This window comes from Hylobates moloch, unplaced genomic scaffold, assembly GCF_009828535.3.
Source record: "Hylobates moloch isolate HMO894 unplaced genomic scaffold, HMol_V3 SCAFFOLD_13, whole genome shotgun sequence".
NCBI lineage: Eukaryota > Metazoa > Chordata > Mammalia > Primates > Hylobatidae > Hylobates > Hylobates moloch.
The window spans coordinates 77481883-77553971 of NW_026652288.1; the positions used below are offsets into that span (position 1 = coordinate 77481883).

At 35.1% G+C, this 72089-nt stretch overlaps 1 long non-coding RNA gene across 1 annotated transcript; it reads left to right on the top strand.

Moving 5' to 3' along the window:
* Positions 1-35869: 35869 nt before the first annotated feature.
* LOC116479972 (uncharacterized) lies at positions 35870-58172 on the top strand. Its single transcript, XR_004251175.1, has 3 exons — positions 35870-35972; positions 39164-39269; positions 58129-58172. It is a non-coding gene; the product is annotated as an uncharacterized LOC116479972 (long non-coding RNA).
* Positions 58173-72089: the final 13917 nt, after the last annotated feature.

A 72089-nucleotide genomic window follows, 5' to 3' on the forward strand; every position in this document is an offset into this window, starting at 1 on the left:
TGTAACATTTGTACATTGTTGTAGTTAGACGTCTTGTTTTCAGAGAGCAGTTTGTAAACAGTATGTATTTATTATTTCTGAGTTTGCTCAAATTGAATATATTGTTTTTATATTTCAAGTATATTTTTAAGTGCTTTAAAAGTATTTCTCATCATTTGGGAGAATATATAATATGCCTAAGTAAAGAGGGCTGATGGCTACTTATTCTGAGAATTTGTTAATAATTTTTAAAATGTTTCTTTTGGAGTATATGAAAATTAAAATTGAGAAAAGCACAGAGATAACTCCAAAGCACAACTTGGTTCTTGAAGGCAGCCCAATAGGAGACTTCTTACTGAATAGGAAGTAATGCTAGTTTTCCATCCAGATGTGCATTAATTGGGGAGATATGCTAAGTATGGCTTGGTGGAGAAATAAGTAAGTTTCAGTGCAATGACTTCTAAACATTTGGTTATTTTGTGATTATCACTCAGGGAAAATGCTCTCTGTAGTTTTTTATGAGAATGTATGTTCAAGCTTTTACTTATCTAACCAGTTTTTGGGGGTTTCTTAAACATTTTTCAATCAGGTAGAATAAAGTTGATTCCCACAAGCAATTTCACTCTTTGCCCAGAGAAAGACTAATATTTTTAGTCTCTATCACTTACTCCATGACTTAGATACAATTATAGCTATCCACTTCAAGAAAAATTGTAATCAGATTGGTTTCAACACTGTTCTGGAACTGATTGTGTACTGTGGAGATAGTCTTGGTACCAACGTTGTGAAGTAGTTCAAGCCAAAAGTGTAAATGGGATACTTTTTTGAGTGATGTTTCTACTACTCATAAAGCTAGTAAAACTATTGAAAGAAACTACTAGTGGCCCCCAAACACTGCAAACTCAGAAATAGAGCATAGTATTAAGATAGTAAGATACTGGAAGATGCATCTTTCTCACTCTTACTGGCTATCACTGGCTTGGACAATCATAACTACAAGGAGTTTTCTACTACAGTTTTTACCAGCCTATCATTAACCACAGCCCTTCACAAACACGGCTCCTGATTCACTCTTAAAACCCATTATCCACATTTATTTAAATATTTCCCTAGCTATTTTTGAAAAGCTACTGGTCCAGAAGCATAGATGATAGGAGAAGATATTCCACCCCGGCACTGCAATAATCAAAATCAAGTTTATGTAAGTTGCAGTAGACACAGAAAGAATGCTAGTAAGAGTGCACACTCCAATAATAATTTTTATATACTACATAAGTTCAGAAATTTTTAAAACGCAGCTGAGATAATGGAAGAGACTACATAAATATATTTTTAATAAAAAATTATATGAGGATCTGTACACATTGGTCTTCCTTACAGAACAATTATAAAAAAGAGATCTGCCAAAATCTCACTTAGTTGACAGTTATCAAGGACCAAAGCAATCTCTTTGGATAAAAAGATATTTCTGAATCTTTAATTCATTCAAGGTATATTAAGTAGAGAAAAATAAACTCAAATGTACATTAGGAAAAGTTAATATCAAAAATAAAAGGAATAGTGTCTAGAATATCTGGAAATGATAAATTTAAAACTAAAGATATAGATAATTATTTTATCAATATATTTAGTATATTCTTTCTCTTTCAAATATACCCTTAAGAATTTCCATTGCCCTGCTTTTAGATGTTTTTACAGGTCTTTAAGAATTTTGTTCTGGTATTGAAAGTCATTTTCTCTTCGTATAGGATTTCAGGTCACTAGTATGCTCTCCATTGATTGAAAAGAAAATGCAACACTAGTGTGACTCTCTAGTTATTGAAAAGTAAGCAAACTTTTTTGAATTTAATGGGATAGGTTTTGTAGATATTGTATTTTTTCTCTCAGAATAATTATATGATGTTTTCAAAGTGTGTCCTTTGCAAATTTACTATAATGGATGTATAAATAAATATTTTATTACCAAATTTGTTAATTCAATAAATATGAATTGGGTATTTTAATGTGCTATTCTTGGCACTAGGCAAACATTAATAAATAAAAATTACAAAAAGTAATTCATCTTATGTAATTTATGTTTAAGGTGGAGGGGTGGGTGCAGACAATTAACAGAATATGAAATGAAGGTCTATTTATGTGAATTTGGAAGTAATAATTACTTTGATATATGGGAAAAAATGAAGCAACAAAGAAAATGGAATGAGAATTGTCTATTCATGTCCTTGGCCTACTTTTTGATGGGATTGTTTATTTTTCTCTTTTACTAATTTGTTTGAGTTCCTTGTAGATTCTGGATATTAGTCCTTTATTGATTGCATAGATTGTGAAGATTTTCTCCCACTCTGTGGGTTCTCTGTTTACTTTGCTGACTGTTCCTTTTGTTGTGCAGAAGCTCTTTAGTTTAATTAAGTCCCACCCATTCATCTTTGTTTTCATTGCACTTGCTTCTTGGTTTTTATTCATGAAGTCTTTGCCTAAGCCAATGTCTAGAAGGGTTTTTTCAATTTTATCTTCTAGAATCTTTATGGTTTCAGGTCTTCGATTTAAGTCTTTCATCCATTTTGAGTTGATTTTTTGTATAAGGTGAGAGATGAGGATCCAGTTTCATTGTTCTACATGTGGCTTACCAATTATCACAGGACCATTTGTCAAATAGGGTGCTCTTTCCCCACTTTATGTTTTTGTTTCTTTATCAAAGATCAGTTGGGTGTAAGTATTTGGCTTTATTTCTGGCTTATCTATTCTCTTCCATTGGTCTATGTGCCTATTTTTTATACCAGTACCATGCTGTTTTGGTGACTATGGCCTTATAGTATACTTTGAAGTTGAACAATGTGATGCTGTCAGATTTGTTCTTTTTGCTTAGTCTTGCTTTGACTATGCAGGGTCTTTTCTGATTCCATATGAATTTTAGAATTGCTTTTTCTAGTTCTGTGGAGAATGATGGTGGTATTTTTTTTTTCTTTGAGGCGGAGTCTTGCTCTGTCACCCAGGCTGGAGTGCAGTGGCCCAATCTCGACTCACTGCAAGCTCCGCCTCCCAAGTGCACACCATTCTCCTGCCTCAGCATCCTGAGTAGCTGGGACTACAGGTACCTGCCACCACACCCGGCTAATTTTTTGTATTTTTAGTAGAGATGGGGTTTCACTGTGTTAGCCAGGATGGTCTCAATCTCCTAACCTCGTGATCTGCCCGCCTCAGCCTCCCAAAGTGCTGGGATTACAGGCATGAGCCACCGCGCTTGGCCTGATGGTGGTATTTTTATGGGAACTGCATTGAATTTGTAGATTGTTTTTGGCAGTGTGGTCATTTTCACAGTATTGATTCTACCCATCCATAAGAGTGGAATGTGTTTCCATTTGTTTCTGTCATCTATGATTTGTTTCATCGGTGTTTTGTGGTTTTCCTTGTAGAGGTCTTATCTCCTTGGTTAGGTATATTCCAAAGAACTTCATTTTATTTTTTGCATGTATTACAAAGGGGTTGACTTCTTGATTTGATTCTCAGCTTGGTTGCTGTTGGTGTATAGCAGAGCTACTGATCTGTGTATATTAATTTTGTATCCTGAAATTTTGCTGAATTCATTTATTAGTTCTAGGAGCTTTTTGGAGGGGTCTTTAGCGTTTTCTAGGTATATCATAATATCATCACCAAAGAGCAATAGTTTGATTTCCTTTTTACCGATTTGGATGCCCTTTATTTCTTTCTCTTACCTGATTGCTCTGGCTAGGACTTCTAGTACTATGTTGAATACAAGTGGTGAGACTGAGCATCCTTGAGTTGTTCCAGTTCTCATAAAGAATGCTTTCAACTTTTCTCTTTCAGTATTATGTTGGCTGTGGTTTTGTCATAGATGGCCTTTATTACATTGAGGTATGTCCCATGTATGCCGATTTTGCTAAGGGTTTTAATCATGAAATTATGCTCGATTTTGTCAAGTGTTTTTTCTGCATCTATTGAAATGATTTTATGATGTTTGCTTTTAATTCTATTTATGTGGTGTATCATGTTTATTGACTTGCATCTTTTAAACTATCCCTGTATCCCTGGTATGAAACCCATTTGATCATGGTGAATTATCTTTTTGATATGCTGTTGGATTCAGTTAGCTAGTATTTTGTTAAGAATTTTGCATTTATGTTCATGAGGAATATAATGCTCTACATCACTAATGATCAGGCAAGTGGAAATCAAAACCACAGTGTGATACCATCTTACTCCTGCAACAATGGCCATAATAAAAAAAAAATAATAATAGATGTTGGTGTGGATGTGGTGAAAAGGGAACACTTCTACATTGCTGGTGGAAATGTAAACAAGTACAAGCACTATGGAAAACAGTGTGGAAGTTCCTTAAAGAACTAAAACTAGAAATACCATTTGATCCAACAATCCTACTACTGGGTATAGACCTAGAGGAAAAGAAGTAATTATATGAAAAAAATATTGGCACACGCATGTTTATAGCAGCACAATTTGCAATTGCAAATATATGGAACCAGCCCAAAAGCCCATCAATCAACAAGAAGATAAATTTATATATATAAATAAATTTTAAAAATTTTATATATATAAATAAATTTTATAAATTTTATATATATAAATAAGATAAAGAAATATATATGTAACATATATATGTATTTCAAATGGAAATCATGAGTATACAATTGCATATATATATTTGAAGTTTGATAGAATTATCTAGCCTGGAGGCATTTATATATATTTATATATCTATATATGTATATACGGAATACTACTCAGCCATATAAAGAAATGAATTAATGGCATTCGCAGCAACTTGGATAAAACTGGAGAAAGGTAGAAATAGTGAAAAGTCATAGGATTCTGCATTTTTGAAGGCACAAGTAACAGAATTTCTTGAAGTATTTGATTGTGGGGTGTAAAGGGAAAAGAAAAAATTATGAAGATTTTAAGTTTTTTAGTGTAAACAACTGGGAACACAGAATTTCCAACAGCTAAAACAGATGAATTTCAGATACTTGTAGATATTCAAATGGAAATCATGAGTAGTCAGTTGCATATACATATTTGAAGTCTGATAGAAAAAACTATCTAGCCTGGAGACACTTTTAAATCACATATAGACTAAAATTGATACTGGAAAGATGTCAGGATTTATATATACTAACACATATTTAGAAGTAATATATGCACCATATTTCTGCCCATTTTTACTCTTCCATATGTTGCTGATTCTCTGTGGTTCTTCTATTATTTCTCTACCGAAAAGGTTTGTCATTGTCTACTTTTATTCTATATTTTTTTTTAATTTGAGAGTATATATTATGGAATAGCAAAGGCTTTACCTCTTATTATCTATTTACTTTCAGATTCACTTTAACTAGAAATTTTTTTTAAGTCTTTGGTCAGATTCTTGAGACAGAATACAAATAAGCTTAAAAGAAATTGTTTTCCAGTCAAGCCTTCAGATGAGAATGCAATCCAGCTGACACTTTAATTTCAGCCTTATCAGAGCCTGAGCAAAGAACTCTATTCAGCCACATTCTGAACGCTGACCCACAGAAACTTGGATATAATAAATATGTATATTATAAGCTGTAAAGTCTGTGGTAATTTGTTTTGCAACAATAAATAATCCAAGAGCCATTTTTAATAAAATAATATAAAATAGAAAACAAAGTTAGATCAAAATAATTCATTACCATTTAATACAAAAAATTGATATTTAGGAGTGGGGTATTTCTATAAAGATACCTGAAAATGAGTTAACAACTTTGTAACCGGGTAACAAGCAGAGAGTGTGGAGGGCTCAGAAGAAGATGAGAAGATGCGGGAGAGTTTGGAACTTCCTAGAGACTCGTTGAATAGTTGTGACCCAAATGATGATAGTGATATGGACAGTGAAGACCAGGCTGAGAAGATCTCAGATGGAGATGAGGAAGTAATTGAGAACTGGAGCAAAGGTCACTTTTGTTTCACCTTGCACATAGAGCTTGTTGGATAGTGCCCCAGCCCTAGGGATCTATGGAACTTTGAACTTGAGATTGATGATTTAAGGTATCTGGCGGAAGAAATTTCTAAGCAGTAAAGTCTTCAAAATATTGTCTAGCTGCATCTAACAACATATGCTCATAAGCATGAGCAAAGAAATGATCTAAAACTGGAATTTATATTTAAAAGAGAAGCAGATGTAAATGTTTGGAAAATTTGCAACCTGGCCATGTGGTAGAAAAGAAAAGCCCATTTTATGGGGAGGAATTAGAGCAGGCTATAGAGATTTGCACAAGTGAAAAAGAGCAAAATGCTAATAGTCAAGACAATGGGAAAAAGGCCTCAAAGTATTTAAGAGACGTTTGCAGCAGCATTCTTCATGGCAGACTCTTATCACAGACACAGATGCCTAGGAGGATAGAATGCTTTCATGAGTTGGGCCCAGGAACCCGCTGCCCTGCACAGCCTCATGACAGTGTTCTCTGCATCTCAATTGCTCTGTCCCCAGTCTTGGCTCAAGGACCCCAAACACAGCTTGGGTCTCTGCTTCAGAAGGTGCAAGCTATGAGTCTTGGCAGCCTCCATGTGGTGTTAAGCCTGCTGGTACACGATGTGCAAGAATTGAGGTTTAGGAACCTCCACCTAGATTTCAGAGGATGTATGAAAAAGCCTGAATGTCCAGGCAGAAGCCTGCTACAGAGACAGAGCCCTTTTGGAGAACCACTACGAGGGCAGTGCAGAGAAGAAATGTGAAGTTGGAGCCCCCACACTGAGTCCCCACTGGGATACTGCCTAGTAAAGCTGTGAGAAGAGGGTCACTGTCCTCCAGATCCCAGGATGTGGATCCACCAACAGCTTGCACCATGTCCCTGGAAAAGCCACAGGCACTCAGCACCAGCCCTTGAAAGCAGCCTCAGGAGCTGAACCCTGCAAAACCACAGTGGTGGAGCTGCCAAGGCCTTGGGAGCCCAGCCCTCACACCAGTTTTCCCTGGATATGAGACACGGAATCAAAAGAGATTATTTCAGAGCTTTAATGTTTAATAACCGCCCATCTGGGTTTTGAATTTTCACGTGGCCTATTGCCTCATTCTTTTAGCTGATTTCTCCCTTTTGGAGTGGGAGTATTTACCAATGCTTTTCTACCAATTGTATCTTGGTAGTAACTAACTTATATTTGATTTTAAAGACTCATAGGTAGAAGAGACTTGCCTTTGAATCAAATGAGACTTTGGACTTGAGTTAATGCTAGATTGAGTTAAGATGCTGGGGGACTGTTGGGAAGGTTGTATTTTGCAATGTGAGAAAAACATAAATTTTGGGAGTGGCCAGGGGTGAAATGATATAGTTTGGATCTATTTCCCCCCTAAATCTTATGTTCAATTATATCCCTAATGTTGGAGGTGGGACCTGGTGCAAGGTAATTGGATCATGGGGGCAGTTTCTCACGGTTTCACATCATCCTCCTTGGTGCTGTCATACAGTGAGTTCTCATGAAATTTGGTTGTTTAAAGGTGTGTGGCACTTCCTCTCTCTTCCTCCTGCTTTGGCCCTGTGAAGTGCTCACTCTCCCTTTGCCTTTTGCCATGATTGTAAGTTTCCTAAGGCCTCCTGAGGGGCCAAGGAGATGCTAGCATCATGCTTCCTGTATACCCTGTGGAACTATGAGCCAATTAAATCTCTTTTCTTTACAAATTACCCAGTATCAGGTATTTCATTATAGCAATGCAAGAATAGACTAATACATTGATAAAGTCAATGAACATTTAATTAAACTAAGTAAAACATGGAGCAAACTCAAATACAATCAGAAATTAAAAAGAAGATATTAACACTGATACAACAGAAATAATATGATCATAAAAGACTTACAAAAATTTTACAACAACAAATTGAATAACCTAGAAGACAGAGATATAAATTCCTTGATATATATAACTTACCAAGGCTGAATTATAAAGAAATAGAACATCTTAACCAACTAATAGCGAGTAAAGGGATTAAAACAATAATAAAAATTACGCCATCAAGGAAAAGCACAAATCTTGATGACTTCACTGATGAATTTAAACATTAAAAAATAATACCAATTCTTCTTAAACTCTTTCAAAAAATTAAAAAGAATATAATTATTTCACACTCATTTTACAAGCCCAGAATCACTCTGATTCCAAAGCCAGACAAGGACACTACAAGAAAAGAAAATTGCAAGCCTATGTCCCAGATAAGCATACATGCAAAAATCCTTGAAAAAGTACTAACAAATCAAATCCAACAGTACATTAAAAAGATGATTTAATATGATCAAGTGGGTTTTCTTTAAGGGATGCAAGAACAGTTCAACATATGTAAATCAATAAGCAAGATATATCACATAAACAGAATGAAAGACAAAAATCATATTTCAATAAATAAAGATTTGACACAACTCAATATCTTTTTGTAAAATCTCTCAACAGTAGAGATAGAAAGTATGTACTTCAGCACATTAAAGATCATGTATAACAAGTGCACAGCTCACATACTCAATGAGAAACAGTTGACAGCTTTTCCTCTAAGATTAGGAACAAGACACGGGGCCTACAATGATCACTTCTATTCGATATAGTCCTGAATATTCAAGCCAAATAAATTAGACAAGAAAAAATACATTCAAATTAAAAAGGAAAAAGTTAAATTGTCCCTATGTGCAGATGACATCATCTTATATATAAAATATTTTAGCAACTCCACCTAAAAAAACTATTAGAAAAAAATAAGCACATTTAGTAAAGCTGCATGATACAAAAATCCACATTCAAAATTAGTAGCATTTCTATACACTAATAGTGAGCCATCTGAAAAAGAAATTAAGAAAATACCCCCATTTAAAATAGCTGTAAAATATAAAATACTAGGAATAAATTTAACCAACAAGTAAAAGATCTCTACATTGAAAACTATAAGACACTGGTGAAAGAAATTAAAGAAGACACAGATGAATAAAAAGACATGTTTATAAGTAGGAATAATTAGATTTGTTAAAATGTTCATACCACTCAAACTGATCTATAGAAGAAACATAATCCCTATTAAAATAACAATGCCATTTTTCACAAAAAAATAGAAAAAATTCTAAAGTCTGTATGAAACTACTGAAAACTCTGGATAATCAAAGCAATTTTGAGAGGAAATTAGAAACCTGGAGGCATCACATTACTTGACTTCAAAATATATGACAAAGTCATAGTAACCAAAACAGCATAGCACTGCCATAAAACCAGACACATAGACCAAAGGAACAGAAAAGAGTTCTCAGAAATAAATCCACACATTTACAGTCAGTTAATCTTTGACAAAGTCTGCAAGAAACTACAATGAGAAAAGGACAGTCTCTTTAATAAATGATGTTGGGAAAATGGATGGATATCTATGTGCAGATGAATAACATTAAACATCTTACATCATAGACAAAAATCATCTCAAAACAGTTATAAGAGTTAAATGTAAGACTCAACACTATGAAACTCCTAGAAGAAGAAACTAGAAGACAAAATAAGCAAATTCTTCAGGTCATTGGTTTATAAAATGATTTACTGGATATGACCCCAAAAGCATAGTTAACAAAAGCAAAAGTAGACAAATGATATTATATTAGCAAAATTTTCCACACAGTAAAGCAGACAATCAACTGGACGAAAACACAACTTATAAAACATAAGGAAATATTTTCAAACCTTACATCTGATAAGGAGTTCATATCCAAAATATATAAGAAATACAAATAATGAAATAGCAGGAAAACAAATAACCCAATTTAAAAACGAGCAAAGGATGTAAATATCATTTTTTTCAAAGAAGACATACATATGGCCAGTAGGCATATAAAAAATGTTCAACATCACTTATCATCAGAAAAATGCTAATTAAAACCACAATGAGATATCACCTTACACCTATTGGAATTTCTATTATCAAAAAGATGAAAGATAGTGTTAGCAAGGACGTGGAGAAAACCAAACCCTCACAGACTGTTGGTGGGAATGTAAATTAATGCAGCCTTTATGGAAAACAGTATGGAAGTTTCACAAGAAAATTAAAATAGAACTACCATATGATCCAGCAATCCCACTACAGGATATGTACAGTAGTTTTAAACATGAAATCTATATTTCCAAAAAAATCTGCACTCCTATGCTTATAGCAGCATTATTCACAGTAGTCAAGATATGGAATCAACTTAAGTGTCCATGAAGGGATGAATGGATTTAAAAAATGTGATATATATACACAATGGAATACTGTCCAGCTTTAAAAAAGGAGTCCAGTCACATATGACTATATAGATGAATCTGTAAGACATTATGTTAAATGAAATAAGCCAGGCACAGAAAGACAAATGCTGCCTTATCTCACTTATATGTGTAATCCAAAAAAATAGAGTTCATAGATGGACAGATTAGAATGGTGGTCACCAGGAGCTGGGGTGGCTGCTGGGAGGGGGGATTGAGTTGGGGAGATGTTACTCAAAGGGTACAAAATTTAAGTTTGATAGGAAGAATAAGTTCAAGAGATTTGATGTCCAACATGGTTATACTACATGGTTAACAATATATTGTATTATTGAAAAATGCTAAGAGAGTGGACTTAAAGTATTATTACTACAAAAATGATGACCATGTGAAACAGTTCATGTATAAATTATTTAAAATAATGTGTGGTACATAGTAAATATGCAATTTTATCTCTCAATTTCAGAAACCCTCTTCCCTTTATATTTTTGGCAATATTCTCTTTGATGACATCTTCGTATGAGGGTAGTTTGATAATATTAATTCTCTATTCAGTTGATTAAAAATAATTTAATCTTTACTATCATTAATCATATTTTTAATATCCTTACTAATATATAATATTCATTTCAAATTTGCAACTTGTTAAGAGTGATGTTATGTGAAGTTTTAGAATCAAATTTGGAATGCAATTATTAGTTTGTTTTATATAACTTCGCTAGACTTTAGGGTGTTTCAAATTTACTGGTGCCATGACTAATTTGAAACTGAATTCACAACCATCATCAACAAGTTTGTCAGTATTCTGTGTCAAATTATCAAGAAATAAATATTTCCAGTGGGTTCATAGAGTTTATTTATTTTCATTAAAATGATTTTAAATCATCGTCTATTCAAATGTACCTCTTTAACTTAATCATTTCTATACTTTCAAAAACTGTCTTTAAAAAATTATTTGTCTAATAATAACTCTTCTCGTGTATGGCTAGCACCAGGAGAAAGAGATAAAGAGGAATGTGCACACCCCTCTAATTTCAGCTACTAAGTTCCAAATGAAAGGGACAGTTACATACTTTGGTCAGAATTTATGATGGAGACATTCTTAACTCTAAGGGAAATTGAGAAACATCGTATTTTATTCTAGAAAGACTGAATAACTACTATTTAGTTGAAAACCACAACTTCTATTGCTTAAGGAAACAGGGATATTAGAAAATATTATTAAGAAAATGGTATCTGCTACAACATACATATTTGCCAATTTTCTGAGAAGAGAATCCACATTTTATGAGATTTTTGGTATTAACTGGGATTTATTTGCAGATGAATTTAGACAATTAAAGCAGAAATAGGTTTATTTCAAAGTATTATTTAGCTAATGTAATTTTTAATGCATGTGGAGTCATGTAATCAATCAAAAGTTTTGTAGCTAGGAGAAACATTCAATCATTCCACAACACTGTTCCAGGAGAAATCCCTCTTGACACCCCGGTAGCCACGATTCCAGAATCTTTGCCAAGCTACTGCAGAGAAAATCAAATGACTACATGAATATCTCTGCCAGAAGAGCCATTAAGCCTCACTCATCCTTTACATCATCCTTCTCAATTCTGAGAAGGTAGATTGGCTTAAAGTTCACTATCGAACCAGTTGCAAGGGACGCTGGAAAATGTAGTTTTTGGTTACAGCCTAAGAAAATGAGAATTCACAGTGAAGAAAGGAAACAAAAATGGCAAAGACATGTTTAAAATATTTTGTGTGTACAAGCAACATGTCTCATTTTCCAAGGTATCCATGACTCACTAAAATTTTTTAATGTACTGTACTGTTTATTTGAAGACAGACATAAAATGATAATTTGACAAAAACATATATATTTTAAGAGAAATAAAAATTCATGTGTCCCAATAATATAAACTAAGAACAAGAATTATTTGCGACAAATTAGATACTCAAATTGTTTATATTCTCAAATTCCATATCTCTTCAAATAAATAAAAATATTAAATTATCATAATAGGTAAAAAATAATTGATGTATTAATTACACATTTACAGGCATAGATACTCAAATGCAAAAAAAAATATTTTATTTTAAATCTTAAATCCTAAAATCTATACTCCCTATCACATTAAAAAATATGATGAGTGGTTTGATCATTTATTATAAAATAAAAATTGATACATTAAAGTGAGGAAAAACTGACCAGATTTAGACTTAAAATATCTGTATTCAAATTTTCTTTTCCCTAATTTCTTTCTTTTAACATTTCGGAGGCTTAGTTACATGACTAAGAAAATATGGATAACAAAAACTATCTCATAAGTTTAAAAATGTAATCGAAATAACACATGAATCAGTTTATGAACAAAGGCAAATTTTGACAAAACAGAAAGAAAACAATCACCTGTATCACTGACACATGAGACCTGGATTTCTAGTAAGCAAAACAAAAAGCTATCAGGCATAGGAAATAATGTCCTTGAATCAAAACAAATTATAATTACTGATTTTTTAAATTGATTATCTTCAATATTCTGACTTAAAGAAGAGTAAGGCGTTGGTCTGAGTGGCATTAGATGTAATGAGAGTACTAAGCACACACACACAAAATATACTCTTTTCATATTTGAGGAGTTTCCATTGTATTATTATTTGTTTTTTTGTTTGCATTCATGGGTATATTTAGGCAAATTTCCCTGATTCTTCATAGCATAGCTAGCAAATGAACCCTTTCCCTCCCTGGTCCCGCGGTAGCAACTACAATGATCTTATGTGGGATAATAGACTCAGAGAAAACATCTCTAAGTGAAAATAAATAATAAATAAAAGATCATCATTCACTTGGCTCTAACAATAAAAATGCTAGTCCTAAAGTATACAGTAATAAGGAAATACACAGATTCACTGATATTCTTATTAGTCCTGCTCTGGTATATTACTTTCTTATGGCTGAGGTAACAAAGTACCACAATCTGGGTGGCTTATAAAAACCTAGTGTTTTTTTCTGTCACAGTTCTGGAGGCTACAAGTCTGGAAATCAAGATATTAGTAGGGTCATGCTCTCTGAGACTCTGGGAAGAATTCTTTCTCGCCTTTTCCCAGTTATTGTGGGTTGTCATCCTTGGCATTCTTTGGTTTGTAACTGTATCATCTCTGCCTCCATCACCAGTTACAGAGTTCTCCCTATGTGTCTGTCCTTTTTTTAAAAGGACACTAGTCATATCCTAATGATGTCATCTTAACTTGATTACATCTGCAAAGACTCTGTTTCCAAAGAAGATCACATTCTGAGATACTATGGGTTAGAAATCAACATACCGTTTGCAGGGACAAAATACAACTCATAATATTTGCATCCTTGAAAAATTTATATGTATTTATCTTATACGTTTTGTTTATATTAAATATATGTAATATGTATTATATATTAATATATATTTACATGTAAATATATATATTATATATTTATATATATATGTAAATAGATATTATAATATATTTTATATTATATATTACATGTAAAATTTATTTTATTATAACATTACGAAAATATATTTTATTACATGTAAAATATATTTTATTACATATAATATATTTATATATTTTATATTAATATTACATTTATATATATTCACTAAAATATATTTTTAATATATTATATTTATATAAATATTTTAAATATTTTATATATTATATGTAAAATATATTATATATTTTATAGATTTTACATGTAAAACATATATTTTTATATATTACATGTAAAATATATTATTTATTTTATGTTATTACATGTAAAATATATATATTTTATATTTTACATGTAAAATATATTATATTTTATATAGATTTTTATATATTTATATATATTTACATGTAAATATATATTATATATTTATATATAAACTATATATACATACATATATAATAAACTGTCTTTAAAAAATATTTGCTTAATAATAACTCTTCTCATCATGTTCAGCTAGCACGAGGAGAAAGAGATAAAGAGGAATGTGCACACCCCTCTAATTACAGCTACTAAGTTTCAAATGAAACTGACATTTATATACATACATATATACATATATAATGTATATATAAATATATTTTATATATATAAATTTTTCAAGGATTCAAATGAGTTATACTGTGTCCCTGCAAAAGATATGTATATATAAAAAACAAACCAACATGTGTATTACACACACACATACACACCCATTAGTTTGTTTTTTATGTCTCTTATTCTTTTGTGTGATTTAATTTTTAGTTAATCCTGGGGTATACAATGGATTCCTTTTAAGGTTTCTAGGTTACTGGTGAACAGTGAGAAAGTGAACATTTCAAGACTCAGAAGGCCCATGTCCTAGTCCCAGTTTTATCACAAATAAACTCTATAATGCCGGGCCAATGTAAGGATGTCTAATGTCTACTGTGAGGATAGCATAAGATAATACACTTGACTGCAATTTCAAATGTATGACTTTTTCTTTGGAAGCTAAGACCTCCTTACAGGATAATAGGAAGGTAGATGGCAAGGGTTACTTGTTTGTTTCATACACCAAAAAACAAAACTGAGTTGATGGGAAACATAAGAGATAAATCACTTTAACAAGATAAAGGCTTTTTTAAAAAATAAAGGTGTTTTAAAAAACAAAGAATAGTAATAGGAAGGGTCAATTTGTATGTCACAAATTAGGATAAAGGGAATAGAGGGTGCTCACATGTTCAGACAAGGTTTTGGGCACCAAAGTCACGTCATATATTGATAAGATTTATAACTAATGAGTTGGAACTAGAAATCAGATAAACATTTTAGATGATAGTTGCATGAAAATTAATATAATATTATTTTAAGTAAATATATTTTTAATGTAACAGAGGCAAAATTTAACTTGGGTCACTACAAGCCTATTAAAATGGCTAAATCCAAAAAACTGATACTACCAAATACTGGAGAGAATGTGAAGCTACAGAAACCCTTACTCATTACTTGTGAGAATGTAAAATGTTACAGCCACTTTGCAACACACTTTGGCAATTGCTCAAAAAAATATATAGTCTTACCATATGATCCAGGAATCATGCTCCTGAATATTTGTCAAAATGAGGTGGAAACTGAAATCCACAGAAAAACCTCCACATGGATGTTTATAGCAGTTGTATTCATAATCACAAAAACTTGGAAACAACCAAGATGCCTCTCAATAGGTGAATGGATAAACAAATTTTGGTACATTCATGTTGTATTAGTCCTGCTGCTAATAAAGACATACCCAAGACTGGGTAATTTAAAAGGAAAAGAAGTTTCATTGATTCATGGTTCCACATGGCTGGGTTGCCTCAGAATCAAGGTGGAAGGCAAAGGAGGAGCAAAGTCATGTTTTACATGTATGTTGATTTTGTATCTGATAATTTTGCTAAATTATTGGTTCTTTAAGTAACTTTAAACATAAAGAAACCAGGTAGCATTCTTACAGTGTGAAGATCTAGCTCTCCATTACCCTTAAGAACATATTTAGAAACCTCTTTATCTCTAGCCCTGTCTCTACTTTGGCATCTCTTGTTTGATTGTGCTTCACGTTATTGCACTTGGCAGATATTGTGTTTTTTTAAAAATCGAAAGTTCGTTGCATTAAGCAAGTCTATGAGTGCCATTTTTCTAGTAGCACGTGTTCACTTCATGTCTCCATGTCACATGTTGGTAATTAAAATTTAGAACATTTTTATGATTGTTATGTCTGTTATGATAATCTTTGCTTGGTGATTTTTGATGTTACTATTGTAAATTGTTTTGGGACACAAACAGTGCCTATAAAAGAAGGCTAATTTAATGCAAAAATATTGTGTGTGCCCTGACTTCTCCATTGACCAGCTGTTTCCTCATCTCTCATCCTTTCCTTGCGCTTCCAGAAACCCTGAAACACAACAGTATTGAAATTAAGCAAATTAATAGCTCTACAATGGCTTCTAAGTTTTCAAGTGAAAGGAAGAATTGCCTGTCTCTCACTTTAAATCAAAAGGTAAAAGTGATCAAGCTTAGTGAGAAAGGCATATCAAAAAGCTAAGTTAGGCCAAAAACCAGGCTTCTTGTACTAACATTTAGCTAAGTTGTGAAGGCAATTAATAAGTTCTTGAAAAAAATGAAAAATGCTACTATAGTGAATATATGAGTGATAAGAATGTGAAACAGCCACATTTCTAATATGAAGAAAGTTTTAGTGGTATAGATAAAAGATTAAAGCAGACAGAATATTCCCGTAAGTCAAAGCCTAACGCACAGCAAGGCTCTCTTCAATTCTAAGAAGGCTGAGTGAGGTGAAAAACTGTGGGACAAAAGTTAAAGCTAGCAGAGATTGGTTCATAAGGTTTAAGGAAACAAGCCATCTTCATTTCATAGAATTGCAAACTGAGACAAGTTTTCTAGAAGATCTAGCTAAGATCATTCATGATCTAGCTAAGATACTTCACTAAGCCACCATTTTTAATGAAGATAAAACAGGCTTATATTAGACGAAGATGCCATCTAGGACTTTGATAGCTAGAGAACAAAAGTCAATGCCTGGTTTCAAAGTACCAAAAGACAGGCTGAGTTTCTTTTCAGGGGTTAATGCAGCTGGTGATTTGCAGTTGAAGACGACGTCCAATTAGCATTCAAAAAATCCTAGGACCCTTAAGAATTCTGCCAAATCTGCTCTGCCTGTGCTCTATAAATGGAACAACAATACCTGCATGACATAACTTCTTTTTACAGCATGGTTAACTGAATATTTTAAGCTCACTGTTGAGACCTACTGCTCAGAAAAAAATAGATTCCTTTCAAAATAGTTCTTCTCATTGACAATGCACCTGGTCACCCAAGAGCTCTGCTAGAGATGTACAAGGAGATTAATGTTGTTTTCATGCCTGCTAACACAACATCCATTCTGAAGCCCATACCTCAAAGAGTCACTTGGACTTTCAAGTTTTATTGTTTAAAGAATATTATCTTGTAGGGAGTCATAGCTGCCATGAATAGTGATTCCTCTGATGGATCTGGGAAATGTAAATTTAAAACTTTCTGGGAAGGATTTACCATTGTATATGACATTAAAAAGATTCATGATTTTTGAGAGGAGATCAAAATGTTAACATTAACAGCATTTGGAAGTAGTTGAATCTAGCCTTCATAGATAATTTTGAGAAGTTCAAGACATCAGTGAAGGATATAACTGCATGTGTGGTAGAAATAACAAGAGAATTAAACTTAGCAGTTAAATCTGAAGATGTTACTGAATTTGCTACAGTCTTATAATAAACCTTTAATGAATTAAAAATTGCTACTTATAGATGATTAAGAGAGTGAATTCTTTGGATGGAATATACTGTCAATGAAAATGCCATGAAAATTGTGGAAATGATAACAAACAATTTAGAATATTACATAAACATTTAATACAGCAACGGCAGGGCTGGAATTGATGGACTCCGATTTTGAAAAAGTTCCACAGTGATTAAAATGCTATCAAATAGTGTCTCATGATACAGAGAAATTTTTTATTAAAGGAAGAGTCAATCATTATGGGAAGTATTATTGTTGTCTTACTTTAAGTAATTGCTACAGCCACCTCAGGCTGTAGCAATCCCCACTCTGGTCAGTCAATAGCCATTAACATTTAGACAAAACTCGCTACCAAGTAAAAGGTTACTACTCCCTAAAGTTTCAGATAATCATTAGCATTTTTAAATATAAAGTGATTTCAATTAAGGTATGGTCACTGAGATTTTTTAGACATAATGCTATTACACACTGAATAGACTATAGAATAATGTAGACATAAATTTATCTGCAATGGGAAACTAAAAGTTTATAAGAATCACTTTATTGTGATATTCACTTTATCATGGCATTATGCTGAATCAGCAATATCTCTGAGGTATACTTTTACTCATAATACCCATTTTGTGATTTTTGGAATACTGCAAAAGTCAGAAAATGTACAAATTTTAGCAACAGTTTTTTAAACATCTGTTACATTTGTCATTAAAAATGTCCTCCCCTGTTCTGTCGTGTGCCAGTTATCCAGTACCTGGGAAACTTTTCTAGCTCATTTATAATGATAATCTTGAAATAATTTATAATGACTTAACTGTGTACTGCACATGAAGTCAAATGAATGTATATTTTTATTGTGTGTTCCTAAATATTGACAACATATGATTTAGTAATTATCTTTTCTGCTTACAATGTAACTTTTTCAGACTGCCAGTATTAGAGTACTTAAGCATCAGATATAGATTATCACAGAGTTTAAGTATTACACTCGCAAATACACTGATTTATCAAATTTATTATAATGCAATGAATATAAATTTGATATTTGTTGTGTTGGTTCCTGTTTCAAAACTAAGTACATAGGTCATAGGAATAAGACTTTGGTCCAAAATACTTGAATATTTTATTGTCTAATAAAAAGTAGTCTAGGTGATGCATTTAGTTAAAAAAATTATAAAACTGTGAAAGATTACAATCATCAATAACTATTAGGCTTTTCTTTTAAAAGATCCATGACTTCGAACCAATAATTTCTTGGGTATGACCCCAAAAGCAGAGGCAACAAAAGCAAAAATAGGCAAATAGAATTGCATCAACTATAAAGCTTCTAAAGTTTTTAAGTTGTTTCCAGAAACATGGCTTCAGGGCTATAAATCATATCCCTCTATATTCAGGCTAAATAGTTACAACTGGAATTTTAATAAAATGCAAGCTAAATCTCAATTGCTCTGCCATAATGAGTGTGTTTTCATTTGATATATATTAGAAAATAAATTCACCTTATGACTCTTCTTCCATTTTTTTCTGATCTATAAATAAATTTTTAAAAATATATTTTCTTTATTTTTATACATACTGAAATGCCCTACAAATTTAGTTGTTATGTATGTTTTGAACATTGTATGCATCTACAGCCACTCACAGAAATTTAAGGACTGTAAAAGAGAATTTAGTCATGTTTCTGAATTACATAAAATAATAGGATGGTGACTTTTGTCATAGTAAGAATGAAATTAAAAGGGATTATTTGGAATATTGTCTGGAGGCTTAACAGGGGAGGTGGTGAGGAAATTAACCTATGCAGTAAGAGTAATTTTTTTTTTATCTTTAGCACAACCAATATAAGAAAACAAAATGCTACCCTAGCAGAAAATTATATTGATATTCTTTCCAATGCCCAAATTGCTCACAATTCTTCTACTCTCCCCACCCACAAATGTACATATCTGTTTTGCATAAAAAACTCTTACTCTGCTGAGTGTCTCTGCTGAGACAAGTGGACAATACAATAACTATGTTCACATATTATGCTAAAAACCATGAAAATTTACAAATATTAAATATATCTTATGACTTTCCAAATGCTGGAATTCAGGAGGAGAATTTGAGTTGTAGAAGCCAGAGGAGGTGGAGACACACCGAGAATAAGACAATTTAAAAGACAGAGAAAACTCATGGCATTTTCTTTGTCAATTTAGTGAACATCCTTGATTGAACACTTACAAAGCCATGTAGTAAGACTCTAGTGCTCTTAAATGATATGTAGAGACATATTATTGAAATGGAGTTAGTTAAAATGGAGACACAATACCTGATTCTGCAGCCATTCAAACACATTTTTGTTTACTCTTACTTTACCCCCAGAAATATGGATATAAATGTGTCAGGAACCTGTTTTTTCTTTAGGAAGTCATTGCTCAAGTAGTAAGTGGCACTGATGGGGGTGGTGTTATTACCATCTTCATGCTTCTCTTTTCTGCTGACTTGTGAAGAAGGTGCCTGCTTCTCTCTTTTGCCATGATTGTAAATTTCCTGGGACCTCCCCAGCCATGCTGAACTGTGGGTCAGTTAAACCTCTTTCTGTTATAAATTACCAAGTCTTAGGGAAGTTCCTTATAGCAATATGTAAATGGACTAATACAGGAAATTGGTATCTGTAGTGAGGCACTGTTATAAAGATACTTTAAAATGTGGAAGTGACTAAAACCGGGTAATTGGCAGAGTTTGGAACAGTTTGGAGGGCTCAGAAGAAGATAGAAAGATGTGGGAAACTGAAACTTCCTAGAGAATTTTTGTTGAATGGTTTTTATGAAAATGCTGATAGTGATGTGGACAAGGAAGTCCAGCCTGAGGTGGTCTCAGATGGAAATAAGGAGCGTATTGGGAACTGGAGCAAAGGCCACTCTTGCTATGCTTTAGCAAAGAGACTGGTGGCATTTTGTCCCTGCCCTAGAGATCTGTAGAACTTTGAACTTGAGAGAGATGATCTGAAACTGGAACTTACATTTAAAAGGAAAGCAGAGCATACAAGTTTGAAAAACTTGCTGCCTGACAATATGATAGAAAAGAAAAACCCATTTTCTGAGGAGAAATCCAAGCTGGCTGCAGAAATTTGCATAAGCAATGAGGAGCCAAATGCAAATCATCAAGACAATCGGGAAAATGTCTCCAATGCATGTCAGAGATCTTAGCAGCATCCTGTCCCACCACAGGCCCAGAGGCCTAGAAAAAATAATAGTTTTATGGGCTGAGCCAAGGATCCTTCTGCTGTGTGCAGCCTCAGGACTTCGTGTCTTGTGTCCCAGGGGCTCCAGCTCTAGTTGTGTCTAAAAGGGGCTGAGGTACAGCTCGGGCCATTGTTTCAGAGCGTGCAAGCCCCAAGCCTTTGTGGCTTTCATGTTGTTTGAGCCTGTGGGTGTGCAGAAGTCAAGAATTGAGGTTTGGGAATATCCACCTAGATTTCAGAGGGTGTATGGAAACACTTGGATGTTCAGGCAGAAGTCTGCTGCAGAGGTAGAGCCCTCATGTAGAACCTCTGCTAGGGCAGTACAGAAGGAAAATGTGGGGTTGGAGCCCCCATACTGAGTGCCCACTTGGGCATTGCCTAGTGGAGCTGTCAGAAAAGGACCACTCTCCTCCTGACCCCAGAATAGTAGATCCACTGACAGCTAGGACCATGTGCCTGGAAAAGTCACAGTCAACACCAACCTATGAAGGAGCTGCCCAAGGCCATGGGAGCTCATCTCTTGCATCAGCATGATCTTGATGTGAAATGTGGAATAAAAGAAGATTATTTCAGAACTTTAAAATTTAATGACTGCCCCACTAAATTTCAGACTTTCATAGGGTCTGTAGCTTATTTGTTTTGGCCAATTTCTCCAATTTGGAATGGGTTTATTTACCCAATGCCTGTACTCACATTTTATCAAGGAAGTAAATAACTTGTTTTGATTTTACAGGCCCATAGGTGGAAGGGACTTGCTGGGTCTCAGATAGAAATTTTGGCTGTGGACTTTTGAGTTAATGCCAGAATGAGTTAAGACTTTGGAGAACTGTTGGGAAGGCATGATTGGTTTTGAAATGTGAAAAGACATCAGATTTGAGAAAGGGCAGGGGCAGAATGATATGGTTGGGCTCTGTGTCCCCACCCAAATTTCATCTCAAGTAGTAATCCCCACATGTCATGGGAGGGACCTGTAATCCCCACATGTGGAGGGAGGGAGGTGATTGGATTATGGCAGTGGTTACCCCATGCTGTTCTCATGATGGTGAGTGAATTCTCACAAGATCTGATGGTATTATAACCGTTTGGAAGCTCTTCCTTCATGTTTCTCTTTTCTATTAGGAAAAGAGAAGGTGACTGATTCCCATTCTGCCATGATTGTAAGTTTCCTGAGGCCCCCACTGCCATGTGGAGATGTGAGTTAATTAAATCTCTTTCCTTTATAAATTATACAATCTCAAGGAAGTTCTTTAGAGCTATGTGAAAATAGACTAATACAATACTCATAAAAACACTACTTAAAAACAATGCACATATCGGGCTAAATTAAAATAAAAGATCAGGGATTGGAGGTAGAAGAGGATGGCCAAATAGCAGCCACCACCAGTTATCATCCCAACAGGAACACCAAATTCATCAACTATTCACACACACACACACACACACACACACACACAAAACACCTTCATAAGAACCAAAAATCAGGTGAGCACTCACAGTACCTGGTTTTATCCTTAGGTCACTGAAACAGGCACTGAAGAGGTTAGAAAAGTAACTCTTGAATTGCCAGTGCCAACCTTCCCCATCCCCAGGCAGTGGCTGTGTGGCATAAAAAAATCTATGTACTTGTGGAAGGGAATGTGCATTAATTGTGGAAATTTGCACTGTGACTCAGTGCTTCCCTCTCACAGAAGAAAGCAACACCAAGTAGAACTCAGCCAGGCTCATGGAGGAAGCATTTAGACCAGCCTAAATCAGAAGGGAATCCCCATGCCAGCAATTGGAACTGGAGTTCTTCCAAGCCTCACAACCATGGGCTAAAGTGTTTTGGACTCTAAATAAACTTGAAAGGCCATCAAGCCCACAAGGACTGCAATTTTTGGGCAAGTTGTTGTATTGTGCTGGGCTCAGAATTAGTGGATGTTGGTGTCATGCAACCCACTAAGATGCCAGCCTAGGCAGCTAAGGAAGTATTTGTGTCACTTCTTCCCCAGCTACATGCAACACAGATTACAACTCCAGGAGGGACTCCTTCCCTCGGCTTGAAAAGAGGATAGAGAAGAGCAAAGAGGACTGTCTTGCAAACTGGATACCAGCTTAGCCACAGTAACATGGGGCACAAGACCCATTCTCTGCCTAAATCCAAGGTGACATTTCTAGATACACCCTGGGCCAGAAGGGAACTCATTGCCTTGAGGAGAAAGACCAAAGACCCACCCCTGGCAGGAATCATTACCTGCTGATTATAGAGCTCTTGGGCCCTGAATAATCAGCGTTGGTAGCAAAGCAGTACTAGTCACAGGCCTTGGATGAAACTCATAGATGTTCTGGCTTCATATGTGACCAAGAACATTCCAATTGTGGTGACTATTGGAGAAACTCCTGTTTGAGAAAAGGAAAAGGAAGAGTAAGGGGGACATTGCCTTGCAGCTTAAATACCAGCTTGGCAAGAGTGGGGAAGAGCACAAAGTGGGTTTCTGGGGGTCCATGATTCCAGGCTTTTAGTTTTGGACAGCATTTCTGGAATTACTCCGGGCCATGCAGGAGCCCACTGCCTTGAGGGAGAGTGCTTGACCTGGTAGCATTCACAGGCTGACTGATGAGCCCCTGGGCCTTCAGGGAACATCATCAGTAGCCAGGCAGTACTTGCTGTGGGCCTGCAGGGCTGTGGCCAAGGGGAGAGACTCCTCTGCATGTGGAAATGGCAGGTAAGGCTGGGAAGAATTTTGTCTTATGGCTTAGGTACTAGCTTAGCCACAATAGAATGGAGCACCAGGTAGATTCCTAAGGTTTCCAGTCCAGGACCTGGCTTCTGGGTAGCATCTCTGGATCCACCTGGGGCCAGAGGGAACTCATGGGCCTGAAAAGGAAGACTTAAACCTAGCTGGCTATGCCACATGCTAATTATAAAGCCCTAGAGTCTTAAGCAAACATAGGCAGTAGCAAGGAAGTGGTTACTGTGGGCCTTTGGTGAGACCCAGTACTGTACTGGCTTCACATTTCACTCAGTACAGCCACAGTGTTGGTGGACATAGGGGTGCTTGTATTACCCCTCACCCAGCTGCAGGTAACTCAGTACATAGAGAAACTCCATTCATTTGGGAGAAAGTAAGAAAAAATAGTATTTGCATTGTAATCTATGAATATCTTCTGGATCTTATCCAAGACCACCAGGCAGTACTTCTATAAGTCTGGAGAAACCACAGTGTTACTGAGGTTGAGGTGCTCTCCAATGCAGATACAGCTGTAGTGACCAAAAACTTAGATAATAACACTCAAGTATTATTCAATACCTGGACAGCCTTTCCAAGAAGGACCAGTGCAGAAAAGCCCAGACCACAAAATGCCTAACTCTTCAATGCCCAGACACTGAGGAATGTGCACATTTATTAAGACTATTCAGGAAAACATAACCTCAACAAGATAACTAAATAAGGCACCAAGGTCCAATTCCAAAGAAACAGAGATATAGAACCTTTCAGAAAGAGAGCTCAAAATAGCTGTTTTGTGGAAATGCAAAAAAGTTCAAGCTAACACAGAAAAGAAACTCAGAGTCCTATCTAAGAAATTAAACAAAGAGATTGAAATAATTAAAAAGGATCAAGCAGGAATTCATGAATTGAGAAACTGACATAGTGAAGAATAAACGCATCAATTTCTTAATAGCAGAATTGATCAAGAAAAAGAAAGAATTAGTGAGCTTGAAGACAGACTATATAAAAAGGCACAGTTAGAAAAGGCAAAGAGGAGGTCAGAGATGGTGGCTTATGTCTGTAATCTCAGCACTTTTGGAGGCCGAGGTGGGTGCACCACTTGAGGTCAGGAGTTCAAGACCAGCCTGGCCAACATGATGAAACCCAGTCTCTACTAAAAATACAAAAATTAGCAAAAATACAAAAATTACAGGTGTGTGCCTGTAGTCCCAGCTACTCAGAAGGCTGAGGCATGAGAATCACTTGAACCCAGGAGGTGAAGGTTGCAGTGAGCCAAGATCATTCCACTGCACTCCAGCCTTGGGGGATAGAGCAAGACTCCATCTCAAAAAAAATAAAGAAAAGAAAAGAAAAAAAGAAAGAAAGGGCAAAGAGGAAAGAATAAAAAAGAGTGAACAACACGTACAGGATCTTGAAAATAGCCTCCAAAAAGCAAATCTAATATATTTTTTTGGACTTCAAGAGGAAGTAGAGAGAGAGAGAGATAGGGGTAGAAAATCTATTCAAACAAATAATAATGGAAAACTTTCCAAACTTAAAGTACAATATCAATATTCAAGTACAAGAAGGCTATAGAACACCAGGCAGACTTAACCCAAAGAAGACTATCTGAAGGCATTTAATAAGCAAACTTTCAAAGGTCAAGGATAAAGAAATGATTCTAAAAGCAGGAAGAGAAAATAAACAAATAACATACACTGGAGCACAATATGTCTGACAGCAGACTTTTCAGTTGAAACCTTACATGGTAGAAGAGGGTGGCATAACATTTAAATTGCTGAAGGAAAAAAAAACTTATATACTAGAAAAATTTATATATCAAAAATATTCTTCAAATATGAAGGAAAAATACTTTCCTTGAGGAACAGAAGCTGAGGAATTTCATCCCAACCAGACCTGTTCTACAAGATATGCTAAAGAGAATTCTTCAGTCTGAAAGAAAAGAATGTTAGTGAGCAACAATAATTCATCTGGAAGTACAAAACTTGCAGGTAATCATAAGTACACAGAAAAACACACATTATTATAACGCTAATTGTGGTGTGTAAACTACTCATTCTTTAAGTAAAAAGACTAAAACAATCAATCGAAAATAATAACCAAAACAAGTTTTCACAACATAGACAGTACAATAAAATAGAAATAGAAATAATAAAAAGTTAAGAACCAGGGGTACGAAGTGTAAAGTGTAGAGTTTTTATTAGCTTTGTTGTTGTTGTTGCTTATTTGTTTATGCATTCATTGTTAAGTTATAATTAGTTAAAAATAATGGGTTATATGCACCACATTTCCTTTTTATTTTTTTTTAATTTCAATAGCTTTTGGGGTACAAGTGGTTTTTGGTTACATGAATGAATTATGTGGTGGCAAATTCTGAGACTTCAGGGCATCCATCACCCAAGTAGTGTATGTTGTACCCAAAATGTAGTTTTTTATCCCACATTCCACTCTACCCATTGTGAGCTTCCAAAATCCATTATATTACTCTGTGTGCCTTTGCATATTTATAATTTAACTCTCTAAGTGAGAACATATGATGTTTGATTTTCCGTTCCTGAGTTACTTCACTTGGAATAATAGCCTCCAGCTCCATCCAAGTTGCTGAAAAATACATTATTTCATTCCTGTTTATGGATGAGAAGCATTGTGTAGTGCATATATATCACATTTTAAAAATCCACTTATTGGTTTATGGGCTTTCAGATTGGTTCCAATCTTTGCAATTGTGAACTGGGCTGCAATAAACATACGCATGCATGTGTCTTTTTCACATAACTCCTTTTATTTTGGGTTGATACCCAGTAGTGGGATTGCTGAATCAAATGGTAGGTCTACTTTTAGTTTTTTAAGGAATTGCCATACTGTTTTCCATAGAAGTTGTACTAATTTACATTCCCTCCAGCAGTGTGTAAGCATTCTCCTTTCACCACAGCAGTGTGTAAGCATTCTACCTTTTAATAATGGACATTCCTATAGGAGTAGGGTGGTATCTCATTGTGGTTTTGATTTGCATTTCCCTGATGATTAATAATGTTGAACTTTTAAAATATATTTATTGGCCATTTGTACATCTTCTTTTGGGAAATATCTATTCATGTCATTCTCCAACTTTTTGATGGGATTATTATTTTTTTCTTGCAGATTTGTCTGAATTCCTTGTAGATTCTGGATACTAGTCCTTTGTTGAATGCATTTCTCCCATTCTGTGCATCCTTGTTTTGTTCCAATTCTCAGGGGCAATGCTGTCAACTCTTTCCATTCAGTATGATGTTGGTTGAGAGTTTTTCATATTTTGAGGTAAGTTCCTTCTATGCCTAGTTTGTTGAGGGTTTCTGAACAGTGGGTTTTACTTTTTGTTATAGCAAATTGTCTTTAGTGATTTTAGATGATGATATCATTAGAAAATACTTTTTTAATATTTGAAATAAAAAACTCAGACAAAAAATTTGGTTAATAAATTTGTATATGGGTATAATACATTGTATATATACATATGTGTGTGTGTGCATGTGTGTGTGTATATACCAAGGATTACATATGAAAGAATTCAGGCATCAGAAAATGTATTTTTCTATGTGCTACAAAACCTGATTTGTTTCTAAAATTTTCACAAGATAGACATCTGACCTCAACCAACCTACGTAATCCCTCTGGATCAGTTTCTTCTTACCAAATGTAAATTGCAGCATATAATTGTTCACAAAATATTTATTGAAAATCTATTATGTGTCAGGTACTGTTGTAGGTTCTGAGGTCATAGCCGTGAACAAAACTGACAAAAAGGACCCGCTGGCACAGAATATATATTCTTGTGAAAAAGAGACAATAAATAAGAAAGAGTAAAATCCCTTAAAAAAAAGTCTGTGATGAATGCTAACGTCTTTAGAGAAACTATGGAATGAGAGTAGAAAGTGATATAGTAGCAGGTCGATCAGTAAAATAGAGTAAGTGGTGAAGGGCCTGAAGTTGTTTCTTAGGAATGTCAAATTCTATTCTGGAGAATACATTCTAGGCCTTAAATATTCTGCCTGAATTTTTCAAGTAAATAACTGTATTTGTGAATGAATAACAATTAAAACAGGCAAAGTAATATTTACTGTGTTTAATAAATTAGTTTCTCAACTGGATAAAAATAATCTTTCCCAGAGGACTCCTTATTATTCAAGTTACCACAGCCCAAACCCTCCAATTATTTAGAATATTATATGCTTCAAATAAATTAAATTATTGTCTAACAATCTTTGTTTAAATGTGTATATTATACATATATATTATATTTTATATTTATTATACACATACTAGTATATATGAAAAGCAATTAACATTTTATTTTCAGTTCTTCAATATTTGGAGCTAAAGAGAAAATTTGCTTTTGCAGCAAGTCACTGTGGAAAATGATATACGTGGCTAAAAGTTTTAATCCTCTCATATTTTCTTTTAATTTTCAGGCTGTCAAATTAATGCCAATAAAAAATTCCCCAATTGACAGTCTGTGAGAACAAATTCCTTCATACAGTTCCTATCACTGAAGGCTTATTTAACCTTCACATAACCCCTTTAACAGAATTACTGAGCTCTTCAATAAGAAAATATAATTCAGGTAAAAAGAATGAATAAAATTGTGACAGGTGACACTGGAAACAGATTTGAAATGACAATGTGTGTTGTGAAATTATTATTTTTCCTGTCACATCTTTATTTCCTAAAGCAACCTAGAGTTTTCAGTTTATTCATAATTCTTATTTATTTTGACTTAGAAACACTAACAATGAATTTAATTAATTATGACTCAAGCATTATTGCTGCATTTCAAAAAATAACATAAAATAAATATTTAAACTGTGGTGACCTTCACTTGCATGTACCAAAATATGAGCGACTATTTATCAGATAATTCTTATATTTAGGTATATCTAAATGTCTTCTATTAAGGTATATTATATAATTGTTATATTTAAGCATTAAGATTTATAGAAATATTTCAGGAAATGTAGCCATCTTTGTAGCAATAAAGGCATTTCATAAACCCATGCAGACTGTCATCCCAAGACTGAATAGGTAAACAAGTCCAACTTACATCATCAGAGTCAGCAATTAAGAATTTTAGATTGCTACAGCCTTGTGACTTCTCTAGTTTAATTCAATTACAACAATATCATTAATAAGCACAGAGGCACATATACAACCTTGTTTGTCTGATCTATTCTAGTTGGCACCCTTACTTGGGGGAAAGTCACAGAAGCCCACATCAAAATAGGATGGAAACTCCTAGTGTCTTGGTCAAGATTTCCTGGAATTGGGGAAATTGTAGCAGACAATTATTTAAATGGCCCTTCCTCTTTCACCACAATCATTTTTTGCACCAATAATGTTTAGGGGTCCTACCTTCAGTTATTCAAGATATAATTTATAATTTTTAGTATATCATTCAGAGCCCTTCATGATTGTTTATTGGTTCATTTTTTTCATGCTAATTTCTGGCTACTCCTCTGTAAAAACCTTGAATAAAAGCCACTGCAGTATGTCTGGTTTCAGAAGAAATGTTTTCCCTTACTTTTGTGCTTTTATTCATCTTCCTGGAAAGTTGTTTCTTAACTTCTATATCTGGCTAACTCCCAGTCATTCTCCAAAACTTATCTCAGGCATTACCTTTTCTGAAATATTATTTTCCATGTGACACTGTGGATTAGAAGTTTTTCAGTGCGTCCCCACCATAGCATTATGTATTTTCTCCCATATTAACAGTTGCATTCTGTGGTAATTGATAATATAGAATTAATGGAGGCATAGAGAATATATATTTGGAAAAGTAGATTTTGGGAGGTCAGGCTAACCTGGATTCAACACTATCCTTAAGAGTTGAACAAGTTAATGAATCATATTTAGTCTTGTTTTTCTCTTCTGTAAAATGAGGGCTAAAAGTTTATGCAATAAAAGAAAGTTTTGACAATAACTTATCTATTAATTCATATATATACATACAAATATATACATCTGAATAAATAAATGAATAAAGGAAGAGAGACAGAAACATAGAGACAAAGAGAGGAAAAAAATCTGAGAATAGAAAATGGCGTGATTTATACAGCATAGGATTTTGCCATCTAACCATAAAAAGAAAGTGAAGAAAAATTTTTTTTCTGACTTTGGAAATTTAAGACTTAAGAAATAAAGAGAATAGAAAAATAATAATTCAAGACAATGTGGCTAAATTATTGGAATAAATGAGCAAGGCTCATAAAATGTTCTTTTCAGAGAGACTTTTTAAGTTTATAAATTTCAGACAATAGTAAATTCTGGATAGAGCCATAAGAGTGGTTTACTTAAATGAAGTAAAAGTAATTCTCTAGTTATGAAAATTTATATACTTCAAATAATATAATATATAATTACATAACATACGTGTTTTACTAAAGATTTTTTTACTAAAACTTCTATAATAACTTAAGGAGTTCATATTATACTATTTTATAAAAGTGTATCAAAATTTATTCTATCACATGGGTAACATTTTGCTCATTTCCAGTTCCACTATTATAAATCACCCATTATATACATATGTGTGTGTATAAATGTTTATTTATAATGTTTTATCTGTATCGTGCATTATTTTTCCTGAAAAAATTCTAGAAATGTAATTTTAAAAATTATGACTGATATTCATGTATAAATTGTCAAATATCTTTACAGATAGGGTTAGGCCACATACAAATGCAATCTCACTGGTATAGGATAGAAAACTTCCATGCATTACACTTTTCCCATGATTAATTCATATTACTTTTGGACAACTTGTGGTAATTTGAACAATATATTAATTACTTTCTTATAGATTATGTTATTCTTATATAATACAAGTTTTTAATAACTAAATATATGTCTTTTAAATATGTTTTCTTGAATGTCAAGTGCATTTTTGGTCCGTCTAAATTGCTTAATTTTCCAATGATAGTCATTTGAAACTATTTTTCAGGAACCCCAATTATTCTTATTTTAAATCACATTCCTCTTTAATTCATAACAAAGCCTCTTCTCCATCATATTAACTACCATTTCTCACTGTCTATTCAAATAAAGGCAACCCAAATATCAGCCTTTAAAAATCACTGCTTAAATCTTCATCCTCAACGCCTGTCTTTCTTCCTTTAAAGTACTTATTGGATTATGTTTTGGCTTTTGTTTCATTCATTCATTCATTCATTATCTATGCATTCATTCATATAATTCAAAAATCAAAATATTTGAGAATACATATGTGATGAGAAGAATTGTACCCTTTCAAAATTCATATCTTGAAGGCCTCATTCACAATGTGCTGGATTTGGAGATAAGGCCTTTAAGAAAGTAATTAAGGTTAATTTAGTCCCTGTAGTGTGATGTTCCCCTTCCTGTGTCCATGAGTTCTCACTGTTCAATTCTCACCTATGAGTGAGAACATGCGGTGTTTCGTTTTATGTCCTTGCGATAGTTTACTGAGAATGATGTTTTCCAGTTTCATCCATGTCCCTACAAAGGACATGAACTCATCATTTTTTATGGCTGCATAGTATTCCATGGTGTATATGTGCCACATTTTCTTAATCCAGTCTATCATTGTTGGACATTTGGGTTGGTTCCAACTCTTTGCTATTGTGAATAGTGCCACAATAAACATACGTGTGCATGTGTCTTTATAGCAGCATGATTTATAGTCCTTTGGGCATATACCCAGTAATGGGATGGCTGGGTCAAATGGTATTTCTAGTTGTAGATCCCTGAGGAATCACCACACTGACTTCCACAATGGTTGAACTAGTTTACAGTCCCACCAACAGTGTAAAAGTGTTCCTATTTCTCCACATCCTCTCCAGCACCTGTTGTTTCCTGATTTTTTAATGATGGCCATTCTAACTGGTGTGAGATGGTATCTCATTGTGGTTTTGATTTGCATTTCTCTGATGGCCAGTGATGATGAGCATTTCTTCATGTGTTTTTTGGCTGCATAAATGTCTTCTTTTGAGAAGTGTCTGTTCATGTCCTTTGCCCACTTTTTGATGGGGTTGTTTGTTTTTTTCTTGTAAATTTGTTTGAGTTCATTGTAGATTCTGGATATTAGCCCTTTGTCAGATGAGTAGGTTGCAAAAATTTTCTCCCATTCTGTAGGTTGCCTGTTCACTCTGATGGTAGTTTCTTTTGCTGTGCAGAAGCTCTTTAGTTTAATTAGATCCCATTTGTCAATTTTGGCTTTTGTTGCCATTGCTTTTGGTGTTTTAGACATGAAGTCCTTGCCCACGCCTATGTCCTGAATGGTATTGCCTAGGTTTTCTTGTAGGATTTTAATGGTTTTAGGTCTAACATTTAAGTCTTTAATCCATCTTGAATTAATTTTTGTATAAGGTGTAAGGAAGGGATCCAGTTTCAGCTTTCTACATATGGCTAGCCAGTTTTCCCAGCATCATTTATTAAATAGGGAATCTTTTCCCCATTTCTTGTTTTTGTCAGGTTTGTCAAAGATCAGATAGTTGTAGATATGTGGCATCATTTCTGAGGGCTCTGTTCTGTTCCATTGATCTATGTCTCTGTTGTGGTACCAGTACCATGCTGTTTTGGTTACTGTAGCCTTGTACTATAGTTTGAAGTCAGGTGTGGTGGGGGGAGGGGGGAGGGACAGCATTAGGAGATATACCTAATGCTAAATGATGAGTTAATGGGTGCAGGAAATCAACATGGCACATGGATACATATGTAACAAACCTGCACATTGTGCACATGTACCCTAAAACCTAAAGTATAATAATAATAATAAAAAAGAAATCTGAAAAAGAAAAAAAAAAAAGAAAGTAATTAAGGTTAAATAATGTCATAAAAGTGGGCCTCTAAATCTTATAGGACTAGTGTCCTTACAAGAAGAGTTAGAGACACTGAAGATCTCTTATTTCTCTGCACATACTCACAAAAGAAGGGCCATGTGAGGACACAGTGAGAAGATGGCCATTTGCAAACTGAAGACGGAGTTCTCACCAGAAACTAACCCTACTACCATCCTGATCTTGAAATTCCAGCCTCCAGAACTGTGAGAAAATAAATTTCTCTTTTTTAATCTACTCTGTGGTATTTTGCTTTGGCAGCCTTAGAAAACTAATGCAATATGCAATATAAACTCTCCACACCCCACCTTCTAGTCCCCTAATTCATTTACATAGAGGCAGCAATTTTATTAATTTTAGAGTTCTTCTAGAAATATTTGTTGCATGTATAAGTAAACACACACAATTCATATCTTTTCATTTATTTTTTATAAATGATACAACATACTACCTATACTGTCATTCACATTGTTTTTTATTAAACTGTATAAATTAGCCACCATTTATAACTAAAAAAAGCAGATTTCTCATGAATTTTTTTTTTTTTTGAGACTGAGTTTTGCTCTGTCACCCAGGCTGGAGTGCAGTGGCATAATCTCAGATCACTGCAAGCTCTGTCTCCTGGGTTCATGCCATTCTCCTGCCTCAACCTCCTGAGATTTCTCATTAATTTTTAAGTGGCTTATGATGTCATCAAAATTTATTTAGACATTCCTCCAATAATAAAATTTTATTTTCAGTATTTTGCTACTAAAAATTTGTTAGACTGCAAAAATTGTATGTGCATCATTTCCTACTTTGCAAATACATCTGTAGTATAAACTTCTAAAGGGAAAATTGTTTTATCAAGGATTTTAGTACTCACACTTTTTATAGAAATTGCTAGTCTTCTATATGGGATTATCTTAATTTACACTTTCTCCAGAAATATGCAAAAATTTCTGTTATCACAAACACTTCCTGTTACTAAACTTTTAGATATTTGAAAACATATGTGAAATGTAATAATTTGTGTGGTATTTATATTTTTATTACTCTTAGTAAGGTTGAACATTTCTGTTGAAGAGATGGAAATAAAATTGTTGGCTGGGCTTTTCTCCCTTTTCATATTTTAATATGCTATTTAATATTTTCCTGCATAAAACATTGTCAAAAAATTCATCTGTCTTTCATTTTCTTATGAATAATATGACCTTTGTGGTTTGCTTGCTCATTTGTTTTTTATGTATAGCTATTTTAGCAGATTAGTTTCAATTGTATTTGCTTTAAGTTTATTGTAGAATGCCCTTTTGATACAAACTTTCAAATGTTTTAATTCTTTACAAAAAGTCAAATATTTTGAAATGTAGTTTTTAGGTTGCTAGTATTTGGGCTGTTTCACTCTGTTTTCTTATACATATATAATGCATATATATATATTTCTTATATATACATGTATACCTTTGGTATACATGAATTGGCTTTTGCTTGCCTAACTTCTCTATTTTTTCTCATTTCTTATTGTAACTTTTATTATTTTTTTAAAAAGTTTCATTCTTTCACCTTCTAGCGTCTTATGCCATTTTTCTTGATCTTTTAAAAAAATATTTTATTTCTCATTTATTCTTCATTTCTGGAATGTTTCCGTTTACTATGTTATAAATATTTTTTGAAGTCTCATGTCTGTTTTCTGAGTTTTTATATTTCTGACTTTGTTGCGTTTTTATATTCTTTATCTGTTTTTAGTTTAATTTAAAGATAATTTTAATATACGTGGTCTTGACTTTCTGACATCTTTTCATTGTCTGTAAAGATGTTATTCTGTTTTTATACTTTGAAAAAAATACTTCTGAATGGAATTCTTGATCTCAATTTTTTTCTGTTACTCATTATTAAGCTAGGTTTATTTTCTTGACATTTTAAATAAGATAAATTGGCCAGGGAAGCTTTTATGGTTTCATTTCTCCAGAAATTTCTGTTGCTTTCTAAAGTGATTAAAAAAAAAAAAACACTCCTATTTTCTGACATCTCCCAACTTTGTTACATATTCCCCTCTTATGTGGTCTTGTTCTTTTGTCCCTATTGCATCTGTCCTGATTAGTTAGGAAACTATCACTAGCAGTTTCTCCTTAGTGTGAGACTCTTTCATGGATCATTTTTTTTTTTTTTTTTTTTTTTGTAGATTTCTCGGCTGGTCGCCTGGTTCCATCGGCTCACTGCAACTCTTTCTCAGCCTCCCCAGTAGCTGGGACTACAGGCGCCCGCCACCACTCCCGGCTAATTTTTTTTTTTTTTTTGTATTTTTAGCAGAGATGGGGTTTCACTGTGTTAGCCAGGATGGTCTCAATCTCCTGACCTCATGATCTGCCCACCTTGGCCTCCCAAAGTGCTAGGATTACAGGCATGAGCCACCGTGCCCAGCCAATTTTCAAAGTTCTTAAAGCCCAAATGATCCCAAACCTTCAAGCATGATTCCAGATCACCAGTACTTGACCAAAATTTAAGTGTAGATTGCTTCTCAGTTAAATTGTCTGTTTTCAAATTGCCCCAGTGTACATCCTAGTGAATATCTGTATGATATTTGGGGCAGGATGCTGTTCTTTGTATTCCCTCCAACATGTCTTCATTTCTGTGATGATTTAATGTTTATAACTTTTTTTCTGTTTTCCTTCTTCAAATTTCAGTATATCCTCTTGTCTTTGCATTTCTTTCCTAACTTTGTGTGTTTCTGCAATGTGGATTTGTTTCTCAACTACAATCATCTTGTTACATTTTTATAAAATTTATAGAAAACTATTTGGTTTTGGTTTTCATTTTTTTCCCTTGGAATTTTTTTCTTGTGAATATTTTTTGTTTATGATTTGCTTTTCCTTTGCTCTGACAGTGTATTTGTAGATACAGTCATATTTCCTGAAGAAAGTAGGTTTTTCTGTTTTTTAAGACTCTGACTCCCTTTACACGCAATGCCGTCATAGTAGAGAATTTGCTATTTAATAACAGGCTGCCCTCTATTTCTACGTTAGGGCTTCACAGTGAAAAATAACAGAACTCATGTTTTAACCTCATGCTTGCTGTCTGCTACCAACAGCTTCGTTAAATTTCTAGATTCTTGCAAAAGGTTTATTTTTGCAGTCTTCATGTCAACTGTAATTTTTCTGTATACTGTTCTCACAACAGAATAAAATACATCAAGGAGAGCTTGCCAGGAGCTATGTTAAATGAGAAGAATTTTGATAATTATTTTGTAAACCATGTTTTGGGGAGAGCTGTGTGCCAGTGAAACATTCATTGAGTGCTTATTTGTACCTAGATAAAGATACAGACTAACATTGAATATAATAGTGAACAGCAAAGAAAAAATTTTAATATTCAAGGATTTTATATTAATGGGAGAAGAGATATATAAAGAAATAAACAGTTAACTAAGCTGCACTTCAGAAAGCTACTTAGAGAAAAATTAAGCATGGTAAGTGTGATAGGGAAGCCCTGGAGATTGATTAGGATTGCTGTTTTATATAGGGAAAGCAAGAAAAACCTCAGTAGTATATTAAAAGTTGAGCAACAACTGGAAAGAAGCAGAGGCAGCCATAGAAACAACTGTTGAGGGCTTACAGCTTAGGAGTCTAAATGTACATGGAACTTAAGAGCTTGGTTCTACTCTACCTTTAAGGTATGTTTATGTGTGTCCTGTCCTAGAATTTTATAAACTTACTATTCTTAACCTTTTTTTGCTTTATAATTTAATTGAACCTTTAGTTATAGGTTTCATGGTTTTCTACTCTTATATTATTTTAATACTAGATTTAGATTGATACTTTTTTTCCAGTTGCAATATGATTTTCTGTATTACTATGGAAACTTTCTGATACATTATCAGAGAGTTCCTAAAATATTATTTAAACAAATTTGTGATAATTATTCTCTGTTATAGGTTGAATTGTGTCCCTTAAAAAGAGATGTTGAAGTCCCAATACCCAGTACCTGAGAAATGGGCCAGATTTAGAAATAGGATTGTTGCTAATGTAGTTAGTTACAATGAGGTCATTAGAGTGGGTCCTAATTCAATATGACTGTTGTCTTTATTAAAGGGGTAAATTTGGAGACAGACACAGACATGAATAGAGGGAAGAGAGTGTGAAGACATACAGGAAGAAGGTGACCATGTGACAGGAGGGGTGCTCCTACAAGCCAAGGATTGCCAATAAACCACCAAAAGCAAGAAAATTCAGGGCAAGATCCTCCTCCAGAGGCTTCAAAGAAAGCATGGCCCTGCCAATACCTTGATTTTGGATTTCTAGCCTCCACAGCTGTGAAAGAATAAATGTATGTTGTTTTAAGCCACCTAGTTTTTGATATTTTCTTATGACCTTTCCCTAGGAAATTAGTATATCCTTGTATGTCTTGCATTTTCTTTATGCCCCACTGAGCTATGTCAACATAGAAAAAGGCAATTTTTTAAATTTTTATTTCCATCAGCTTATCAAATCCCTCCTCCTTTTATTTTACTTATTTCACAGCTTTGGAAAGGTCCCTGCTTCCTCTGAGCCTGCTACAGATATAGCGAGAACCCACTGGATGAGGTGACCCATGGCTTTCACCTATAACTGGAATATCTTCTGTCCGGGCCCATGGAGGAATACTCCCTAATAACCAAATTCTGAGGCATTCATTCATTATCTTTAAAGCAGTGCTTCCCAAACTGTAACATATATATTAATATAAATTACCTATTGATCTTGTTAAAATGCATGGTCTAATTGAGTATTCTGATTGAATATTTTATATTTCTAATAAGTTACCTAACAATGCTGATGCTCTTGTTCCAAGGACTACATATTGAGACACAAAACTCTAAAACTTGACCCAATAACTCAAGTCATAAACCCAAGTATTATTCTTAACTTCCTCAGCCAAAACTACTTCCAGGTTAAGCAGCAGTTTTCTGCATTTTTGAAAAATGATACATCTCTAGATGTTGAAACTTGAAAAAGATATTCTATTGGTGAATAAATTAAAAATAGATGCCCCACTTGGATGGATATTTTAGGAGACAACACAGCTTCTGTTGGAATATATAGTTCTAACAGGACTCAAGGACTCGCAAATTAAACAAGAGCTGCATTTCAGTCTCCACTTTCCTTTTACTCAAATGTCTTTAAAAGGCACAACCTGCAAAAAGCAAGGCCTATCCCTTCTCCACCTTCCTGCTCATCAAGAGCAATCAAGTTATGTCAAGCATAATTCAAATATTCTCTTTAATCTATCTTCTCTTTCCTCCTTGACTCATTCAGACATTAATCACATGTAATCTAATTACTTATCTTCAATCACTTACCCTGGAAAAAATATTTTCTTTATTGCAACCATATTTACCCTTCTAAAACATAACTCTACTTATCTTCTTCCTCTCCTTAAAAATGTATCAAGAGTACACACCGTTATTAGTCCATTCTCACGCTACTGTGAGGAAGTATCCGAGACTGGGTAATTTATAAAGGAAAGAAGTTTAATTGACTCACATTTCAGCATAGCTTGGGAGTGCTCAGGAAATTTCTAATCATGGCAGAAGGCATCTCTTCACAAGGTGACAGGGGAATGAATGCCAGAGAGGAAATCCCAGACACCTATAAAACCATCAGATCTCATGAGATTCTCTTACTATCATGAGAACAGCATGCGGGCAACAGTCCTCATGATCCCATTACTTTCCACTGGGTCCCTCCCAGGACATGTGGGGATTATGGGAACTACAATTCAAGATGAGATTTAGGTGGGGACACAACCAAACGATATGGACATCTTCAAGGTGATAACCTACAAATCCCTCAGCATGACTTAGAAGAGGTTTTAAGGTACTACCCTAACTATGACTTAAGGTTGTCTGTACTTCTTTGGTTTCTATTTCCATATATCTCACCTGTGTATTTGCCTAGAGTTTCTGGCCACTATCATGGCATACCAGGTGCAGTGGAACTTAAATTTATCAAGCTCCAGACTGGGTTGGCAAACAAAACAAGCATACTGTGGTCCAATGGAGAGAAGCTTGGCTACAAGTGAAAGCTTGCATGTAATAACAGAACTTAATACTAACCTTCAATGTAGTTATTCATTAGATTTTGTTAAAGTCTTAACACAGTTCACAAGTAAAAACAAACAAAAACATGTTTACCTATGATACTGTAAAAGATAGTATCTGTGACTCATTAAAATGGGTAATGTCTTCCTGGGCACAGAGCCAGACTCCATTTCTTATTCTCACTTCTACATAAGTATAGCCATATATCTAAGTTCTAAATGATGTGTGCTATGCTACATTGTTACAACAATGCCTCCTAGTGAATTATATCTCTGTACATCTCCATTGCTTTACAAGGTGACTTTACAACTCTTCATATCAGAAGATGGAGTTCATTTCCAACCTCTTTTAATTCAGACTGTCCCTGGGACTTGTTTTGAGCAACAGAATATGGCAGGAATAATGTTGTGATCTCTGAGGTAGGTCTTACGGGTCTTGCAGCTTCTGTTTGCATCCTCCACCTTCCACTTGCATTTTAGTAGTTCATTTTAGGCTTCTCCAAAGCATAGGCATTGCTTTGGAGAAGCAATTGGGAAGCAGTTGGGACCAGGTCCCAACTGATCCATCAGCTGAATGCAGCCAATGACTTAGCCAAAACAAGACTAGCAGAAGATCAACTCAATCAAATCATGAAATTGTGTGTATCAGGGGAAAGACTGTAGTTGTTTTGGGACATGGAGTGTTGGAGTGATCTTTTACACAGAAATAGATACAGAAAGTGACATTTCCAAAAATAATTGTACCATTTCCACAACTGACCCAAAATACTCTCCTTTTCTCGTTAGCTAGAATGGAGATGATTCCCAAAGGACCTTACAAGGCATTTACTGAAGATAGCAAAGCCTCCCAGAGCCTGATTTCTGAATGATTGTCCATTGCCATAGTCACCAGGTAAGTTCAGATACACTGCAGGAAATAAAAAGTATATTTTAGTCATTTTACATTTTGAGTTTTAGTACAGAATTTAACTTACACTAAGTAATATACCAGCAGTAATACCATTAATATAATCTTTGGCATTTGTTTAGCTAATGTCTAGCTTCAGAAGCATTTTATTTATAAACGAATAGCTTTTGTGAAAAATTATTGGTTCTTATATATAATTTGCAATATAAATTAATTTTTTTCACACTAAAACATTTTGGTAAAATAGAGAAAAATTCAGGATAGGAAAGCATTTACCTATAATTCCAATACTTGCATGTTTTATTTCTTGCATATGTACATTTTTAACTAAATTTATACTTTTAAGCTAACATTACATTACATGCAATTTCTGTACTAATTCATAACTTTTTAAAATGGTTGCATCACACTCCATCTAGTGGATGCAGCATAACATTTCTTATGCCTTTTTATTAATAATTTAAGTTCCAAATACTCAGTGTTGTAATTCTATAATGAGCATTTTTGTAAACATAGCTTTTTCTTTTTTATGTCACTCCTTTATTTGCTACTCTTAAACTCACCATTTTATTACCTATGTTGAGTTATTCAAATTATTTAGTGCACTTAATTCACTACACGTATTATTTGCTTTATGTTATGGTTATTTAAATGACAATAATATTAATATAATATTGAATTCTTCTTTATCAAACAACAAAGTTTCCCCTCAATTTTCAAGCTTAATCACTATAAATAATGATGATTACTTCTTTCTCCCCCCAAAATGTTTAGGCTGTTATTTCCCAAAAAATGGCTTAATACTTTGCATGCCTTTTTTTCCTATATGATTAATAATAGTTATTTTCCAAAAACCAAGAACCCTTTTGTTCTACTAAACCATGTTCTCCATATATTACCCCCAAGAAACAATGATTTCATGTAACGCAATAAGATAACCATACCTACCATCCTATCATTGACTTCTTCACATCTTCTTCTGTTTATCTCTACTTGAATATATAGCTGACACCTGAAATGTAAAATTTAAAACAACATAAATTACATTATCTGTCAACACATACTTTTCCCAATGTTTCTATTACTTTTAAAATGTTGTCAACATCCTCAAGCTTACCCAGAGCTTTCCCCTGCTATTCAGACTTCTGTATTTTTCATTAGCTGGCCCATAGGCTCCTGAAAAATAATATATGTCCAAAATGAAACCAATCATTTTACTTTTGCATCTACTTCGCTTTCTGATTTTTCCCTCTCTGTGAGTAGTAGTATCAATCCAAGTCATTCAAACCAAAAACCACAGAGTCATACTCATGCTACCAAAACCCTTCTTAACTGACCACTCTTTTTGTTTGGTTTTGTTCATTTTTCCTTGTTAACATTTTTATTGACATATAAAATTTATGCAGAAAGTACAGAAATATTAAACGGCTTTATGAATTTTTACCAGCCAAATACATGTTTTGGTATCAAGATGATGCTGGTCTCATAGAATGAGTAGAGGAGAAGTCCCTCCTCCTCAATTTTTTGGAATAATTTTAGTAGGAATGACACCAGCTCTTCTTTGTACATATGGTATAATTCAGCTGTTAATCCATCAGGTTTTGGGCTTTTTTTCTTTGGTAGGCTATTTATAACTGATTCAATTTTGGAGCTCATTACTGGTCTGTTCAGGGAATCAATTTCTTCCTGGTTCAGTTTTGGGAAGGTGTATGCTTCCAGCAATTTATCAGTCTCTTCTATGTGTTCTAGTTTGTGTGCACAGAGGTGTTCATAGTAGTTTATGATGGTTATTTTTTATTCCTTTGGGATCAGTGGTAACATTACCTTTGTCATTTCTAATTGTGTTTATTTGTATCTTCCCTCTTTTCTTTACTAGTCTGGATAGTGGCCTATTTTATTAATGTTTTCAAAGCTAACTCCTGAATCTTTGATCTTTTGAATGGTTTATCTTGTCTTGACTTCCTTCAGCTCAGCTCTGATTTTTGTTATTTCTTGTCTTCTGCTAGCTTTGGGGTTGATTTGGTCTTGCTTCAATTAATTCTTTCAGTTGCAATGCTAAGTTGTTAAATTGAGATCTTTCTAACTTTTGATGTGGACATTTAGTGTTATGAATTTCCCTCTTAACACTGCCTTAGCTGTGTCCCAGAGATTCTGGTATGTTGTATTTTTGTTCTCACTATTTTCAAAGAACATTTTTATTTCTGCCTTTATTTCGTTATTTACTCAAAAGTCATTCAGAAGAATGTTGTTTAGTTTCCATCTAATTGCATGATTTTGAGCAATTTTCTTAGTCTTGACTTGTATTTTTATCTCACTGTGGCCTAAGGTTGTGTTTGGTATTATTTTGGTTCCTTTACATTTGCTAAGGAATTTTTATGTCCAAGTACATGGTTGATTTTAAAGTATGTGCCATGTGATGATGAGAAGAATGTGCCTTCTGTTGTTTTTGTGTGGAGAGTTCTGCAGAGGTCTATCAGATCCATTTGGTCCATTGTTGAGTTCAGCTCCTGAATATCTTTGTTAATTTTCTGCCTTGATAATCTGTCTAATCCTGTCAGTGAAGTATTGAAGTGCCACGCTATTACTATGTGGCACATTTCTCCTTGTATATCTCTAAGAACTTGCTTTTTGAAACTGGGTGCTCTTGTGTTGGGAGCATATATATTTAGGATAGTTAGGTATTGTTGAATTGAGCCATTTACCAGTATGTGATGCCTTTTGTCTTTTTTGATTTTTGCTGGTTTGAAGTTTGTTTTGTCTAAAATTAAGTAAGCAACCCTGCTTTTTTTCTGGTTTCCATTTGCTTGTTTGATTTTCCTCCATCACTTTATTTTTTGCCTATGGGTGTCATTACATGTGAGATGGGTCTCTTGAAGACAGTATACCATTGGGTGTTACTTTTTCATTCAGCTTGCCACTCTGCCTCTTAGGTGGGGCATTTACCACATTTACATTCAAGGTTAGTATTAATGTGTGGATTTGATCCTGTTGTTGTACTGTTAGCTGGTTATTATGTTGCCCTGTTTGGTTGGTTGCTGTCCAGTGACCCTGGTCTGTGTGTTTAAGCGTGTTTTTGTATTAGCTGATAGTGGTCTTTTCTTTCTATATTTATTGCTCCTTTCAAAATCTTTTGTAAGGCAAGTCTAGTGGTAATGAAGTCCATCACCATTTCCTTATCTGAAAAAGATCTTTTTTCTTCTTCACTTAGGATGCTTAGTTTGACTGGATATGATATTCTTGGTTGAAGATTTTTGTTTTCTTTAAGAATGTTGAATATAGCCCCTGAATCTCTTCTGGGTATAGGATTTCAGCTGAGAGGTCCTCTGATAGCCTGATGGGCTTCCTTTGTAGGTGACCTGCCTTTTCCCTCTAGCTGACTTTAACATTCTTTCTTTAATGTTGACCTTGGAAAATCTGATAATTATGTGTCTTGAGGATGATCTTTTCATGTAGTCAAGTAGCCAGACTGTTTTCTGCAGTGGTCCCTGACTTTGCTACTTCTCACTGGGCAGCACCTCCCTAACTGTGTTCCCAGCACAGTCTCCCTATTCCTACCTTAATTCTCTAGCCAGTAGCAGCCCTACATTTCTCTGGGATGAAGCTCCCAGAGGTAACAGAGACACTTGCCATTTTTCCTGTTGCTACAACTCCTACCACTACTCCCCTAAGGCTGGTAAAGAGTGAACAACCTAGGAGTATCACGGGCCTCCAGGACACTGAAACTCACTCATGCAAAAGTGGCCAGACTGTTTACCACGTGGATCTCTAACCCTGCTATTCCTCATTGGGCAGGGCTTCTCAACCAGGGCCCCCAGCACAGCTGCCCTGATGCTGCCTAAACACTTCAGTTGGTGACAGCTTTGAATTTCTCTAGGGAGGAATCCCTAAAGACAACCCACAGCCCTCTGGCGTTGTAGCTGCAACCATACGACCTTACTGTCCTTGGTCTAGGGAAGAAACAAAGAGCCCGGTTGCTTCACTGGCAACTCTAGCATGCCACAGCCACCATACAAAAGGGAGTGCAGTCTCTCTTCCCTGTGAGATCCCACCCATTACTCTTCATCAAGCGTGGCCCCTGTCTTGGGCCTGCAGCACAGCCACCTCACCCCTTGCTGAACATTTCCATTGACAGAAGCACTGTGATTCTCTGAGGTGGGGCTCCCAGAAATAATTGACAGCCCTTCTGCCATGCCACTGCAGTGATACTGCCTTTGCTGCCCTCAGACTGGGAAAGGAACAAACATCCTGAGTGCTTTACTTTAACCTCCAACATGCTGCAACCACTCAAAGGTGAAGAGACCAATATTTGTTTGCTGCTAGCCCTCTTGCCCTAATACTTGTCACCAGGGAGGGTCATTGAGCTTGAGTCTTCAAGGCAGCTACCCCACCTGTTAGTGACCATTCCAATTGGCAGTGGCTCTGCATTTCTCTGGGATGGAATCCCAAGAAACAAGTGAAAGACTCTCCGCTACTGCCATTGCCATGTTCCTCACCCCTTCTGTGCCCAAGTTGGGAGACAACAAAAACCCTGAGTTCTCTCAGAGCTGCATTGCACAGCCTGGGTGTACCAAGCAGAGATCTTCAGCTAGCATTCAACTGGGAGAGAAACCCACATCCTCATAACACTGAAAGTGAGCACAACTGCAAATACAAGCAAGTATACAGGAGCAACGTGGCTGAGCAAGATCCCACCTACCAGCCATTACACTTAAGGGCCAGATACTGTATTGCAGCCAAACTAATATACCCCCCTGTGAAACCAATTACAAGAATTCAGCCACAAATAAAGACCCTCATACAACTTCCATCCTGTAAAAACATCCAGGAGTGAAGCCAAATGACTATAATCAAATTATACAACAGTTAAGGGAACATCAGCTTACCCAGGTGAGAAAGAATTAGTGCAAGAACTCTGGCAACTCTAAAGGCCAGAGTGTCTCCTTACCTCCAAGTGATGACACTAGCTCCCCAGTAATAGTTCTTAACCAGAAAAAAAAAAAATGGCTGAAATGACAGAATTCAGAATCTGGAGGGCAACAAAGATCATTGAATTTCAGGGGAAAGTTGAAACCTATTCCAAGGAATTTAAGGAATCCAGTTAAATGCCTTAAGAGTTGAAAGACAAAATAGCCCTTCTAAGAATGCATGAAACCAAGCTGATGGAGCTGAAAAAACTCACCAGAATAATTTTATAATACAATCACAAATATTAACAGCAGATTAGAAGAAAGAATCTTAGAGCTTAAAGACCAGCTCTTCAAATTAGCTCAGGCAGACAAAAATTTTAAAAAGGATTTTAACAACTGAGCAAAACCTCCGAACAATATGGGATTATGGAAAGAGATCAAATCAAAGAATTATTGACATCTATGAAGAAGAAAGCAAGCAACTTCAAAAACATATTTGAGGATAACTTCCATAAGGACTGTCCCAACCTTGCTAGAGAGATACACATGCAAATTCAGAAAATGTAGAGAACTCAGGCAAGATATTATATGAGAAACCATTCCCAAGATACATAGTAATCACATTCTTCAAGGCCAATGTAAAAGAAAAAATATTAAATGCATCTAGAAAGTAGGAAAAAGTTACCGACAGAGGGAATCCCCATCAGGCTAACAGCAGACCTTTCAGCAGAAACCCTACAAGCTGAAAGAGATTGGGGGCCTATATTCTGCATCCTTAAAGAAAAAAAAAAATTCCAACCAAGAATTTCACAGCCAGCCAAACAAAGCTTCATATACAAATGAGAAATAAGATCCTTTTCAGACAAGAAAACACTAGGGGAATTTGTTATTACTAGGTGTGCCTTAGCATTGGCCCTTGAAGAGTGCTACATATGGAAATGAAAAACTGTTACAGGCTACCACAAAAAGGCACTCAAATGGATAGGCTATTGACACTATAAGCAAATACACAATCAAGCCTGCATAACAACCAGCTAACAACACAATGTCAGAACCAAATTCACACATATCAGCATGAACCTTGAACTTAGGTTAAATGTCCTGCGTAAAAGGCACCAAATGGCAAGTTGTACAAAGAAGCAAGACCTAACTCTAGGCTGTCTTCAAAAGACCCAACAAGAAACTGAATCCTTCAACAGACCAACAACAAGTTCCAAAATTGATTCAGTAATAGAAAGCCAACCAACCAAAAAAAGCTCAGGATCAGACAGATGTACATATGAATTCTACCAGATGTATAAAGAAGAGCTGGTACTATTACTACTGAAACTATTGCAAAAAATTGAGGAGGAAGGATTTCTCTGTAACTCATTTTATGAGGTCAGTATCATCCTACAAAAACCTGGTAGAGATAAAAGAAAAATAAAAAACTTCAGGCCGATATCCTTCATGAACATAGATGCAAAAATTTTCAGCAAAATACTAGCAAACAGAATCTAGATGTACATCAAAAAATAAATCCACTATAATCAAGTAGGCATTATTCCTGGAATGCAAGGTCAGTTCAACACATGGAAATCAATAAATATGATTCATCAATAAACAGAAATAAAAGAAGTCACAATTTTCTCAATAGATGCAGAATAAAAAAAAATCTTTCAATAAAATGCCACATGTCTTCATGTTAAAAACCCTCAACAAACTAAGATTCAAAGGTATGTACCTGAAGAGTGATCACATCCACAGCCAACATTATACTGAAGAGACAAATGCTGGAACCATTCCCCTTGAGAACCAGAACAAAACAAGGATATTCATCCACTTCCAGGACTCCTATTTCACATATTAATGGAAGCCCTAGCATGAGCAATCAGGCTAAAGAAAGCAATAAAAGACATCCAAATAGGAAAAGAGGAAGTTAAACTAATACTAAGAAAAAAACCAAGGTATCATTATTATTAATAATTGAGAGAACTGAACATTTATGATATTTTAAATATTATACTTTTTATTTTGTCTCTTTGTTGTTCATTGCCTTCTTTAGTCCTTTAATGAGTAACTGAATACCCAAAAACTTAGTTACTTAAAACAATGATTTCTATTTCTCATGATTTTGCAAGTTTCCAAGGCAGTTTCTGCTGTGGTTTCAGCTGGGTTCACTCATGCTGCTTCATTTAACAGAATTGACAATGCTGTGCTGGAGCTCACTCTTAGCAACATAGGAGAGCTGATGGTTTCAGAAGTTCTGTAAACCAGATACCATCATATTAATGGATTGAAATTTACCGTGATTGATGTCTTTAGAGAGAAAACGCCAAATGCTACAAATTAGGCATTTTTCCTTCCCATAGACCTGCATTGTTCAACATTTATCAGCACACCACCTATTAGAGGACTGGCTGAACTAAAAGTTTCAAGATGACTTCACTAGATGTTTTCACTAATTTCTGTCAGCTGATGTTGGCAATTGTCTGCAGAACCTCAGCTTTCATCCATAAGTCTGATTATTTAAAAGTGTGGCACCTCTTCCCTTACTGTTGTTATTATCCTCTGCTTGCTCCTGCTTTTGCCATGTGACATGCCTGCTCCCCCTTCACCTTCCACCATGATTGTAAGCTTTCTGAGGCCACCCTAGAAGCTTCCTGTAAAGCCTTCAGCCAATTAAACCTCTTTTCTATATAAATGACCCAGTCTTCGGTATTTCTTTACATCAGTGTAAGTATGGCCTAATACAGTCCACATGACCACTCACACTCCAGAAGTCTGAGCTGACTTCTTTACCTTGCAGTTTCAGTGCAACACTCTAACAACAGAAGTAGAAGTTACTATCTGTCTTAACAAGTCACATAACATTACTTCAATCACATTCCATTGGTTACTTATGTAGCTTCTCTGATGCCTAGTTTCCTTTATCTATAAAGTTAATGTAGCTTACTAATAGCTTTTATAATAAGAGTTAAGTAATAAAACCCTTATGAAACACTTATGACAGTAACTTGTACATTAAAAATATTCATAAATGTCAATTATTATTATTATTTTACACTTTACATCCTTAATATGTCTCATATTGGTCACATTTTTAACCTCATTACCATTGTCTTTGTAAAAGATGCCCTACTTAATTCCTTAACTGTACCTAGTCTATAGTAATTTGGTCTTAGCACTCATAACTGTACAGAAATAGTTGTTCATTTGCCAGATTCCCACTTTTAAACTATAAACCATGGGAGGCTTAAACTCTGGAAAAATCACTCCATTCAATAAATATTTTTTGAATTAGTTTTCTTTTAATACTATGAGAATGCTTAACCTGTTACCCTTTTTCCCATTTTCCCATGTTAATCCTTTCCCTGTTTTCCCTGAAAATACACACTGGCGGCACTTGCTGCTGCAGCATTTACCCTGAGATAAGTGTGCCACAAAATATCTCACTTTTATTATTGTTTTTGGATTGCTCTCAAATATTGACTTTAGAAACAAAAGACATCATTCTATTTACAGCATTCTGTTTTTTAGTAGTGGTATTTCTGTTTGCAAAATATAGTAATTCTCAATTGATGAAAATGTCAAATCCTATAAAACAATATTTCTATATGTGATATTAACACCATTCTTGAACAGTTGTTACCCAAAGATTCATTTGAATCCAATTTTTCCAAAAATCAGAATCCATTAGATAATTCTGATGATTCAAACAATTCTGATGTTAGTTCTGTTTAGAAATAACTCCAATAACAGTTTTTATATTTTATTTTCACATTGAAAATTGTTCCGATTTGCTTTAGCTTCACAGAGCATGTTTATATAAAATTAAATGCACACAGGCAGCAAGCTGCACATTTTTTCTAAATGGGAAAAGAGTTCAGTTTTAATTTTTATCATATTGATACAGATATGACAATACATTCTTGGAGATAAAATTAAGAACAGTATTAAATAAATAACTGAATGGTAAAATAATTAAAATACCTTGAGTGATAAATATACACTATTGGTCATTTTAAATACTGTGGCCAATAAACAAGTGTCAGAATGTGAGAGAAAGTATTTTACAGTAGTTAGGTAACAGACTCTTGATACAGGTTGACTGTAATCAGATGTCAGCTCAACAGCTTTTGCTGTGATTTTGGTAATATACTTGAACTTTTTGTGTTTTAGTTTTCTCCTGTGTAAAATTAAGAATATTTGTATCTTAGACCATTATCGTAAGCATTTAATAAGTTAGTACATGTAAAGTAATAAAATACTAATTGTCACATAGTAACTTCCATTTAAATTTTCTTTGTTATTTATCATATTTTCTGACACCCTGTCCTCAGAAATCTTTGTTCTAAAAATATCATAAATATTACAGATTCAATTAAATTAGAAAATGTATCATGCCACACTTGAAGAAAGTTGAGTATAATGCAAGTATTCTATAGTTTTCCATTTTTGAAAAATGAATCACTATAATACATTTTAATGATATTTTCACTTTAAATATAGGATAATTACCTATGTCTGTTATGCTGTTTTTTCTGTATTAGTATCTGACAAATATTAACATATATGGTTTGCCTCATGTAAACATGTGGTGTGCATAAAAATACTACAAAAGTAAGAAAAATTAAATCATATCCTATAATCTCTTGCATTTATTGAATGTCTCTGAAGAACTCTGGCATAGTAGCTCTTATGTAACTAAATTATTTCTTTTGCTTAATCTTGCTATTTCTACTGTTTGTCAATTATCTTTTCTATTTTAATCCATTTAACATCTCTTAGCTTTTCTTTTGTTTTGTTTTTCTTTTTCAAATTTATTACAACATTAACTTAGCTTTCAACAGAATAGCTTGTTTTTGACCACCATATAACACTAAAACTTGTTTTAGTAACTACTTTGTACCTAAACATTTTTAATACAGTAATTTCCCTAAGCTCCACTTTTACCTTAGACTGCCTCCAGCTACATTTTCATCTCCATATTAGGTTATTCTTGCATCCCTTTAAAGAAATACCTGAGGCTGGGTAATTTATAAAGAAAAAGGCTTAATTGACTGACAGTTCTTCAGGCAATACAGGAAGCATGATGCTGGCATCTGCTTGGCTTCCGGGGAGGCCTCAGGCAACTTACAATTATAATGAAAGCAAATGGGAGTGAGGTGTCTCACATGGTGAGAGCAGAAGCACGGGGTCGGGGGAGGTGCCACACACTGTTAACAACCAGATCTCATGAGAACTCAGCATCACTGAGGATACCTCCAAGTGGCATGCTCTTAAATCATGAGAACTTCCCCCATGATCCAGTCACCTCCCACCCAACCCCACCTTTAACACTGGAGGGTACAATTGAACATAAATTTTTGGTGGGCACACACATCTGAACCACATCCTTCTTCCCCTTGCCCCTCCCACATCTCATGTCCTTTCACATTGCAAAATACAATCATGTCTTTCTAGCAATCTTCCCCAAAGCCTTAACTCATTACAGCAGTAACTCAAAAGCCTGAAGTCCAAAGTCTCATCTGAGATAATGCTACTCTCTTAAGCTTATAAAGTCAAAATTCTTTTAAAAAAATCTAGTTACTTCCAAGATACAGTGGGAGTATAGGCATTGGGTAAATACTCTCATTCCAAAGGGGAGAAATCTGCCAAAAGGAACAAGCTACAGGCTCATGCAAGTCCAAAATCCAGCTGGGCAGTCATTAAATCCTAAAGCTACACTATAATCACCTTTGACTTCATGTCCCACATCCAGGGCACACTGATGAAAGAGGTAGGCTCCCAAAGGCTTGGGCAGCTCTAGTCCTGTGATTTTTCAGGGTTCAGCCACTACAGCTGCTCTCACAGGCTGGCATTGAGTGTCTGTGGCTTTTCCAGGCACAGGATGTATGTTAGTCCACTCTTGCTTTTCTATAAAGAATTATCTGAGACTCGGTAATTTATAAGGAAAGAGGCTTTATTAGATTGTGGTTCTGTAGGCTGTTGAGAAAGCACGGTGGCATCAGCTTCTGGGGAGGCCTCAGAGTACTTAAAATCATAGCAAAAGGTGAAGAGGAAGCAGACACATCTGTCTGGAGCCGCAGGAAAAGAGAGAGGGAGGAGGTGCTACAAAGTTTTAAAGAAAGATCTTACGGGAATTTTATCACAAAAACAGCACTAGGGGGATGGTACTAAATCATTCATGAGAAACTGCCCCTATGATCCAATCACCTCCCACCAGGCTCTACCTCCGACAATGGGGATTATAACTGAACATTAGATTTGGATGAGGACACAGATTCAAACCATATCAATCTTCTTCTGCACTTCCATCTAATCTTAAATCTACTGTTTTGCCTCATACATGTTTCCTTGACTTTTAAAGACAGTACTTGAAATTTACTTGTGTTTCTTTGACTTTTATGGATGCTGGTTAAAATTTACTTCTGTTCTGTGTAGTACATGTTGTTTCAACAGATGATAGTATTTATCTTTTGTATGTATGTCTTACTTCCTCTGTGCCACAAAAAATTACCTTGTTCCTTTTTCTTAATTTATTTTTTGCATCTATATTTTTCTCTTTACCATTAAGGAATTGGGAGTTATCTTTTAGTCTGATATTTCAGAAATAAGAAATACTTCAGAAATAAGATTTTTTTTTAGAATTTTCTATTTTGAACTGGTATGTGTTTACAGACCATTTTTAGGGCCAACTATAAAACTTGTTAACAACGTAATCACTGAGCTGGTTATTTGTCTATAGGCACTTAGCTCTGCTCTAACCTTTTCTGATTTCCCTTCCCTGCAGGAAGCTGGAAGCCTAAAAACTTTATTTCCACTGATGCTTTACCATCTTGATTATTTAGATTCTGCCACAGGGAAGTAATAATGAATTGGAAGGTGGGAGTAAGAAAGGAGTCCTTTATTCTCTGCATATTGTGGTGCCTCTGGAAGGGGATCGATGGAGACTGAAATATCTCCGATGGTTTCAGTGTTTCTGAATGTACACTGACTGAGCTCTCCATTGCAATCAGAAGTAGCCCATGTATTCCACAATATACTCATCATTCCTACCATTATAATCAAGCAAAATAGCCCATTTCAGCCTCACATACTTGCCTTTAATTTAATCCAGTTGATGTACAGTTTTGCATTTGCTGACAGGAAACAGAAATAGCCCATTATTCACTGGCAAAAAAGTCACAACTTTCAGATGACAAATAGATTAACAAACTCACATTCCAAGCCTTGAAAGCCTATTTCTGAGTTTGCTTCTTTAACAAATACCAAAGCAGCCAAAGTTTAGTTGGGAAATAAAAGCCTCTCTGGTGATATCAAACAGACAGGAATATAAAGAAATAAATTGATGGCAGAGAGTTCTAGAGAGTTAAAGGAAGGGGTTTTCTGGAGAAGTGACTGGAGATTATGAAGGGGATGGTGAGCAGCTGTTGGAGAGTGTTATGGTCACTTGCCTTAGTCCATAAGGTCACACTTACCCCCAACAAGCTGAGGGTGATGTCACTGCCTTTTCTTCTGTTGCTATTGCTGCTTCCTATGAACGAAGCTGCCCTCTCTGCTCCAGATACTGTTGACACCACCACTGACTCTGCTGAAGCCACTGTAACAGTCACTGTGTAGGCAATACATGAAGCAGCAAAAATGTTTTTTTCTTTCCTCTTGCCACTGCACTCATCGTAAAAGCTGTCTCCTGGTAAACTGCCCTGAAAGTCTGTCCTTTGGAGTTAACAAAAATATACTTTGCAGGCTTTTAGTCCCTTAGAAATATAGAGGAAAGCATGGAATGACAATAGGAACTAAGAGACAAAAATAAATAAATAAATATTACGCAGAGGAGAGTTTGCATGATTTAGCACTTTGGCAATCCCGGTAGGAAAAATTCATCTTTGCATAGATTATCCCATTTGGGACAAATGTACTGAATTAACTTCTAAACCCAGTGTTAATATGCCTCTTTCAAGAGAAGGAAGAGCCTTGATTCTTAACATCATTTGTCGACTAAAATAATCATTAAGACAGCAAAGAACTTTACTGCCAAGTAAAAACTTTCTCTGGGGCTACTACTATCTCCACCAAAAGCTGCCTATATTAAGTACAACTACACAGTCATCTGAATTTTCAGGTCCTATCCAGATTATTAAACATTTCCTGCATCAAAGAAGACTCTCAAAAACTGCTCCCTGCTACTACAGGCTTTCTGTTAGGAACAGGAAGATGTCACTACTAGACCTGTACACTACTACAGGCTTTCTGTCAGGAAATCTTGAGTAATGACATTACCATTGCTATGACATCTGCTAATCTGTAGTAACGAAAGGCATTCTAGTTAAAATACTTGTTTGGAATCTCACAGCCTGTCCCTGTCAGCCATTTTCCTGTCAAGGCAATTCATGGGATATAGGCTCTCTTCTGGTTTATCTGGGAGGAAAGACATGTTCTTATTTCAAAGGAAAGTTTTGAGATCTAGGCTGGTGGGTCCTTTAATTTCAATCTATTTCTGCTGTGTGTAGTAGAAAACACGGAAGTCTGAACTAAGATGGTTCTGTTGCCTTGCTTTCAATTCTAATGAACAGTTTTCCCTGTTTTGTATTTCCTGTGCCATTCGGGTGGAGAAAAAGATACATCAGTTTTCTATTGCTGCTCTAACAAATTACCACAAACTTAGTTGCTTAAGTGATACAAATGTATTTGGCTGACATTTCTGTGGGTTGGAGGGCCAAGGGATTCACTGAACCAAAATCAAAGTGTCTGAAGAACTGTATTCCTTTCAGGAAGTTTTAGAGGAGAATCTATTTTCTTTTTCTTTTTTTTGAGACGGAGTCTCACTCTGTCGCCCAGGCTGGAGCCCAGTGGCGCAATCTCGGCTCACTGCAAGCTCCGCCTCCCGGGTTCACGCCATTCTCCTGCCTCGGCCTCTGGAGTAGCTGGGACTACAGGCGCCTGCCACCACGCCTGGCTAATTTTTTGTATTTTTAGTAGAGACGGGGTTTCACTGTGGTCTCGATCTCCTGACCTCGTGATCCGCCCACCTCGGCCTCCCAAAGTGCTGGGATTACAGGCGTGAGCCACCGCGCACGGCGAGAATCTATTTTCTTGTCAGCTGCTAGAATCTGCCCTCACTTTCTGGTTCATGGGTCTTTTGCCCCATCTTCAAAGATGACAAATGCAGGTCAGCTCCTCATATCACATCACTTTTACTCCTCTCTCTCTCTCTTTCTATATCTTCATACCTGAGAAGGTTTCTATGCTTTTAAGGACTCACATGATTATATTGGCCCACCACAATAATCTCCTCTCAAGGTCCAGGATGCCAATCAGATTTGTAAAGTTTCTTTGGCCACAAAAGATACTATATTTACAAATCTCAAGAATTGGGGCATGGACATTTTGGGGGAGCCATTATTCTGCCTATTACAAAAGAGTATTATCTCTTACTCCTACTATCTTTTCCTCTTTCCTTCCTTTCTTCCTTTCTTCTGTCCTTCCTTCTAGAATGACATTTTCACTACAACTTCCTAATATACTGCAAAGAATTTGAGTACAAAAATCTGTCTTAATTTTGTATAACCCCAGGACCTAGTACAGTGTCTTGGCAGTGAAATATAGTGAAAATAACGATCCCTAATTTATCTTAAAATATCTTTCTTACACCTACTCAGGGCTGGCGATTGTGCAATGTAGTAAAGACAGAAAAGTAAGCAAAGTATAAATGTTTGTGGATCTTGGGGAATAGAGATAGTAAACACATACTTCTAAGTGTCAGAGTGCAAGGGAGCCAGCAACACCTAACTGCTAAATAGCCTCTCTAATTTTCTCCTTCAAAAAATAAAAATAACCCAATAATATCTACCTTCAGTTGTTTTGTGTGAAGAATAAAGAGGCTAAAATATCACAAAATACTTTACAAACTATAATGTCCTGTATTGACCAAACAAAAAAAGTGTTATCATTTGTGAAGGCACCAAATGTTACTTCAATTGTTGAATTAAATTTTCACTAAAACTCGAGGGACTGCCATGCTAGTCTGTAATGGGCAAATATTTTAAATTCATACCAAAATGGAAGCACTGCCTTTACTGCAATCTTTTGATTTAGTCTTTAAATAATGGTCATTAATCTCCTCTATGCTGATGTGATTTAGAAGGAAGTGTGTTCATTTTTCCCACCTAGCATTTAGATTAATGCCATTCTGGCATTTCTTTGTGCAGGATAATTCAAGGGACAGCCATATCGCAGAGATGGCTATTTTATAGTACTCTGTCCAGATTACTTTATCTACTTGTAGGTACTAGAGTCCAATCATTCCTGCCTAGAAAAATTGAGGAAGGGACAAGATTTATTTTCTCAAGTATTTTTCTAAGAATCTAATACACATACATAAAACACTGCACTAAATCCTGGTAATACAAATATACATACAATCATGTCTCTCCTCTTAACTTGTTCACTGTTTACTGTAAAATATATAAAGTAAAGTGATTGTCCTAAGGAATGTGAAGAATCCTATGAAAACAACAGTAAATCTATTTTATATATAATAGGTTTTCAAGATTTTGTAATTTCTTCCAACACCCTGGAAAATTAGTGCAATTTTCATGCCCAATAGAAAATCTTGGAAAAAAAAAATGGCACCATTTCCTCTACCCTGGGCAACAGATCTGAAAAAAAAAAGAAAAGAAAAGAAAAAAAAAGATAAGTACATGGGAAGTTTTGCATCCTTCTCTTTCACTTGCTAGAAGAGACTGGCAGGACTCAGAAGGAAAACAGCAATAAGAAAAGAAAATTTGAGCAGGGAAGAAGTGAGGTAAGGATGTGAAGAAAAAAAAGACCCAGCCATCTTTCTCAATTGAATAGTAATTTCAGTTTCTATTGCAGGTCCTTATGAAAAGCAATGAATTTTAGTTTTTAGGAGTACATTTCTGTTTGTTCTAGGTCAACTTTTTTAAGACAGGGAGAATTCTTGCATTCATTTTCCAATTTAACTTACAGATTTTATAATGACATCTGAAAGGTGTTAATAATTATTAGAAAGATTAACCTCTTTTTTTTAACTTAAACATTGGTTTTCTCTACTGGACACTTATGCTTTTATTAAATATTTCTAAATATAATTCTCCCTGGCTATTTTGAGAATATTGTTTAAGTAACATTGAAATTTAACTAGAATTCCTAAAAGTATGCTAATGCTTTTCTTCAAGCAGTTCCAATTCCGAATGGAGTGCAGAAAACGTTAGGTAGTAATGGGAGGTGAAGGGATAGTCCACGAGTGATCACACCACACATGTCTTAACTGTCAAAGTCTATAGCTCGCCAAACTGAAATACTCATGAAATTCTTCTGTAAAGTATCAAGTACCATACTAATATTGTAGCTCTTTTTTCAGTCCTAACTAAAATACAATAGATTAAAGACAGACAACATACACTTAAGTTACATTTTTAATGCATAAAGTTTGCCTGTTTTGACTATTTTGACCAAGGTTGATACTTTGAGCCACTTTAGAACTTGGCTTTGCATTGATGATATGTAAGTGATACAAATCCTTTCATTGTAAGAAAGTTTTGATTATTTCAAATTAAATATATTAAATGTATTTAGATTTATTATATTGTACTTCTATAATGAGATCACTAACTTTTCTTGTTTTCTAAGAAAATATTGAAACTTCAGCTTTAAATTTTTTGCTTGATGATCTTAGACAAGTTCCTTAACTTCTCTTCTTTTCAGTCTCCAATCTGAAAAATAGAATCCAGTATATCCATTTCATAGGGTGATAGAAAATGTATGGAACATTAAAGATTGCCTGGCATAGTATATTTATCAACTTCTAAAAATCATCACTAGGCACCTCATTAATTTATATCTGTATCATGGAAAATTTACAGTTATTGCTTTGTAGATATTTTAAATTATTTTATCTTAAGCATGTCTTAATTCTTATGAAAGAATAAATTTTACTTGATGTTTAGTAATTACAGTACTAGACTGAAAAACAAAAGGCATAATATTTTAATAGACTACAGCTGGCATAGGTCTACACCATCACAGAACTACATACATTTAGGGTTAATTATTTTCATCTTCTGTTAGCTTCTGTCAGGATCTCTAATAATAGGTTATTCTACTACTCTTTCACTAGAAAAAATAAACTGGAAAGGACACAAAATAGAGTAAAAACAATTCTGGTTTGTATTTAGATGACCAGTTTAGGATCACTCCTTTATAGTTATTAGATCTATGGCACTGAGCAATCATTATCCTTATGTCCTTTTTCAGGGATTTTTCAACAGTCTGTTGAGGAAGCCAAAGGACCTTCCTAGTCATTTATCATGCACTGATGTCACTTTCATCTGTGAACATATGGACTCAGTTACTTTCATTAGAAAAATAAAATTGCAGGGTTTAAACTGTTGTATTCCTACAAGACAATTTCTTACAAAGGAATGAACACATACAAAATATTTTTCAGTCTTTATATCTTAAAGTATAACATGAGAATGTATTTTATGCATTATTCTTAATATGCATGGTAGAGAACAGAAGCAGCTCTGTTTTTCAGTGCCCTAAATAAAAAAGGAAAAGTTATAATTATATTTTAATTTCTTCACATATAAGCATATTGGGCAGCAAAAGGGAAGGCAGCCCAACCTCAGGACAAGAAACATTGGCAAGTTTTTGTACATGAAATGAGATTGGTGGACAATTTTGTCTGCCACTTTTAAGACAAAAAAAAAAAAATTTAAATCTTAAAAATTGTTAAATTTTGTCCAGACATTTGAAATAACTCAGATAGAACCTTCACCACCAGAAAGTTAAGAAACCAGTGTCTTTAATATTTCTTGAAAAATATTATCTGGATAAAAATGGAAGGACTTTGTATTCTCTTTGAAGCTCATGAATTTAAATTTCACATATTTCATTTACTGACTTAAAATTAATTTATTAACTACTCTGTGGCCTGGAAAGAAGACAGACATTTCCCATGATTTGGGTAAAAAATTTCCTAAGACATGAAATGTGCGATGATAAAATATTAACTGAAAAATACTTAAGCAGAATCAAATAAATGTTTCACAAGTTTTAATGTATGAACAAAATTATCCTTAAAAATCCTGCAAGTCACCCTGAAACTGATTTTGAACATTTTGTATATACATACAATTATTTTGCATGTACAATCTATGTCTTTATATATGTATAAATGTATTATTTGCATGAATTAATTTTATACATATTACATTTTATACCCACACAGCCTCATGAGTCTATTGTTATTAGTTTCATTTAATCAATAAGGCTAAGCTGCAATGGCAACTGGACCAAGGTTACCAAGTAGAAAGTTGCAGAATCAAAGTCTATTAAATAATTACTAAGGGGAAAAAAATCCATATCTTTATAATGCACACTGGGCCAATCAAATGTTACTGATTTAATTTAAAATATCTAAGTCAGTATTCCAACAGTGAATGAAACATTCTCTCTCTCTGTCTTTCTCTCCATGCCTTAAAAAGACAAAAATACAAATTATATTCACCTCAAAGAAATTTTTTTTAAAAAATGCCTTGCTTTAAGGGATTAAAAACAAAGAATAATAAAATCTCATTGAATAATGGAAGGTAGAGAATACAGCTATCATATACCCAGAAATAAGGGTGCCTCCTTTCTCTAAACAAGAGCATCTAGAAACCCTTATTTTTATATTTGATTGGCCAATGCTAAAAGACTTAGTTCCGAGGTTCTCAAAGTGTGGTCCCAGAACCAGCACATCAGCATCACCTGGAAACTCATTAGAAACGTCAGTACTCTGCCTCCTCCCCAAACCTACTGAATCAAAAACTCTGAGGGTAGGGCCCACTAGTCTGGTTTAACAAGCCATGCAGGTGAGTTTTATATACTAAAGTGTTGAGAACCTTTGGCTTACTGAGACTATGTGTTTTATTTTCTCCCCTCAGGTGTGGTGAAACGAGGCTTCACCCGAGTCTACAACCTTAGACAAGTTTCTCCACAATGCTACTCTGAGATCAAGATCTGAACTGTACATCCTGGAGACAACACAGCAACACAAGGGAATAAAATATTATACAACTGTCAGAGGTATTGTGGAGTTCAAATTAGATGATATAGAATGACACCAAGGAAAATACATTGTGAAATTTGACGAGATTCTGAACTCAAAAAGAGATGCTGCTCTATTCATTTCAAAGCAACTCACAATAAAAGTGTTCCGCAGGGCGCGGTGGCTTATGCCTGTAATTCCAACACTTTTTGAAGCCGAGGCGGTCGGATCACGAGGTGAGGAGACCGAGACCATCCTGGCTAACGCGGTAAGACCTCGTCTCTACTAAAAAATACAAAAAAATTAGCGGGGCGTGGTGGCGGGCGCCTGTAGTACCGGTAAGCTACTCGGGAGGCTGAGATGGCGTGAACCCGGGAGGCGGAGCTTGCAGTGAGCCGAGATCCCGCCATTGCACTCCAGCCCGGGCGACAGAGCGAGACTCCGTCTTAAAAAAAAAAAAAAAAAGGCCGGGCGCGGTGGCTCACGCCTGTAATCCCAGCACTTTGGGAGGCCGAGGTGGGCGGATCACTAGGTCAGGAGATCGAGACCATCCGGCTAACACGTGAAACCCCGTCTCTACTAAAAATACAAAAAATTAGCCGGGCATAGTGGCGGGCGCCTGTAGTCCCAGCTACTCAGGCTGAGGCAGGAGAATGGCGTGAACCCGGGAGGCAGAGCTTGCAGTGAGCCGAGATTGCGACACTGTGCTCCAGCCTGGGCGACAGAGCGAGACTCTGTCTCAAAAAAAAAAAAAAGTTTTCCAACTTAGCTAGTTTCCGGCATTAACTAATCACACCTCAATCTCACTTTTATTTTCGCTCTTCTTGTTTTCTTAACTGGCACCTGGAGCAGATCAGTCACATTCCTCATTTTTCAGGGACACCTTCAATGTCAGATTCTTTTCGCCTTCCGGTAAGTTTTTTAGTATGTTGGCCATTTAGGGGGAGGGAGGATAAGAAATAAAGGGACAGTATTATAGCGTGAATAAATTGTTTTTTGTAAATACCTTTTAGGGTGTTCACATGTAGTGCTTCTTCAAGATTTCTAAAAGTATCTACGTACGGCTTCACTCTATCATTGTAAGCCTTACTAGGATTCTTGAATTTTGACATATATTTATTTTTTCTCCTGACTCAAGGTTTGAATGACAAGAATACTGTCATGTTTTCTATATTTTCCACAAGATAGAATAAAATACCCATCAACTGTCTTTACACATATACTTTTTAATAAATTGTTTAAACTACTCACATCTCCAATGGCTAATTTGGGATGATACAGAAATGCACATGTTTTTAAATATATAACAAGAGCATATTAAACAATTCTACAGCACAGATGAATAATATTGTTACCAATGAAATTTATGCTGTATCCTAAAACAAATAGCCAATATTTGACATAATAAAGCAAATATCCTTTTACCTTTACTATCAGTTTGGGGGCTGTTAAATTATTGGGGAAGTGGCAAGTAAAATTTTCTTTTTATCTTTTCTGAAAATAAAATAATTTGGTTATGTTCCAGGTCAGTATACAAAGAGCTTTTCTAATTTATGTATAAATTTTTAAAATAAAGTACAATAGAGCAAAAAGCTCACCAACATTTAGAACTGTCCTGATAACAGAATGCCAGGGCCTGGGCTTGAATTTTGTGTAAAAAGATTGTAGGTGCCAAATCATCTCCATTTCTCATATCATGATTAATTCTCCAGAGAATTATAGCAGGTACACAAATTAGAAGAGCTCTTTGAATCTTACTTTCAAATTTGAAAATGTGTATTGTTTTACAACATAGCTTTTGAATTAATGTGTTTTTAATTTATATTATTATTCTGACCTAATATTTAGGTATTATATATTTGAAATAAAAACACAAGCCACCATCACATTAAGCATGACATGAAGTACCTGGCATATTCTGAGTTATGTGTACAGGTAATTAGTTCTAACTCAAGGTAATGTTCTCATAAATAGGGAACAAATATTACCAAATTCATTAATTAGTCATGCTTATACTTCTGTCATTTGGAATAATGTGTTTGTTTGAACTAAGGTTTCCTATTTATTAGAGTCATTAATGACTGTCAGTAAGATACAGTGCTCTAACATTTCACCAATTATTTGAGAAATGCACAGGTATTACATTTCTTAACAGGGGACTAGTCTCATTTTATATCTTTGTGGAATGACAACCATAGTATTTAATTCCCTTGGCCTATTTCTGCTACTTTCCTTTATCTCATTCATCCTACTGTGCTTCCTCTACCATTTTTATTCTTGTAACACATATATCATTGTATCATAATTACTTGTTTGCATTTCTGCCTTCCTCCACTAAAGCACACGAATCATTCTGCTTCTCATAAGTATCCTCATTTATTGTTTAATGAATTTAAACATTCACTTATACACATATATTTCAATAAAACTTTCAAATAAACTATTTTAACTAAATTAAAATATTTTAGCTGTTAATATACATATGCAGTCATTCTTCTATGAATATATACCACACACATTACTTTGCATTATATATATATAAACACAAACACAAGGACTATTGTATTAGTCCTTTTTCATGCTGCTGATAAAGACATACCCAAGACTGGGTAATTTATAAAGAAAAAGAGGTTTAAAGGAATCACAGTTCCATGTGGCTGGGGAGGCCTCACAATCATGTTGGAAGGTGAAAGTCACATCTTACATGGCAGCAGCCAAGAGAGAATGAAAGCCAACTGAAAAGGGAACAAGAATAAAAATATATATCCATGCTAATGGGAGGTTGCTTATAAGACAGTGTCTTACATATATGATTTATTACAAGTTATTGATTCCAATATTTTTAAAAATCTAAAACACATTATCAACAAAATAAAATAAAATCACACAAAATCATGTTAAATATTTTATGATATTTTATGCAAATTTTTAAAGCATATATTATTTCACCTAACTAAAACATATATGAATAATATTTCTACATTTTCATAATGAACTAAGGTAGCATTTCCCAAAGAGTGTTTCAGAAAATATAAGTCTTTAGAGATGTTCTTTTTAAAAAAATGAATTAATGTTATGTAGATTAAAAATAAGCATATGAAAATGTTCTCAACAACATAGGTCATCAGGGAATCGCAAATTAAAACAACGAGATACCACTACATACATATTAGAATGAATATAATAAAAAAATCTAAATTCAAATTGCTGACAAAGATGCAGAACAAGAATTCTCACTCATGCTGGTGAGAATATAAAATGGCACAGCCACTTTGGAAGACCAGTTGGCTATTTCATACAAAACACTTTTCCTATGCAACGTAGCGATCATGCTACTAGATATTCATCCAGCCAAATTGGGAATGTATGACCACATAAAAACCTATATGTTAACGTTTATAGTGACTTTATTCATATTCAGTAAAAATGGGAAACAATCAAAATGTCTTTCCATAGATGAATAAACTTGACACATTCATATAATAGAATATTATTCAGCAATTTAAAAAATGAGCTCTCAAGCCATGAAAAGGCATGAATAATTTTTTTTTTTTAAAGTTCTGGGATACATGTGCAGAACCTGCATGTTTGTTACATAGGTATATGTGTGCCATGGTGGTATGCTGCACCTATTAACCCATAACCTAGGTTTTAAGCTGCACATGCATTAGCTATTTATCCTTATGTTCTCCCTCCCCTAACCACCCCCCACAGACAGGCCGGAGTGTGTGTTGTTTCCCTCCCTGCATCCATGTGTTCTCATTGTTCAACACCCACTTATGAGTGAGAAAATGTGGTGTTTGGTTTTCTGTTCCTATGTTAGTTTGCTGAGGGTGATGGCTTCCAGATTCATTCAAGTCCCTGCAAAGGACATGATCTCATTCCTTTTATGGTTGCATAGTATTCCATGGTGTATATGTACCACATTTTCTTTATCCAGTCTGTCACTGATAGTCATTTGAGTTGGTTCCATGTCTTTGCTATTGTGAATAGTGCTGCAATAAACATACATCTGTATATATCTTTATAATAGAACGATTTTTACTCTTTTGGGTATATTACCCAGTAATAGGATTGCTGGGTCAAATGGTATTTCTGGTTCTAGATCATTGAGGAATTGCCACACTGTCTTCCACAATGGTTGAACTAATTTACTTTCCCACCAACAGTGTAAAAGCTTTACTGTTTCTCCACAGCCATGCGAGCAGCTGTCCTTTATTGACTTTTTAATAATCACCATTCTGACTGACATGAGATGGTACCTCATTGTGATTTTAATTTGCATTTCTCTTAATGATCAGTTAAGCTTTTTCCAGCCACATAAATGTCTTCTTTTGAGAAATGTCTGTTCAAGCCCTTTGCCCACTTTTTGATAGTGTTGTTTGTTTTTTTCTTGTAAATTTGTTTAAGCTCCTTGTAAATTCTGGATATTAGATCTTTGGCAAATGGGTAGAATGCAAAAATTTTCTCCCAGTCTGTAGGTTGCCTGTTCACCCTGATGATAGTGTTTTTTTGTTGTTGTTGTTTGTTTTTTGTTGTTTGTTTGTTTCTGTGCAGAAGCTCTTTAGTGTAATTAGATCCCATTTGTCAATTTTAGCTTTTGTTGCAATTGCTTTTGATAATTTCATCATAAAATATTTGCCCATGCCTATGTCCAGAATGGTACTGCCTAGTTTTGCTTCTGGGGTTTTTATGGTTTTGGATTTCACATTTATGTCTTTAATCCATCTTGAGTTAATTGTTGTATAAGGTATAAAGAAAGGGTCCAGTTTCAGTTTTCTGCATGTGGCTAGCCAGTTTTCCCAGCACCATTTATTAAATAGGGAATCATTTCCCCATGGCTTGTTTCTGTCAGGTTTGTCAAAGATCAGATGCTTGTAGATGTGTGGTCTTATTTCTGAAGTCTCTGTTCTGTTCCATTGGTCTATACCTCTCTTTTGGTTCAAGTACCATGCTGTTTTGGTTACTGTAGCCTTGTAGGATGGTTTGAAGCCAGGTAGCATGATGTCTCCAGCTTTGTTCTTTTTGCTTAGGATTATCTTAGCTATGCAGGCTCTTTTTAGTTTCCATATGAATTTGAAAGTATTTTTTTCTAATCCTATGAAAAATGTTGGTGGTAGTTTAATGGGAATAGCATTGAATCTATAAATTACTTTGGGCAGTATGTCCATTTCACAGTATCGATTCTTTCTATCTGTGAGGATGGAATGTTTCTTCATTTGTTTGTGTCCTCTCTTATTTCCTTAAGGAATGGTTTGTAGTTCTACTTTAATAAGTCCTTAAAATCCCTTGTTAAGCTGTATTCCTAGGCATTTTATTCTCTTTGTAGCAACTGTGAATGGGAGTTCATTCATTATTTGGTTATTTGTTTGTCTATTGTTGGTGTATAGGAATGCTCATGATTTTTGCACATTGATTTTGTATCCTGAGACTATGCTGAAGTTGCTTATCAGCTTAAGGAGATTTTGGGCTGAGATGATGGGGTTTTCTAAATATACAATCATGTTGTCTGCAAATGGTGACAATTTGACTTTCTCCTTTCCTATTTGAATACCTTTACTTCTTTCTCTTACCTGATTGCCCTGGCCAGAACTTCCAATATTATGTTGAACAGCAGTGCTGAGAGACGACATCTTTTGTCTTGTGCCAGTTTTCAAAAGGAATGCTTCCAGCTTTTGCCCATTCGGTATGATATTGGCTGTGGGTTTGTCATAAATACCTCTTATTGTTTTGAGATATGTGTCATCAATACTTAGTTTATTGAGAGTTTTTAACATAAAAGGATGTTGAATTTTATTGAAGGCATTTTCTGCATCTATTGAGATAATCGTGTGGTTTTTGTCATTGGTTCTGTTTATGTGACGGATTACATTTATTGATTTCCATAGGTTGAACCAGCCTTGCATCCCAGATATGAAGCTGACTTGATCATCATGGATAACCTTTTTGATGTGTTGCTATATCTAGTTTGCCAGTATTTTATTGAGGACTTCTGCATCGATGTCATTAGGGATATTGGCCTGAAGTTTTCTTTTGTTGTTGTATCTCTACCAGGTTTTGGTATCAGGATGATGCTGGCCTCATAAAAGAGTTAGAGAGGAGTCCTTCCCTTTCAATTGTTTGGATTAGTTTTTGAAGGAATGGTAACAGCTCCTCTTTGTACTTCTAGTAGAATTTGGCTGTGAATCCATCTGGTCCTGTACTTTTCTTTGGTTGGTAGGTTATTTATCACTGCCTCAATTTCAGAGCTTGTTATTGTTCTATTCAAGGATTTGACTTTTTTCTTGTTTATTCCTGGGGGGGTGTATGTGTTCAGGAATTTATTCATTTCTTCTAAATTTCTAGTTTATTTGCAAGAGGTGTTTATAATATTCTCTGATGGTAGTTTGTATTTCTGTGGGGTCAGTGATAATATCCCCTTTATTATTTTTTATTGTATTTGATTATTTGTCTAGCTAGCAGTCTATTGTATTATTTTTTCAAAAAAATCAGCTCCTGGATTCATTAATTTTTTTGGAGGACTTTTCATGTCTCAATCTCCTTCAGTTCCATTCTGATCTTAGTTATTTCTCATTTTAATTTCCAAAACATCATTTTGACAAGGTGAGAACTATTTTCTAGGCTTCACTGCCCACTAAGAACTAAAGAGAACTAGATAACCCACCATATTCACCAACAGTAACATTCTCCTCAATTGATTTCTGGTTGTTTCTTCTGCTTTTCTTTTTCAACTTTTATTTTAGGTTCAGGGTTACATGTGCAGGGTACATATATGTTACATGGGTAAATTATGTGTCATGAGAATTTGGTGTACAGATTATTCCATCATCCAGGGAATGAGCGTACTACCTAATAGGTAGTTTTTTAATCCTCACTCGCTACCTCCCTCCACCTTCAAATAGACCCTGGTATCTATTATTTCCTTCTTTGTATCTATGTGTATTCAATGTTTAGCTTCAACTTATAAGAGAGCACATACTGTACTTGATTTTCTGTTCTTGTGTAAATTTGCTTAGGATGATGGCCTCCAGTTCCATACATGTTCTGCAAAAAACACATTATTATTCTTTTTTATGATTGTATGCTATTCCATGGTGTTTATGTACCATAATTTCTTTATCCAGTCTACCCTTGATGGGCATTTAGGTTGGTATTGTGTATTTTTGCTATCGTGAATAGTACTATAATGAACATAAGCATGCATTTGTCTTTATGGTATAACAATTTATATTCCTTTGGCTATATATCCAATAATAGGATGGCTGGGTTGAACAGTAATTCTGTTTAAGGTTCTTTGAGAAATCTCCAGATGGTTTTCCACAGTCTCTGAACTAATTTACATTCCCACTAGCAGGGTATAAGTATTCCTGACTCTCTGCACCCTCACCAGCCTCTGTTATTTTTTGACTTTTTAATGGACCTTCTGACTGGCATGAGATGCTTTTGCATTTCTCTAATGATTAGTGATGTTGAGCACTTTTGATATGCTTGTTGGTAATGCACATGTCTTTTTTTGAGAAGTGTCTATTCACATCCCTTGTCTATTTTTAATGAGGTTGTTTGATTTTGTTTGCTTATTTAAGTTTTTTCTATATTGTAAATATTAAACCTTTGCTGGGTGCAAAGTTTGCAAATATTTTATTTTATTCTGTAGGTTGTCTGTTTATCTGTTGATAGTGTCTTTTGCTATACAGAAGCTCTTTAGTTTAATTAGGTCCTACTTGTCAATATTTGTTGTTGTCATTATCGCAATAGCTTTTGGGATCTTTGCCATGAAATCTTTGCCAGGGCCTATGTCCAGAACGGTATTTCCTAGCTTTTCTTCTAGGGTTTTTATAGTTTTAGGCTTTATATTTAAGTCTTTAATCTGTCTTGAGTTGATTTTTGTATATGGTAAAATGTAGGGGTCCAGTTTTAATCTTTGGCATATATAGCTAGCCAGTTATCCTAGCACCATTTATTGAATGGAGAGTTCTTTCTTCATTGCTTGGCATTGTCTACTTTGTCAAAATTCATAGGGTTGTAAGCATGCAGCTTTATTTCTGCTCTTCTGTCATCAAGAGCTCTACCAATGATCTTCATCAGGAACACTTGTTTCATTGTTTTAGAATCACTTGACAGTGATTCTAAAATAACACAAGATAATGCTAAGCTACAGAACTACATGTATATATACGTTGTGATATAAATTACACACCTTACCTTTATTGCCAAAGTAGTTTGCTTCAGTTATCTATTTTAGGTAATCTGAGCAAAATTACAATGTGAAATGTAAAATAACAAATAGAAAAAATAGCTTTGCAGCACTTAAATTAATGAGCATTATGAAAATAAATAATTGTATTGAGTGATATAACAGTCTCAGACATTTTATATCTCTGATTCAGCTTAATATTTATCACAAATGGCTTAAGGAAATTGCTATGACCTCCAATGTAGAAAAGAGAAAACAGAGGCCTAGATAAGTTTTCACTTGTAGTAAAATTAGATCTTTTGTATTTAAACATAAGAAAGTTTCATTGCTTAATCAGTAAAAATATACACATCTAATGATTTCAGTTATTTAATATAGCCACACCTAAAATTATATTCAATCAATGTGAAATTTATAAGTAAATGTACTCTTTTATTTGATCTAGAGTGTTTATGCCATCTATTATGTTAACAACTTTAAATTATCCAATTAAATTGTAATATTAAGTGCTTAGTGGTATACAAAATAATAAAGGCAATTTCTTTTTTATTGTGTGGGCATTCTAGTGGAAATTTGTTTACATTTCACAATGTTTGCATAGGCAATAATGCCGCTTTGTGAATTATGAGCTTATGTTTTAAATGAGAACATTATTTTAATTATAGAATATCTTAAATGGAATATAAAGGCTAGCAATGTAATTTTATTTTAATGATCTCGATTTAAAGAAATACAGCTATCATTTTCTAAATGCTAGTAGGAGTCCCATCATTGTGCTTCCTAACACAAAAGCATTCACATTTGAATTCAAAAGCATTTTAAAAATTTTTTCTGCTTCTTTCCCTGTAGCCAAATGAAAATTATTGGAGCAGTAGTAAGAGAGATCAAACCCAACACTTTACAGAGAATGAACAATTATCTGTCTCATTTGACCAATCCCTCAAATTTAGTTTGGTACATGGTCATAAAAATCAAGAGTCTACTCAATTTCAGTGAGAGGCTAAACCTTTCTGTCTACCAGAGTAAGATCCTGTTCTAGTTTTCACAATAGCTAAAATGGCCCCACTGGAAATGCTTTGAAAAAAGTAAAATCATCTCTTTTATAAATGACAGATGCTTTTGCAATGTTGTACAGTATTTTCACTAGCATTTTGACTTAAATGAACTTAATATATTACTTTGTGCTCTTACACAAGTGACTTAGATCAATATGAAGTTGTCTTGAGCACAAGGGAAGTGGAAATGGAGAGAAAGAAAAGGTCTGCACCGGATGAGATTCTTTTTCACTGACTAAAATCAAAATTGGAATACCTTAAGCAAAAAGGGAAATGACTTATAAAGGTAATGAGGTGTCTCATAAACTACCAGGAAATCAATATAACTGGGCCCTAGGATTTAATGCCAAGCCCTGTTCCCCATCTTCCACATCTCCTATTCTCTAGGCATTTGTTTTATGCTCTCTGAAGACCCACAATGTGGTTCACATGGCAGAAAACTTGACAGCAGAGAGCATCTAGTTTAATATCTTATATAAATAGTTTAAACAGCTTCAGCTTTCAGAAAGACTACAAGATTTTATCTCTATCTCAAGGCTTATCTTTTTAGGAGATCATTGTGGCTTCATCTTGAGTATAGAATCTAACTGTGATCAGTTGCACATATATTTAGTTCTAGTGCAAGATTCGTGCATTCTTCCAGTCGTGAGGATTATAGAATCACAGAATATTAGATCTAGGTTTATGTAAGGTCCTGTAATCCAGTCCTTTCATTTTACTTATAAACAAACTGAAGTTTAGAAAGCAAAGTCAATTTTTTCAAGAGAAGCAGCAGAGACACTGCTCATGCCCCAGTGTCATCAAGAGCTAAACTTATTCTGGGTACATATATGAATTGTCAGAACACAATGGATACTATATTCTTTCAGTGACCACCACTCCCTCCAAAATTATTTATCTTAATTTACATATTTAAATTTCAAAATTAATTCAAGTCCAACAGCATAAAGGAGAAAAAATTCAAAATTAATAAACACATAAATTTTAAAATAAACTATATAAAATATAAAAGAAAAAAGGCAAAATTCTCTATTAATACACTTCTTTCCCAGAGGCAATCAGTACTAATAATATCCACTTTGCAATATCCCTAATTATGTTCTGTACATCATTTGTGTGTGTGTGTACACATCTGTGTGAGCTCACTTATGTAAATATGCATCAATACAATTTTCAGCATAAGGTGCCTTAAATGGATAAATGATTATGAGACTTGCTGTTCTTACTTAACATCTTTACATTCATTGCATATATGTTTAACTTTTTTAACAGCTACATGACATTGCAATAGTATCTACCTACTATCATTTATTAACTGTCTATTTATTGAGAGATATTTAGGTTGCCTCCAAAATTTTATATGATAAAAAATAACAAAGACTGGTAGCAGCTTTGTGCTTCCTGGGACAGAGCTCTGTCCCAGGTGAAAGGCCCTGGGATGACAATACCTTGTTGTTGTTATTGTTGTTGTTTTTAATTTTGTTATTGTTATATAGGTCCGGTGAGATTTATGCTTTAAGGAGGTTCTATTTTGGTGTAATTCTAGGATTTGTTTCAAGATTTAGAGCTCCTTTAGCAGTTCTTATAGTGCTGGATTGGTAGTGGCAAATTATCTCAGCATTTGTTTGTCTGGAAAAAGACTACCTTTTCTTCATTTGTGAAGCTCAGTTTCACTGGATACAAAATTCTTGGCTGATAATTGTTTTGTTTAAAGGGGCCAAAACCAGGATGCTAATCCCTTCTAGGTTGTAGGATTTCTGCTAAGAAATATACAGAATTCTTATGGCAGTTCTTGGAGCAAAAGTTTATGATACGAGTCTCCACACACTGCTCTGTCTAAGTGGGAGCCACAAGCTAGTCCTGCCTCCTGTCTGCCATCTTAATCCCATCCTCAGTATACTTCCTAACACTAACTACAATTAATATTTCTATTGTTTTACCACAATAACATGGCATTTTATCTGTTTTCATTTGCATTTTTTCAAATACAAGTAAAATAGAAAATTTCTCACTACTCTGTCAGGTGTTCCCAAGACCACTCTCTGTGGTTCTTATTACTGTGTCAGGAGGCATTAAGATGTGTTAGAAGGACTCATAGAACTCAGAAAAGTTGTGGGGGAGCCAAGATGGCCAAATAGGAACAGCTCTGGTCTACAGCTCCCAGCGTGAGCGACGCAGAAGATGGGTGATTTCTGCATTTCCATCTGAGGTACCGGGTTCATCTCACTAGGGAGTGCCAGACAGTGGGCGCAGGACAGTGGGTGCAGTGCACCGTGCGCGAGCCGAAGCAGGACAAGGCATTGCCTCACTCGGGAAGTGCAAGGGGTCAGGGAGTTCCCTTTCTTAGTCAAAGAAAGGGGTGACAGATGGCACCTGGAAAATTGGGTCACTCCCACGCTAATACTGCGCTTTTCCGACGGGCTTAAAAAAACGGCACACCAGGAGATTATATCCCGCATCTGGCTCAGAGGGTCCTACGCCCATAAAGTCTCGCTGATTGCTAGCACAGCAGTCTGAGATTAAACTGCAAGGTGGCAGCGAGGCTGGTGGAGGGGCGCCCGCCATTGCCTAGGCTTGATTAGGTAAACAAAGCAGCTGGGAAGCTTGAACAGGGTGGAGTCCACCACAGCTCAAGGAGGCCTGCCTGCCTCTGTAGGCTCCACCTCTGGGGGCAGGGCACAAACAAACAAAAAGACAGCAGTAATCTCTGCAGACTTAAATGTCCCTGTCTGACAGCTTTGAAGAGAGTAGTGGTTCTCCCAGCACGCAGATGGAGATCTGAGGACGGGCAGACTGCCTCCTAAAGTGGGTCCCTGACCCCCGAGCTGCCTAACTGGGAGGCACCCCCTAGTAGGGGCAGACTGACACCTCACATGGCTGGGTACTCCTCTGCGACAAAACTTCCAGAGGAACGATCAGGCAGCAGCATTTGCGGTTCATGAAAATCCGCTGTTCTGCAGCCACCGCTGCTGACACCCAGGCAAACAGGGTCTGGAGTGAACCTCTAGCAAACTCCAACAGACCTGCAGCTGAGGGTCCTGTCTGGTAGAAGGAAAACTAACAAACAGAAAGGACATCCACACTAAAAACCCATCTGTACATCACCATCATCAAAGACCATAAGTAGATAAAACAACAAAGATCGGGAAAAAACAAAGCAGAAAAACTGGAAACTGTAAAAAGCAGAGCACCTCTCCTCCTCCAGAGGAACGCAGTTCCTCACCAGCAACGGAACAAAGCTGGACGGAGAATGACTTTGACGAGTTGAGAGAAGAAGGCTTCAGACGATCAAACTACTCCAAGCTACAGGAGGAAATTCAAGCCAAAGGCAATGAAGTTAAAAACTTTGAAAAAGAATTAGACAAATGTATAACTAGAATAACCAATACAGAGAAGTGCTTAAAGGAGCTGATGGAGCTGAAAGCCAAGGCTCGAGAACTACGTGAAGAATGGAGAAGCCTCAGGAGCCGATGCAATCAACTGGAAGAAAGGGTATCAGCAATGGAAGATGAAATGAATGAAATGAAGCAAGAAGAGAAGTCTAGAGAAAAAAGAATAAAAAGAAACGAACAAAGCCTCCAAGAAATATGGGACTATGTGAAAAGAAAAAATCTATGTCTGATTGGTGTACCTGAAAGTGACAGGCAGAATGGAACCAAGTTGGAAAACACTCTCTAGGATATTATCCAGGAGAACTTCCCCAATCTAGCAAGGCAGGCCAACATTCAGATTCAGGAAATACAGAGAATGCCACAAAGATACTCCTCAAGAAGAGCAACTCCAAGACACATAATTGTCAGATTCACCAAAGCTGAAATGAAGGAAAAAATGTTAAAAGCAGCCAGAGAGAAAGGTCGGGGTACCCACAAAGAGAAGCCCATCATATTAACAGCGGATCTCTCAGCAGAAACTCTACAAGCCAGAAGAGAGTGGGGGCCAATATTCCACATTCTTAAAGAAAAGAATTTTCAACCCAGAATTTCCTATCCAGCCAAACTAGGCTTCATAAGCAAAGGAGAAATAAAATACTTTACAGACAAGCAAATGCTGAGAGATTTTTTCACCACCAGACCTGCCCTAAAAGACCTCCTGAAGGAATCAGTAAACATGGAGAGGAACAACTGGTACCAGCCACTGCAAAATCATGCCAAATTTTAAAGACCATGGAGGCTAGGAAGAAACTGCATCAAATAACGAGCAAAATAACCAGCTAACATCATGACAGGATCAAATTCACACATAACAATAGTAACTTTAAATGTAAATGGACTAAATGCTCCAATTAAAAGACACAGACTGGCAAATTGGATAAAGAGTCAAGACCCATCAGTGTGCTCTATTCAGGAAACCCATCTCACATGCAGAGACACACATAGGCTCAAAATAAAAGGATGGAGGAAGATCTACCAAGCAAATGGAATACAAAAAAAGGCAGGGGTTGCAAACCTAGTCTCTGATAAAACAGACTTTAAACCAACAAAGATCAAAAGAGACAAAGAAGGCCATTACATAATGGTAAAGGGATTAATTCTACAAGAAGAGCTAACTATCTTAAATATATATGCACCCAATACAGCAGCACCCAGATTCATAAAGCAAGTCCCGAGT